The sequence below is a fragment of the Triturus cristatus genome, chromosome 11 (genome assembly GCF_964204655.1).
Source record: "Triturus cristatus chromosome 11, aTriCri1.1, whole genome shotgun sequence".
NCBI lineage: Eukaryota > Metazoa > Chordata > Amphibia > Caudata > Salamandridae > Triturus > Triturus cristatus.
Genome location: NC_140594.1, coordinates 1,102,150,464 through 1,102,222,552, shown reverse-complemented (window position 1 = coordinate 1,102,222,552; position 72,089 = coordinate 1,102,150,464). Strand labels below are relative to the sequence as shown.

Sequence of the window (72,089 nt, the reverse complement as noted above, 5' to 3'; positions counted from 1 at the left end):
GCATATAACGCTATGGTAGCATAATTTGTGTTGTAATGTGCTAGTTGTTTAACTAAATTAATAGGGCCAAATGAATGTTACTTTATTTTGTAAGCTTGCATTGTGACGGTGCCCCTTAGTCTGATAATGTGTGTACCTATATATAGACCCAGGTATGTGTGCCGAAATCAGAAGTGATGGAACATGTACAGGAAGAATGCTGAGGGAGGGGAGCCGGTATTATTTGTAACCAGAGTTTCAACAAAAGGACTAAGACAACACAGTATGGCAACAATGTTTTTCATGACATCTGCAGTTTAGAAAACATGGTTGAGCTATAGATCCAAACTTTAAACAATCTTTACAAATTCTCTTTTCAATTAAATACATGCTACAACATCTGTGACTAACGGTATGTGTCGCACACTGTCATGTTCTGCCCACACTATGGAGAAAAACATTAATGCACACTCTGCTAAGGAACATCAGTGTAAAATGTGATGCAACACAACGTTGCCATCCCACTTGCTGTGATGGGAAACAGCCTTTACAACGGAAGTGTTACAACGCATGCCATTACAACACATGTTGTTACAACACGAAAGGCTTGTTGCAGGGGGTAGAAGGTGTTGGAGTTAACTCTAACACCTTCCCTACTGTTGCACACACTGGAGTTGGAATAGTAAATTATACTATTCCAACTTCCAGCGCAACCCGACAGCAAGTCGGGGTAAAGGTATGCGTTGTAACGGCATGCGTTGTAATGGCATGCGTTGTAATGTCATACAAACTGCTGTGATTAGTAGCTTCTCAGGGATAGTGCAGGAATGCACCCGATGTGACAATATATGGGACATTTCTGACCTCTCACTGCACACAGCCAATTAGTGTATTATATTGCCAACCCAGGCATCCTTTCACTATTGTGCAAGGTGACCTGCGTTATAGGCCAAATATATTTTATGTGGTAATCGACACCTACCTGCACTAAAACAAATCCTCAGGCAATTCCACTTTGAAGGTGTGATGCTGAATGCAGCCCCCATAGAGTGTGGCAGTATCTTGAAGTAATAAACATAGCTTGTGAAGTTGTGCTTAACCAGGAAAGGGATGTGCTTGTCACAGCTTTCCAGGTTTTATTGTATAAGTTACCATATTAATTTTCCAAAAATGATGGGTGGATATTTAGAGATACAGATAGTTCACCAATGTAACTCCTTTGCAGCAAATGCTAAGGCAAGGCAGTGATGAGCGACGCCGGAACGAGACATCGCTCGTAAGACTAATGGACGCGGTATACTAAAAGCAACAAAAGTGCTTTAGAATAAAGGGATTTTTTTGAATATACACCCTTTTGGTACGGTGGAAGCTGGTACGTGCGCCCTTGGCTCCCACTTGTCACTCTGCACACAAAGTCAGTTGTCCAGTGAGGCGACTATTACGACTATTAATCTCGCGCCCTGACGAAATTGCCACGACAAAGCAGAGGCAATGAAACATGTTGGCATACTTTGAAAAGGTTTGCAACATGCTGTGCTTTTAATGTTGAGTAAGCTCACGAATGCGAATAAAGAGGGTAAAGCCAAATGTGAGTCTTAACTGAATTTTAATTCTGGGACACACTGTCCTGTATAAGTTCACATGGTATTTTACTTTGGATACATTCATTTCTAGTCTTTCACCTTTCTTGTCTCTTTACTGGACACAAACTCTGTATTTTCAGTGAGAAAGCAACCGATGATGATAGATGTGGGCATGCTGGTGAGAACCTGCCAGTAGCTGCTCTGGCATAGCGCAGGTGAGGTGCTTTCTCACCCTTTCACTCATTTTTGATGTGTCTTATACTCACATTTCTTGATTAAGGGTATATGTTTGTGGAGTGTTCTGGCTAACTTTATTTTTATAAACTTGACTGTTTGGGGTACCTAGGATGGGCTTAGACTGAAAACTTTATCAGCTGTTGGGTGGAGGTAGATACCCCCTAAACACCTTGCCTCTGTAAAAATTCAAAGCTGCCACCTCAAAAGCCAGATCTTTGTTGTTTAAATGATTGATGGGTGGAGGGCAATCTGGCTTTAGTTTTTCCCTCTATAGCTCCTTTTTGTGAAGATGGTGATTTATGTGTCAATTGTGTGTCAATAAGTGTATTGTCTTTTAAAGCTATTATTTGTTTTTCTGTTTGGGGTAGTTTTGGGGGTTAGTTAGGGGTGTTTGAGGTTTTTACAATTTTTTTCCAATGATATTGAGTGTGCGTGTGTCCTCTGTGGTAAGAAAAGAGAGAAAAACTTTGAAGAGAGGGAGGAGACGACCTTAATAGAGCTCATTGCCCACTACCTTCCTTGGATGCTTGGGGTAGGATAGAGAGTAAGCCAAAGTTATGGCTACAGAGAGCTCTGCATTCGGTAGGAGCAGGGGAGATGATACCTGCTCCCAGTCACATGTGTGGACCGCACCGTCCACCAAATTCAACATAGATGGACTGATGTGGTCTCAAGACAGGCAGATTTCTGGACCCACTGGGGCTGGAGATTGCTGGACCAATTGGTATGTATACACTCTCTGACATCATTACTTTATGAAGTACAAAGAATAGTAACTTAGCAATTTTTGTTATGTGCATAGCCAGTTACCAAAAAAAAAGTAGCTTCTCAGTAGTTTTCGAAAACATAGCAATATGGTTGCCATACAAATCCATGCAAACATGTGTCAATTCACATGTGTAAAGTGCACTTAAAAGTTTGATGTTGTTGCCGCTTGTAGTATTCCATGGACTGTGAACTATATTGTTATTAGAAATGTTACCTCTGTCAAATAATAAATACATCAGTAACTACGACAACGAATACTAACCTCTACGTTTGTAGATGTTCAGCGAATGTATGTATTGCATCATAATTGTTGAAAGAATGTAATTACTACTATCAATAACACTTTCTAAATAGGCAGTGACAACACATAGGGTGTTATACCGGAAAGCGGTGTTATACCAAATTTGGCAAAGCCGCATTCTGACATTTTTAAAATGCATGGATGTGCCGTATTCACAAGAATACAGCACCCCTGTGTTTCCCCTAGTGCTGGTGACAAAAAGCTGCTTAGCTCTAGCACAGGCACCCTGCTGCCATGTTGCAAGGGGGCCTGCACTGCAGGGGGGTTTGTTTATGTGCAGGAAGGGACACCTTCCTGTAGGAAGGGAAATCTTCCTGTACATAAACAATCATTAACCTCTTCAGTGCCCATGACGAGATAGTCTCGTCATGGAGCATGGTCGCGCTGTGCCCATGACGAGACTATCTCTTCATGAAACCCGCCCACTAATGTAACGCCCGGCACAGGAGGGGGAAAGGGCGTGGCACAGAAGGGGTTAAAGGTGATTTGCTCCTTCTATGTGTGCTGCAGCATGCAGCACATTCTGCAAAACACATAGAAATAGTATTTAATAAAAGACTAGGTATTCCCTGGCCTTCGTTTTTGGCGCTGCTCCAGCCTTGTAAATCTGGGGCAGCATCAAAAAGCAATGGGTGTTGCGGTGGAACGCCCAGAGCAACACCCATTGCACGCCCCTTTACCGAGAGGACTGCAACTGAAAGGGGCATATTTACAACGTGGCGTTGAACCACATTAAGTGGCTTAGCGCCACCTTGTAAATATGAGGAGTGTCGGTATGCCACCTGAGTATCATAAAAAGTGACGATATGGGGACTGTAAATATATGCCCCAAAGTTTGCATCTCAACCCATAAGGACCTGAAAAATTAAATGTTAATGGCCAGCACATACTCGTATAGTTAAAAGTATTACAGGTACTGTGCATTCGTCCCTTGTCTAAATTAGTCCATGGTACCTGGACCTAGTTATATAACAATAGATCAATAATTCACTCTGCAGAAACTACATAATATGTAACAATATCATATGTGGCAGGTAGAGTAATATCCATTTGCAAAGTCTGTCTGGTAGCTCTACATCAGTAATTTGCCAATAACATTCTTATCATTGTGTAACATATCAATGTGCGATAATGTGTTTTGTGTCTACAAGTAACAATTGTCTCCTAACATTTCTTTCAGGTGGATGTAAACCATATGATGAAGCTGAAATAGCGTCTTTGCCAGACCCAAATGCCAAGAGTAAGTATCAGTAATCCTGTACCATTTGTAGCTGACAATATGAGTGTGTGGCAGATGCCTTTTTAGGACTAACAAATAACTAGGAACTTGTTTATCAAACAATATAAGAAAGCGTACATGTTGTTCTCAGCATAATCATAAGTAAATTATGTCTAAGGTGTGACTACACAACCACACAAGTCCTTTACAACATGCAAAAGGTGGACAGCATATTTCTTGTCTTAAGGGTGTCCATGAGTGTGTTCAAACACAGCCCCATCAGTCTCTCACCATCACTCATGGTGCAGAGACAGAATATCGAATAAAAAATAAAGACTTGCACAAATATCGAGGCATAAATACCGTGTGTCAAAAATATCGACAGACACATTTTTATGGTCAAGAATATCGATTTAAGGTAAGGAATATCGATGTTAAAAATATCTCAGAGTTTAATATCGTTTTGCAAAAATATAGTTGTTATAAATATCGATTTTTAGTAATGTTATGTATTTTAGTATATATGTTATATCTGTGTGAAGTATGTATTTTTTCGTATAATTTTTTACTGGAGTGTGAATTGTAATTATTACCCCCCCCCCCCCCGCTATCCTACACTCTCCCTAGTGTTGCACTCACTAGGGTGGGAATAGTAATTTTTACCCCTCCCCCATCCAGCAGATTCCCTACTGTTGCACTCACTGGACTGGAAATACACATGTTTACCCCTCTGTCATCCAATACCTTCCCTAATGTTGCACTCACTGTAGTGGGAACAGTAATTTTTACCCCTCCGCTATCCAACACTTTTCCTACTGTTACACTAACTGGAGTGGGAATAGCAATTTGTACTCATCCGCTATTCAGCACTTTCCCTACTGTTGCACTCATTGGAGTGGGAATACTATTTTTTAACCTTCCGCTATCCAGCACTTTCCCTACTGTTTCATTCACTGGAGTGGGAATAGTAATTTTAAATCATTGATATATGTATATATTTTATTTTTATATAATTATAAAGTGAAAAAATTAAATAAAGAAAATAGTTATTGTATTATTTTAAAGTAAATATATGTATATGTAAAAATATTATGTTTTTGTGTTTATATTTTTTTAAATTACGTTTATTTATTTATATTTGGTTACAATATATATTACATTTAATTAATTAAAAAAATAGTAATGGTAATAATAGATATATTTAACATATATTATTTTATTTGTATTTTTAAATCAATATTTTTTACATCCCGGTCCCGTAGAGCTTTCGGAACTACTTGTACTTCTGGGCTCTGAACGCCCGATTACGATGCAAGTACACACTGAGGGACTCGGGTCGCTCAGAGCCCCATTGAAGTCAATGGGAGCCTGTTGTACGTTGCGGCCATAGGCTTCTATTGAGAAAAAAGTACGTCAAAGAAAAGGGCGCCCCCTGTCGTGGTACTGTACATGCATGTGTAGGGGGACCCAAGATCCCCCCTGTGACTGAGTCGTAGGGCTACGGGTCAAGGGGGGCATGCTACGGCCCCCCGAAGTCCCCTTCCCAAAGGTTTTTCGAGTCAGAGGCTCCAAGTCGATCCGGCTGCTCAACACGCGCATAGTACTTGGTCGCTCGGAAATGGGACCCATTGCACTGAAGGAGTCGGCTATGTTGTAGTAGTCCATAGGGCTTCGCTTACGGGTACGAGTCGCTCTGAGCACGGGGCGATATTCACATTGTACACGCTCGCTCGTATGGCGGGACGAGTCAGTCGGAAATCGCACTGTGACTCGACTCGCTCCTGACGGATGTCATCAGGGGCCCTCCCGAGCGAGATCAGAACCGGGCCCTATATTTTTAACTTTGATATTTTGATTCAATAATTTGGACTTACCTGTTTATTTTTGTAGTCAATATTTTTTCATCGATATTTGTGACATCGATGTTGTGTCAGTGAACCATCACTCACAAGGTAAAACATGACCCCCTTACTTATATCTTTCAGTGCACTGTCCTTCTCCCCGACAGCATTGTGTATACCCTCCTATGACCTGATTTTTCAAAAATGGAGGCAGCACAATGCAGCAAGATAACTTGCTCTGGTGCGCTGTGTCAAATAGAGAGGGCAGGAACATGTCATAAGTATCAAGATATGGCACTTTCCTGGTCTCTCCTTGTGCCTGTACATTTGTGGCTGCTTAGCGCATATGCAGGCACTCTTGCGCCATGGTGCAGGGATGCCTGTGTGCAGACAGGGCACCTTCCTGCATGAAAACAGTCAATAGATGTTTATTAATTGTGTAGGAAAATGGCTTGCCATGACACAGAGGTAATGTTTTATTGTTACAAGGGTATCTTAGTTATTCTTACAATGCAACAACTGTGAGCGCATACTATGTGCAAAGTGAGCCTTTGCTTTCCCCTTGTGTCTGTCAAGGTGACAGGGGTAGGTACAAAATATTTAAGTGTTATTTTGCACGACAGGTAAGCCCATTTTTGAGTTCCCTTGAGTGTGTTTCCAAGGCAGAATTCTTATGTGGACGTATATGGCATTTCTGGCTGGTTGACATTCCATGGATGAATCATGCCCATTGGCATGGATTACCATAATGTATTCCACACACTGCCAGACTGACTGTAGCTAATAACTATGTTAATGCATTAATTGATGTGGATCCCAGACACACACACAAGATTGTGCCATATCTTTTGTACTCCTAATAATGTTGTGCCACACCTGGTAAGAGGATTAATGAATTCAGCATTATTTTTATTTGCGATGTTATCCCTTCCTACCAGTAGGGAGTTTCCGGCCTATAACACAGACACACTTGCACTATGGTGCACGGGGACCTGTGTTGTTGGTAGACTCAACATGGTGCCCCAGGACATGGAAGACGAAAATATGCCCATATCTTAGCTGGTATTATGGATGTGCCCTCTCTCAATTGGACAGCACAACAACTCTGTTTGCTGCCCTGCATTACACGAGAAAGTAGTAAAATTTACTCTCAATGGTACACAATTGGCTATCTGATTGGTTTAATTCCACCCACTATGTGTACATTTTACACCTTATTTTTGTTTAAATTTGATTTTAGCAACTCAGTTTTTCACCCACATAGGTATAAATAGATGTGCAATTTGCCGTACCAATCAGTAGCTCCCATTTCCATAGCTTCCATTCTCGAAATGTTCATTGATGGTGCTGTTCCTAAAGATGTAGGCATCATGGACATTTCTTGGTACTTCGCTAGGACATTGGTATAGAGTCCATTATGTTCCACAATTGACTGCACAAAAAATTGAGTAATTATGCTTACAATTATGGAAAATATGTGCAGTAGCTTCAGGTGGCACCAATTGCACATGGGTGTGATCAATTGCACCAAGCACACAAGGGAATCCTGAAATGTCAAAAAACATCTAGCTTGGAGGCTAGTTGTTGTTGGCTGGTTTTTGGGAAGTCCAGGTACTGTGGTGTAAGCTTGATGGCATCCAACTTAGATAACAGAAATGCAGAAAAGGCACCTTGTGAAATGGCAGCCAACATAGCGGGGCTATCCCGGAAAGACCCAGACTACAACATGTGTAGTACTGCCATCAATTTCACATGTGGTGGGATGGCATTGGTTCTCCCTGTTGCTGGTTGCTGACTTGAGGAGATCTTATCCAACAACCCCAGGATGCTCTTCTTCTACAAACGGTGCAGCTTAATCACGTCCTCCTCCCGAAGAACAAGAAGGGTGATCCCTTTTCTGAATATGCGCTCCTTCCTCCTTCGCTGTTGTAATATAGCTCCAACGCCGAATTGCAGAATAACTGCCTCCATGGCATAGACAAGCTTGCCAGGTAATTTTAGGTTGGAGATCTTTTTATATTGATGGGCTTGTGTGAGTGTTTGCGCTTTTGCTGGCCCTGCGTAGCATTCTGATGCATTTCCATCACTGCATTACACTGCGTGATGATGTGTCACGCAGTGCTATGTTAGTAAATCCCGCTGTGTCAAGGTTGCATTGGATTTTGCGTTGGAACACCTACATTGCGTACCTTAATTCCTGCTCCGGCAGGCCGATGCAGCGCAGCACTTGCACCACGCAAGCTCCTGAATACGACGCAGGAAGGCTCCTGCATCACTTGATAAATCCCACTTAAGCCCTTGCGTTGCATTGCCTCGCCTTGGATGACGCAAGGGCAATGCAAAGACTTGATGAATCTGGGCCTAGGATGGTAGGGAATCAAGTGCTATCAGGACATTATGGTGACTCCAGGGCACTGGAGCTGTAGAAGTGTCTGGCTCGGGTAGATTAGTAGAGAAAAGACAAACTTGCAGAGGACCATGGCATATTTGTCTGGGTGGGGAGAGTGGGAATGGCGTGTATTGTGCTACATGAGATTATATTGGTCGTTTGTATACGCGACAAAAGAACCAAAAACCTGAAAGAGAAGCGAAGGGAGGTATTAACAAGAATTTGCAATGCAATAGGTCTCGCATTTACGTGAGCTTGAGCTATTGACATTGCAAATTTCAATGCCTTTTATTTTTGTTTCCGTTTTTAAAACATACATAAAAGGCATTGTCATTTACAGTGCCAATAGCTTAAACTCGCGTAAATGCGAGACCTATTGCATTAGAAGTGCTTGTTTATATTGTTTAGGTGGAATATTGTTCTGGACTACCAGGCTGCTAGCTGGAGGCTACCTTGAGAATGTGTAATTATTAGGCCTGGGCAAAAATTTCGTTCCGTTCGCGGAAATTGCGATATTTTGACATTTTTGCGTTCCGCGGAGAGCGCGAAAATGTCAAAAATTCCGGTTTCCGCAGCTTGGCGATAATTTGTTTCTTGCTCGCGCTGTAAAATGATACATTCTCGCGCGCGCGCGATCGCCTTACCTGAATCCCTGCGTTCGCCGACAAGTTTTCTTGATCCGGTCGCGTTCTCCATGAGATGTTGTATTGTTTTTAGCCATTTGCGCTGTCTCGCGACAGTTCGCGCCCGCAGTGACGTCATGCGTCGCGCGATCACGTCTTTCTTCTCGCGATCATGCACCGCGAGAACAACTCAAAACAAGATGGCCGCGCCCGCAAGCAGCCACATGGGTAAGTTGGCGACCCGCAACCATGCAGAAAATCGCGCGAACATGCCGGAAAAAAACTTCCGCATCTTCGCGATATTTCTGCTTGTTTGCGATAATTTTAAACATTCTCGCGATAATTTGCGAAGGTTAATTCCGCAAATTCCGCCCACCCCTAGTAATTATGTGCCTGATGAGGTGAGTCTCATGTGTCAATGAGCTAACTCCCATTGTGCGAGGTTACCCCACCCTTTTTTACATTCGTTTCTAGACCGCCTTTTGACATATGTTCTATTAATGTTTAGATTGTAAGCCTACATGCTACACTGGCTGGGTTGTGATGTACCACTTCAATAAAGACATGTTAATAAAACCTTTAGGGGCCATGAGCTCATGCCTATCATTGTTGAAAAGCTATTAATTTTCCGGATTCCTTAGGTAAATCTAAAAAATATCATAGATTTCCATATGTGCATCTAAACAGGTAGATTTTACGCTGATATTGGTTGATATTGGGATAGGGTTAAGCTGCAAATGCACCTTAACTCTTCTTTTGGTACGTCAAGAAATGCATTGCTTGACATGACTGGAAAATTAGGGTGCACTTTGACACCTAGTTTGCACACTTAGATGAGCAGCTTTTGCCACTAAAGCTAGATTTATAAATTATGTGTGATATCTGTGGATACCTTAATTATGAGTGTGTGGGTATTTTTTATATTCCTATTCCCAATCCGCCAACCCTTGAAACACACGTTAACAAACTGGGCACTGAAGCAGTGGTAAAAGAAAAGGGTATCCAGCAACTAATACTGTGCCAGATCTGGAATCCAGGCTGGCCCAGGGGCTTGTACTAAGTATGCCCTGTTGCTGTTTCCTTACACCTATCAATTACAGCGGCACCTACACTTTCAGAAATAGTGCAAGGTGGGAGGGAGACAACACAAATTCCTCACTTACAGTCCCGTCACCAATACCTTTTGTACTTCCTATATCCTGTCTTGGAGATCAAAGCATCACGGTTGGAACCTCTCACTTTGCTTTAGACGGACGCCCATCAGAGCCCACAATGACAACTAGTATGACACTTCCCAAATTGCTAAAAATAGACAGAGATTTGGAAGAAAGATTTTTCAAACTAACTATGAGGTGTTGGTCTATGCACAGTCATGTAAAAATGTCAAGTGCATCTGCCTGTGTGTAACTGTGCATAACTTAAGGATATCTACAACACAAACACTGAGCTGTGTTATATGAAGTATATATCCGTAACCTAAAAGTTACACTCTGTTTTCCTCAGCAAGCACATTGACCCACCATGCTGTTTAATAAGTCATATCTATAACCCCATTGCACGGAGATCTTTCCAGCAAATGATTTAACTACTAGAGTTATTTTATCATTATTATACCTTGAAACTTGCTATATTCACCAAAGACCTCTGCAGCGAGATGCCTTAACCCCACAGCACATCTTCAACTACAAGTTTGGTTATGACTATTTAATAAGCTACAGAGTATCTTTATTATCACACTTATACTTGTTGCATTTTTTTATGCGGCACAATTAAAAATAAATATATATATACTGTTTGTCATCCATCCCAACCCTTGTGACACTGCTCTTCATGACTCGCTCCCTTTGTGCTGCCATCTCACTAGACCCCACAATGTAAGGGTTCCCGAGGTACACCGATTCCATTTCCAGGAATCGGCACCGTTGCCCAGCAGAGTAAGGCCCGACTTCCCTCGAAGTATGGCGGTATTTCATTACTAAACAGGTGGGAGGAGAGACATTTGACACATGTCACCCTTACTAGTTACCTCACTGATATACAAGTGACGCAGTACAGGTGTGTCATTTGATAATTGGTCGTATGAATTAAGCAGAAAAGCCACTGGCAGCAAACTTTGCATTAGTCTTAAAAATATTTACAAAAAATGCCAGATAATGGTGAGTTTTCCAATGGACATAGACATATCTCTAAACGCGTTCCCTACCAGACCCTGCTGCGCCACTCTTTCTACGCACAACAGCTCAGCGTTGTAAAAAAAAAAAAACTACAAGATGCTACTGCCCACTAGATTAGTATTCAACCATATAGGATCACATCTGTCCCCAACTGCCCCTGAAGACAGGTCACTTAACAGTGCTTTAACCAAACGCCCTGTCAGTGCGCAGAGGTCGTCGTCACCAGCCGTTGTCTGACTCGAGGGCAGGATACCTTTTGAAGCCCTCGTGGTCTGTATTCAATGAGAGGGAGGCGCGTGAGAGGTGTCTCACAGCACAGCGTGTAGTTATAATTTATGAGCGGTTGCATGCACTAATTATCCCACGAGTCACTAGATTAGAACCGGCGAGTTGAAAGTGCGGCTATGGATGGCTGCGCCAGTACACTGGTATTTACGACTTGGAAGGCTCCAAACAGAGGAGCACATGGAAGTGTGATACTGTCCCCACCTGCCACTCCGATTGTCTGTCCCGAGTCCCTTTCCTCCTACACACCGTGAATTAGGTACCTGCCCTCCTACGAACCTAAACAGCCTGCAGGCGCATTCCTGACCTGGCAGTGGAGAAGGTGCTGCGGGCAGGGAGGAGGAGGGCTGCGGGAGCCGGCGCGAGATGTGTGCGCGCGCGCGTTACGCAGCCGGGGATACGGTGAGGGGGGTCGGCAGCGGCGGAGTGTGTGCGCGCTCGTGTGCGTCTGCGCAAGCACGTCTCAGAAGCGCGTCCACAGACCCCGATCTCTGCGCGTGCCCTGGTCTGTCTCCCTTGGGAGCAAACACGCCAACAATAAGTCTCGTTGGCGGCAGCGCTTCACGCTGCAACGCCAGCGAGACCTAATAAAGTAACCAGAAGAGAAGAAAAAGAATATAAGATAGAGGGAATGAGATATGAGCCCTGTGTGTTCAAGCTACCTCTGCTTTGTCCAGCTTCTCTCCCTGGACATGATTACACATGCTACCTGAGCGGTGCTACTTTGTGTGAGGTGCTACTCAGATGGCATATTGAATGGTATTCTCCTTGGTTTCCTTCTGTGAGCCATTTTTGGAAGCATCAAACATGAACATATTTTGCCCACGTAGAAAAAGATTAATATTATTCTCTACTACTACACAGCACTGACATCTGTCAAACTAAAAGGAGCATAACACTACAAAATTACAATATACATAAGATAATGCTGTATGCATCAATGTGCAAATTGTCACATCTGCATTGTTTATGTTATTGGGTCCCCTGTTTCTCCTGTTCTTGCTCCTTTGCCCTTTTCTCTACGCTGCTTTGCATGGATCACCCATCTTTTCTGCACCCAGGTTTCCATTCCCAAAAGATTTCTTTCCCTTTCTTGCTCATTTTCTCACATCTTCCCTGTGACCACCCTGTCGACATTGTTTCTACGAGGCCGCTAGCTCTTTGTTTAATCTCAGTCGTTTCATCCCACGTTTCTTTCAATCATCCGTACTCACTGCTTGACTGATCTTTCCTTCCTCCCTCCCATCTTTACACTCTCCCTTCCTCCTATTGTTCATTTGTATGTTCCTTAATGCCTTTGATCTTCATTCCTCCATTCTTTCCTTCCTTTCATCCCTCCTTCATTATTTTCTTCCTCCATCCTTTGTTTCTTTATTTCATTCCTTTTGCCGCATGTCCTTTTTGTATCCATCCTTCTCTTTTGTTCTTCTTTTTATGGTAGCTCCCTTACTTGCTCCGACGAACCCATGTACAAAGCAATTTGTGGTAGGAAACGGCCGATTGGGCCGTTTCTGACAACAAAAATGCTTTTACAAATGTACAAAACACTAATTGGGATTCGGTAACACATTCGTGAATCACAATTTGTGTTCGGAATTTAGGATTTGGAAGTGGCGTGTTATGGGCACCTAATCCAAATACTGATTCGCATTGGTATGTACGAATGATATAAGATCGAAATACAGTTGCAAACCATTAGCATTTTATCGTCAACTTGAAGTTGGTGGTAACCCATTCACAAATGTGAAGGTGTCGCCAAGGGACCCTTTCCCTTTTGAGAATGGTTGAATTTTTTTTTTAAAGGGCAAGCAGTGGTCCCACAGACCACTACCTACTCTCAAAAAATAAAAAATAAAACTTTTTGTTTGAAACACATCCCATTTTCCTTTAAGGGAAATTGGATGCATTTTTAAAAATAATTGCTTTATTTAAGAACAACTACAGACATGCTGGACCCCAGCAGACCACCATCCCTGTGATTTTTGTGATTCTCAGTGGGTCACAAACTGAGACCTACCTGATTAATATACATGAGGTAGTTCTTTGTGCTAGCCTCTAGGAATCGTAAAAAGGGTAAAACTCAATTCAGTATATTAGTGTTTGCGATTACCAAATTGCGAATCACAAAAATTTGCTATTTAGTAATCGCAGACACTAATGTTAGTGCATGTGGCCCCCCTATATTCCAACCTCTCAATCGTTTGATTTTTCATCCTTTCTTTACTGCTCCGCTATCCTTCCCTCCTTATATTCTCCCTTCCTTTGCAACATCCTTTCTTCCTTTCTTCCTTCCTTCCTTCATGCTCTTCAATCATTTGGGCTTTAGTTCATCCCTGCTTCCTTCTCTTTTGTGTCCATACTTGCATTCCAACTAGATATTTTCCTTATTCTTTCCAACATTTGCCCTTCGTTTCTCCTTTCATTCTTCCTTTTCTCTCTCCTCTCACCCTCTTTCCATTTATTCTGCCTTTCCTTCATGCTTTGTTATCATCTCATCACTCCTCTTGTCCTATCCTTAGCTAGCCTTCCTTCCTTCCTTCCTGCCTGCCTGCCTTCCTTCCTTCCTTCCTTCCTTCCTTCCTTCCTTCCTTCCTTCCCTTCCTTCCTTCCTTCCTTCCTGCCTGCCTTCCTTCCTTCCTTCCTTCCTTCCTTCCTTCCTTCCTTCCTTCCTGCCTGCCTGCCTTCCTTCCTTCCTTCCTTCCTTCCTTCCTTCCTTCCTTCCTTTCCTTTCATTCCTTTGATCCTTTCTTTCTGCATCCATTCTCTCCATCCTTACTTCTTTGGTACCTTACTTCCATCCTTCCTTTCTTCCTTCTTATATCCCTCAATCCTTCCCTACAGCCCTCTTTCCTTCCACCTTTCCTTTCTCCCATCTATTCCCTCTTTTCTTACCTTCTTTTTACTATCCTTCTTTTCCTTGCAGTGGATGGTTGCTGGGAAGGCAGGAGTTTTCACCACCTCCCTCTTAGGTGAAAGTACAGGGACAAGTGAGGGTTCTTGGCCCTTTGGGAAACCATAGTGCAAATAAAGTCTATGTAGAGAATTCAGATTCCGATTCTGATTTAATCATCCTGTTTTTGGTGTAGTCTTGTGAGGGTATCTTGCTAACAGAAGAATGAGGGCATGTAGATAATTAGGATCCAGCAGTGTCACATGGCAGCTAATGGCCAGCAGGGAGACAACACCACTGCACAATATAAATGTTGCATTGATCAACAACCAGCACAAAGTAACTGGGTTTATTCCTTCTAGATGAATGAAAGAGTAAAGGTTAGGAGTCAAACATAGACAAACAATGCGATCAGATACAACCACAGCCCAGAACTCTTTGTGTTTTGTATGGTCCCATTCCAAGGTTGCACACATGGGTTTTCGAAGATTTGAGTTCATTGTTTTAAACGGTTTGGGACCTTTGATGCACAGAGGAGCTCACTTTAGCTTCAGGGTCCAGATTGAGATGCAATGGAGAAGCAGCAGAAGTGAAAAAATGATAGATCTAAAAGGTAACCAAACTTGGAAGTTCAGAAGCCTGATCTATTGGGCCAGTCTCAGCTCCCCTGCTGCATTGCTCTCCTGCCTCGCTTGCCACTTGTTTACTGTTGCCTAACAACAGACCACAACTCCAATTGCATCTTGCTGACACCGCCCATTTTCACACTGGTGCCGCTCCCGCCCTTCAGCCTCCCTGCCGGCCCCTCCCACCTCCATGGACTATTAGTAGAGGCTGCAGTGCGGCTGCGCTGCAAGCGTGCCAAAGGCAAGCCTTTTTGCTCCTGTCCGTGCCCAGCGCCGGGACCCCATGTCCTCCCACCATCTGCAGATATACCATTGAGGAGTTCCTGGCCCTGGACACCACAACAGCAGCTGCTTCATGTTTTCCCCGCGATCATTCAAAGGACCCTTCACCTGCTGCCAGTGCCCCTTCTCCTGCTACACGGGACCACCTGCACTCACTGGTACCCACACCATCCCCACACAGAGGACTACCAACAGCGAAGAACCACTCCAAAGCATCCTTCTTAACGCCCGCTCCCTCTGCAAACACACAAGGGAAATCTTGGACACCATCACCACCCTCTCCCCAAATGTCGCCTTCATCACTGAAACATGGCTCAACCCTTCCTCAAACCCCAACATCTCTACCGCAACCCCTGACGGCTACAAGATGATACACTGAGACTTAACCAACAAGCACGGCGAGGACATCGCCATTATCCTCAAGGAAACTATCCAGTGCATCATCAACAAAAACAACGCAATGCCTCTCATGGAACACCTCAACTTCCGACTACAGACCAACGCCAAGTCCACGATATGAGTCACCCTGGCCTACAGACCCCGGGGACCCTGACCGGCCTTCTGCGACGCCATCTCCAACCTCATTCCCCGCCTTGCCATTGATTTCCTCCATTACAACCTACTCTGCAATTTCAATTTCCGCGTTGAAGACGCCATCAATGCCAAGTACACCTCCTGGAGAACCACAGAAACATCAGCCACACCCAACTGATCACCGGAAACCTTGCACAAAGCCATCTTTACCTCCAGCGACAGAATCAAATTCACCTATGTCACAGAACTCACCTGGACCAGCCATGCCATCATCCTATTTACAATCTACTACGCCTAGCACATCATCTCCAAGTACCACAGCGCCATCCACTGAAGTTGAGGGCAAGGTAACAGAGACACAATGGACGCAAGCTCTTGGCACCACACAACAGAAAACCACAGCAGACCTTGACCAGGCCATCCAGAACTTTACCACCTGAATCACTCCTTTTCCTACATCACTGCCAAGACCTGGAACAACCTGCCCCTCCACCTCTGCCCAGGACCCTCCCTGGCAGAGTTCAGAAAGAAACTCAAGACCTGGCTTTTCAACAGAGAATCTGCAGCTTCAGTGCCCAGAGACCCCTAGGGGTGAGAGTGCTATGCTATACAAATGCTGACGGATTGATTGATTTTTTTGTTGAATTTTGTTTTTATTGATTTTATGACAAATTTGCAGTTTACATTGCTTTATCTTCTTTTCTTTGTTTTGATCAACGTGGTTAATACAGGTCAGATCATAGCTTTACAGAAATAGATCACTCATTGTCATCGTACTCGCCGGTCAATAGAGACTGTTACAGGGTTCTTGTTCCGTCAATCTGTTTTGAGATCATAGCATGCTGTTTTAACTTACATACTGCTTAGTCAACAACATAATATAAAACATTGTACCCTACACCTGGAACACTCACAGTTAAATTATACATGCCCTCCAGGGTTGCACCCGCGATTTCCCCAGCCCCTGCACCTAACCTAGCATATCATTTCGTCTATGTGTTGTGTTTACCTTGTCACCCATTCCCCCCTAATACACAATAAATACCATACAAATGGTATACCCTGTTGTGTGGGAGCTAAATATATATACCTGGGAGGGAAGGCCGCCAATGCACTCCTGAGCCTGTGCAGCATGGCTGGATGAGCCGCTGATTACTTCCCTACATTCCCTACATTATAGGCCATCTTCACTCGCCTGTCCGTTGACAATTGTGGGTGTTCCCATGAGCGACTGCAGGCAATCGGGCCAAGCTATCCGAAAGTCCAATATTGATTGATTGATTGATTGAAGCTGGTGTATCTGTTGTGCAGTCGCAAAATATACATTTGTACCTCCAACCGTCTTATAGGGAAATGGAGGGTCCAAATATGAGCATGACACACTACTAACAAAATGCCCACCATTATGGTATTCACCTACAGTGAAGTCTCTGAGCACAACCTCCATGCTGCCTAAGCGGTGGATGCATGCGGAAAGTGAAGACACAACATCTTACACCTTATAAATGCCCTTGCTATATACAACTTATCTACGGCCCTGTGTTATAACTATTTAACATGGGCATGTGCCCAGATATTCACTGGTGGATAATCTAATGTCATCTGAAGCTTTGGCCTTTCTCACATTTTATTGGAATAGGCTTTGGCTCTCAGCCACAAGCTACTTTGAAACATACCCCTAAAGCCCACATTAGTTGTGCTCAGCCTGTTTCTTTGATTAACTTTGAGTAATATTTGACCACAAACGTTAGTGATTTATAAATGGTGCACCTCATAACTTTCAACATGCACAATCACAGTTCCCTCTAGGGTTTATGCTATGGAACCACACGTATACACTCAGTAACTCTAGGATGTATATTACGATGGGCGTTATCAGTGATGTCATTTAACATATTATGAATGATATAGAGTGTGCATGCTCAACTTCCAAGCTAAAAAGACGCACTGCAATCAAGCTCAGAGTATATGTTTCACTGTTGAACTCCTCCACACTGGTCTCACCCATGCTAGTCAAAGTGCAACACTAGAGGGATGACTTGCGTGCGGCTGGGGCAGTTATTCTGTTGCAAGCCGGTGGTCTCTTCCAGTGCAACAAGGATTCATCGGAGTTGATGGCTCCTCTGTTTTGGTGAGGATTATTGTTTTTTGAAACAACTACGAGGGAGTTAAACCCCTCTAGATCTCTTAGTTTTGCCTCATAGGCTGCCATTCATTTTGAAACCAGCTTGCTGGTTACTTTATATCACCTGACCTTGTTGTATATACTAGAAGTGGGAGCAGCCATGCCGGTAAACTCCGCCACTTGGCGATGGCATTGTTTTTGATAAAACTCCATGCTTCAAGAGGAGCACGGAGTGGGCAAACTCTGCCGGCAGAGTGTAGTTTACCGCCCACCCCTAATATATATATATATTAGGGGTATAATATATATATATATATATATAATATCTACTGGCGGTCGCCAGTAGATAGTTATAGTTAGGACCGTGTTTCCATAGGAAATCTGAAAATTCTATTTTGAATAACTTTGGCGCCGGTTGACGAATCCTCGCGAAAAACTAATGGGGCGCTCCACTCAGCTCCTACCCTGAAAGTCTCGGGGTGATTTGTCAAGCGGGGGCCGAGAAAAAGGGGGGGTCCCAAAACGCGTTTTCCCCATGCATTTTTCCATAGGACCTTTAGTCGCAGCTACAGCCCGAATGGCTGAACAGAATTACTTTGGCAGAGAGGTAGCCATAAGGTCAAGGAAGTGCCTTTTGCAGGTCTGGTGTAAATCTGTTCAGTATTTCCTGAGAAAATAGCATTTAAAAGCATATCAATATCTATACGCGCGCAGCGTGCGCGCACTGTGCGCGCACCCTGCCGTGCGCGAGCGCAATTCTGATTGGTTGTTAGATGTCGGTAAACATTCGAATCGGTCGAAACCAGGAAGTGTCGGCCGCCATTTTGTCTCTCGCAGTCTGAGGGGGTGAAAAACAAAGGTGGAGAACGTGAAAAGGGGGCAGGGTGGACAGTTCCTGACCCCCTAGCCCTTGTCAGGGGGTCACAGAAGGACCCCCTAGGGTGAAAAAACATTATTATTTTTTTTTTAAATTTCGCGGGGTGCGCGAACGATGCGCGCACGCTGTACAGTGGGTGCTCGGTGCGCGAAGCGCACCGAGTGCCCACAGAGCGCGCACGGTGCGCGCACGGTGTAAAACCTAAAAAAAAAAAAATAATTATAAATACATAACTTAGCATTTAAAAAACCATACAAATTCACTTAAAAAAACATAGGTTTCACACACGTTATAGTTAGGAATTAGCATTTAAAAAACCTTGCAAATTCACTTAAAAAACCATAGGTTTCACACATGTTATAGTTAGCTGGACATTTCACTCGTAAAAAACCAATGAAATTCGCACGTTATAGTTAGTGCAGGCAACTATAACTCACGCGACCGCAATCCTCTGCTGATGACGTCAGATATTACATCACTGATTACATATGTGTCTTTCTAAAAAATAAATATTTGTAATATATGTATAGCTAAAGATTAATGGAAGAAGACATGGTTAAATAGGTGTCTAAATACAGTGATGTAATATCTGATGTCATCAGCAGAGGATTGCGGTCGCGTGAGTTATAGCTGCCTGCACTAACTATAACGGGGGAATTTCATTGGTTTTTTACGAGTGAAATGTCCAGCTAACTATAACATGTGTGAAACCTATGGTTTTTTAAGTGAATTTGCAAGGTTTTTTAAATGCTAATTCCTAACTATTAGCTACTTGCGGTCGCCAGTAGGTAGTTATAGTTAAAACCTAGTCTCCATAGGAAAAGCATTTTTTGATATGCTAATAACTTTGGCGTCGTTTGACGAATCTTTGTGAAATTCTCCAAAACAAAGGTCTATCCAGGTCAGCTCCTATCCCGAAAGTTTGAGGGTGATTCATCAAGCGGGGGCCCAAAACACGTTTTCCTCATGTTAATTTCCGTAGGAAATTTTGCGACGAGCTACAGCCCGAACTGCTGAACCGAATTACCCCAAAATTGGCAGAAAGGTAGAGTTTGGTCAGAAAGCGACCTTTTTTTAAATGGTGTAAATCCGTTCAGTAGTTTTTGAGAAATTCAAAAAACTTAGAGTAAAAAAATCAATTTTCCATAGGAAACTTTGTGCAAGGCTACAGCTGAAACTACTGAACGCAATTATACTAAATTTGGCACAATGGTAGTGCGTGGGTCAGAAAGTGACCTTTTTTTCAAATGGTGTAAATTCGCTCAGTAGTTGCAGAGAAATTAGAAAAATAAAAGTTTCAATATCTGGGCGGAGCCTAAGTGCCCTGCACGAGCTTCACTGTGATTGGCTGACAACACTCCAAACCAGGAAGTGTTGGCAGCCATCTTGTGACTCGGTAGAAGCGAGTCTCCAGAAAACAGAGAAACAAAGATATAAAACAAGAGAAGGGGGCAGTATAGAAACACCCTGACCCCCTAAGCATGCTGAGGAAGTCCCAAAAGAACCCCCAGGGCCCAAAAAATAATTTTTTATAAAAAAAGAATTTGGCGCAATTTACGCTATTTTAATGAGGTCCCCGGGTGAGTAGGTCCCGGGGGCATTTGTTAAAAAATAATAGCGGGCTTGCTGGGGCTGCGGGGGCCCACTGTGGTCCCCGCAGCTCCGGGGCTTCAGTCATGTTGGGAGGGGTGTAGCGCGGCCCCCCTCTTGGAGCCCTGCATGTGCTTATAACTTTGGCGTTGTTTGACGAAGGTTTATGAAATTATCCAAAACGTTTCTCTTTTTTGATCAGCTCCTATATTGAAAGTTTGGGGTTATTGGTCTAGGGGGGGTTGTGAAAAAGGGGGTCGCAAAATGTGTTTTCTCCATGCAATTTCCATACAAAACTTTAGATAACACTACAGGTGAAACCGCTGAACGGATTTACGCCAAATTTAGCAGGGAGAAAGGTGATGGCTCAGAAAGCATGCTTTTGTTTAAATGGTGTAAATCCATTCAGTAGTTTTTGGGAAATATCAAATTTTACAGATATTGACATTTGAGACTTCTGACATCTGATTGGTTGAGGAGCTACGAGAACGAGCTTACGGCTGATTGGCTGTGAACTGTTGAAACTAGGAAGTGTTGGCAGACATTTTGTGATTCAGTCCGTCTGCTCACATCTGTCCGTGTAGAAGCCATCGGGTTCGTAGTTTTACCTCTGCGAGGCAACACTGGTATCTGTGTCTGTGTGAGATACCCTTTTCACACTGCCTCTCCCTACATCAGCAGGTCGTGGCTATGCCTTTACAAGCCAGTGCGTCGGCTCGAAGCTCTGTGAGTCAGTCTGTCGCACGATCCGCTACACTGTCGAAACACAACTGCACTACCCTAAATCCTAAAAGACTATTTCCAGCACGAACCTTCAAACACTACACAAACACACTGTACTACTCTAAATCCTAAAACACTACCCGCAGCCCAATCCACTACAGTACACAAACACCACTGTAGTACCCTAAACCATAAAACAGTACCAGTCCGTCGGCTCGCAGTTGTGCGTCTGCGAGCCATCGGGTCCGCAGCTGTACATGTGCGAGCCAGTCCGTTAGGTCATAGGTGTGTCTCTGCTAGCAGGGCAGTTGGTACGTTGCTGTCCTTTTGCGAGTTAGACCCGAGCTCTCCCTCTGCGGGCCAGCACTCTGCTGTGGGTTTGCGAGCCGTCGGGTCCGCAGCTGTACATGTGCGAGCCAGTCCGTTAGGTCATAGGTGTGTCTCTGCTAGCAGGGCAGTTGGCACGTTGCTGTCCTTTTGCGAGTTAGACCCGAACTTTCCCTCTGCGAGCCAGCACTCTGCTGTGGGTTTGCGAGCGGACGGCATGTAGCTCTCCTTGTGCGAGGCGAGCCCACGGGCCGCAGCTCTCCCTCTGCAAGCCTGCCCGACGGCCCGCAGGTCTCCCTGTTGTAGCCGGATCGCAGCTGTCAGTCTGCGGACCGATATTGGGATTATAAGGCGGCTCTAAAAAGAACCCTTGTGTTTATTAGTTGGAGCTACATATAAGTATGGATGCACAGCTTCAGGTTTTTCAGAAAAACTCGATTTCCCTGATCTGTGAAGTGTACTCCATCGCTTCTGTAGATATGAGCCATATCAAAACGTATGTTGTTGTTGTAGATGGTCTCTGAGGTATGCAGCCACAGCTTTGTTAACATTCTTCCTAGATTTTTCAATCTTAGGACAAAATTGGTTTGACCATTTCCACTTCTGTCTTTGGCATAGATTGGAATATACAAAGACAGTTTGAGGGAAAAGCAACATCAGTTGTCTAAAGGTGTCCTTCATAAGCATTTCCAAACCTATGCCAGTCAATGTGCCTAGGTCGTTTTCACCACAGTGCTCAATCATGAGGTCAGGGTGTTGGAGATGCAAACAGGTTTTAACCAAAGGCAATCCTCTCTGTGCAAACCATTTAATGTCCACATTTTGTAAACCTAGGTCTAAGTCAATACGTCTCTGTTCTGCATACCTCTTGCACCAGAAAACGTAGCTATGTCCTACGATCCACACTAGCATTTTGAAGGTATGGCTGGGAGGTATGGATAGATGTCTGTAGCTCATGCAGTTCATTCGTAGAATAAGAAATATGTTTAAAGATGGGGAACTACTTTTTTTCCCCATACAAAACGATAACTGATTGGGCGATGAAAAGCAGTGTTTTTTAAAAGTAGGGTGCACATTCATTTTGTGGAAAAGCATCATTGTGATTGGTGAAGAAAAAGCAGTTTAAACGTGGAGTACATATCATAGGATAAAATTTGCTCAACTCAACCACACCTGCTACTTGCATTTGGAAGGCACTGTTCGAACGTAAAACAATCGTGAACTTTTAACCTGCATGGCACAATATTTTTTTGCAACATTTTCTCAAACATTTAACGGCACGTTAAATGTTCGAGAAAATGTTGCAAAAAAATATTGTTAGGTTTAAAAAAATTGATGAACTTTTAACCTGCACGTGTTGTAGAATGTTCTAGAAAGTGTGTTGCAGTGGTGGCTGGTGAGATTTTAAAGTGGTAGGACGTAAAACTTGTGGTGGAGCGCACTGTGGTGACCATGCGTAGCGCGCGAGCCAGAATAATTTAAGGAGGTTCGAGGTCCTCCCTGCGATTTTTTTAAAAAAAGAGTAGGTAAATGGTGCATTTTCAAGCAAATTTGAGAAAGCAGGAAGAATAATAAAGTATTTGTGAAAGTGCCAATCCTGTATCAGGGCTTTCCGCTCCAAAACAGATTGAAGAGAGTTTATGTACCTACTACACATGCTGCTAACCTGAGTGCTTGTTAAACCCTCTCTGCCCCGTCACTCTGATCTCTTGCTCATGGCTAGTCCACCTTGTCTTTATGCTCTAATTCCACAATAGAGCAGGCCTACACCGACTGGAAACAAAGTACGTCAAATTATTTTTCTAATTTCCTTTTACATTGTATATAGCACCCTCAATCTGACTCATTTTGAAAACTTTGCACTTCTTTTTGCACATGGGAGAAGGTGTGACCTAGCTAAAGCTGCTGAATATGCAACTGGGGAACCAAGTATGAATACAACCCCAGTTCAGCAGCTTGTTATTGTGGGCAAATTATGTAATCTCCCCGTGCCTGAAAACTTGTAACAGCTGGCATGCAGGATGTATGCTTTTCAGAGGTGCGTGCCAGCAGATCAGGGCCGAGCTTCAGAAACATAACTTTACTTGTAGACAGAATTCGATTTCTATCTACAAGAATAGTTATGTTTCTGAAGCTAGGCCCTGCTCTGCTTGCACGCACCTCTAAGGCTGTTGTTCCCTTTCATGCTGTAGGTAGTCGTCCTGCTTAACACCAGCAGAAAGCAGGTGTAAAATCCCTGGTGTTTCGCATCGCAGTTTTTGCCTTTCGTTGTGAACGTTGTGATGTGGTTTTTTCGTGTACAGAAAAATAAACCAACTGGGCAGTGTATCCCGTCAAGATCCAGCAGCTGACCCACTATTCCCAATCAATATGAATACAATGAGATTTCTTCACTGATTTTGTGTGCACACTGTAAATGCACCCACTACCACAGTGCAATTCAATACAGGATTTTAGTATTTAGAATAAATCGCAAAGGTGCACCTCGTGTGTTTTTGCACGGGAACGCCTACTCTGCATCTCATTATCAGCACTTTAATGCAACTAAAGCTGAGATAAATCTAACTCACTATTCAGAAGCTGGTGCAAACTGCAGACATAACCAGTATTCCCGCGATAACTGCCCCAAAATGTAACACCATGGTGGACACCACCAAATAATAGTAATAAGAACGAGAAAGAGTCACACAGCACTTAAGTAACAACCAAAAACTTTATTGAAATTTAACAAACTCAACACAAAATAACAAGGCGGAAGACTCCTGTCGGGTCCATCAATGTCGACGACACAGCCTGGAAAGTAAAGCACAAAATAAGGGCGTCTGTAATGCGCATATCAAAGGAGTGAGACACAAAGAAAGAGAGAAGGAAAAAAAAGCCAGAGAGCAAAAGAGAGGGAAGGAAAGGAAGGGAGTGAGAAAGGGAGAAGGGAGAGAGAGTGAGAGAGATAGAAGGAAAGGAAGGAAGAGAGTGAGAGAGAGAGTGAAGAGAGGGAAGTGAGAGAGAAAAGAGAGAGAGAGAGAGAGAGAGAGAGAGAGAGAGAGAGAGACACCGCCGCCCCTGCGCATCCATGACCAAATAATTACCTGCTGCCACCGGAGTGTCTACCAGTGGGCACGCCACGTGCCAGTGAAAGCTCCAGGGCCCGGTCCCGCCACCATGGCTTGGTGCACATTATGTGGAGCCCACACATGTCGCTGAGTCCTGAGTCATCAGTGGTGGAGACCACATCAGCTTCTGGTGCCGCTAACCCTGTGCAACGCAAGTCAGCACAACATGGTGGTAGGTCGCTGACGGCCATACAACTTAGGGTGTGACTAACCCTGTGCAATTCAATTCCGCGCAACGTGGTGGTAGGCCCCTGATAGCCACATCAGCTTCGGGTGGCACTAACCCTGTGCAACTCAAGTCCACGCCACGTGGTAGTAGGCCCCTGACGGCCACATCATCTTCAGGTGGTACTAACCCTGTGCAACTCAAGTCCGCGCCACGTGGTGGTAGGCCCGTGACGGCCATACAGGTCAGGGTGCGACTAACCCTCTGCGCAACTTTTCATGGACTCTTTATGATTCAGACCCGTGGAGCATCCGCCATCCAGTCACCACCGGCAATAAAGGATGTGATGTTGTCGATCCATTATATTTGCATGGTCACATGGCCTGTGATGCATGTGCCGGATTGGGTGTGGTGTGTGTGCAAACCTGCTGTCAGGGAGTGGCCGTGACATGTAGACAACTAGACCACCGACCTGAACACCAACAGTGAGTTCGCCTGCGACAGGTAGCTATGTGGGGCCAACGTCGGAACGTAATCGGAGTGGTGTGGCGTGGCGTACGACGGAACAGGGCAGGGATAGCCACAATGACTCTGGGGGTCTGGGCGTGGTTCAGTACATGTCCGGACAAGGAAGTGACTAATGAGTGTGACCCCATTGTAGTGCTTATGGCACCAGAAACACAATAGGCTATGTAGCATACTGTGACTGGCATCCCATTAGATGAGCATCATTGATGTAAGGTGAATCACTGTCTCTACATTCTTCCACATATTCATACATAAATTAGGTAAGACATAACACAGCAGTGCGTCACTGGATGCTTATTGCACATCCAGTGGAGTTTAGCAGCTGGAGCGGTAGATGGACAGGACAAGCACACTTCACAATATGGGCTCATGGAGGGCGAACCAGAGTCCATCTGGGGATGACAGGAACCGCGGAACTGGAAGGGTACAGTCCCCAGTGTGGTCGCCGTGTCATTTGTCATTGAAGAGGATATGGTAGGCCATGTCGTGGACCAAGTCGAGTGCATCAGAGTGTAACGTGGGAAAATGGAAGGTCGTGGGGCCATGTGTGGCACCAAGGATAAACAGGCCAGGTGGCGGAAATGAATGGTAGTGCCTTCTTCTGATCTCAAACCCATCCATGTCCTCGTCCTTGTATGTGTGCACTGCCCCACCTGTAGGTTTTTCTGTACCAGCTGTGGGACTGTGTGCCACTGACACATGAGTGGACAAAGGTGGATTGATTTCCGCACTGTGTGCCACTGACACATCAGTGGACGTTGATGGACTGTCTTCCGCACTGTGTGCCACTGATACTTCAGGGGGCGCAGTGGATACGCCTGCCGCACTGTGAGGCATTAACACATTAGGGGGCAGAGATGTGAAGGGTGTGGGGGCAGCAGCATTCATCTGCGCCACGCCTTGTGGCAGCAATGCCATGATGAGGATCTGAAGGGCATGGTAGATCTCAGCTACATTTCATGTTCAGCGGTGGGTGCCATCCTTTACGCCTCCATCCACAGCATGTCCTCCATGAGCCTCTGCATGTGTGGCAGGTCACGGCATTTTAAAAACTTTGAAATTCACTGAAGAAACCATAGGTTTCAGACACATTATAGTTAGAAATTAGCATTTAAAAAACCTTAGAAATTCACTGAAAAAACCATAGGTTTCAGACACGTTATAGTTAGAAATTAGCATTTAAAACACCTTAGAAATTCACTGAAAAAACCATAGGTTTCAGACATGTTATAGTTGGTTGGACATTTCACTCGTTCAAAACCATAGAATTTCCCCTGTTACAGTTAGTTCAGCTAACTATAACTCGTGCACCCGCAATGCACTGCTGTTGACGTCACATATTACATCATTCATGACATGGTCAGTGACATCACTGATGACATCACTGATGACATCTCAAATGACATCGCTGATGACATCACTGATGACATCATCCATGTGAAAATCTGATGCACCTCCTCACACTCTAATATAAACTTTGATACATCCACTCTAAAATATAGAGTATCATTTTCAAAACCATCGACACCCCAATACCAGTTACTACATCCATCACTGATTCCTAGGTCTAGACACACATCCACTCATTCACCCATAAAGTCCCTCATACATACAGTCACCCTATACAGAAACGCACATACTGCCACTCACCCATGGAGTTATTCACACACCTAGTCAGTCATGCAAAGAATCAATCACACTCCCATTTACTCACCTATACAGTTATACACACACCACCTTATGTATTTATACAGATACTAACGCATACTTGGGGGTCCATTAGCATGGTGGTCGGAAAATCACTCCAACCGCCATGGTAGCGGGAAAACACCGCCCGCCAGGACCGCAGGAAAACTGCTGGTCCAATTATTATGCTCCGCAGTGGAAATCTGACCGCGGCGGTCGGATAGCAGCGGTTAATATTTTGGTGGATGGTACTGCCAGCAGCACCGCCACAATGTCCAAACAAGCATGTCCTGCATTTCCCTGCACTCTGTTGCAGGCACTGCACAGTGCCTGCCACCTGGTACAGGGACATGTAGAGGGGTACAATGGGTACCCCCCAGTGTACCCACACACTCCCCAACACATTGGGGGTCCGCAATGGACCCCCGGAGACATTCTCTGCATGCCTTTCCATGGCGGTTCCACCGCCGCGGAAAGCTGTCTACCGCCGGCATCATAATCGTGCCGGCGGTGCTTGGCCCTGATCCGCCACAATTGTAGCGGTCCAGCTCCACACGCCAGGCAAGCGGGCGGACTGCAACCGGCGGAAAAGTGGCGGGCGGTAAATCACACCGCTGCGGTCACGACCGCAATGCTAATCGGACCGGTGGTGTTCAGGGCTTCGATGGCGGGCGGATGTCCGCCGCCGGTCCAGCAGTAGCTACCACCCGCCCGGCGGAGGACATCCGCCCTCCATCCTAATGGACCCCTTAGTCTCTTATGTAATCAGTGATACAAGTACACACTCATCCATACAGCCACTCTCACAATCACTGACTCTCATGTATAGTTATTTATATACTTCAACTCCCACATACACTGTATTTTTCATATGTAGTTACTTGCTCATGTACCACTGAGACATCTATTCAGTTACCAACAGACTCATACACACACTCACCCACCCATACAGCTGTTTCCACATGCACCTTTGAACCCATACACCCAGTGAATCAACCACTCACACATCTATGCACAGTCAGACACCTCTCACCCACCCACACACTCACTCACTCTCCCATACAAATACTCAGGCAACCAATCAATAACCCATAGAGACACTTATGTAGCTACTGAGCAACCCATGCAACAGGTTACACAACAACAGACAGACTGATACAGACATTCACACAGTTTAGTCACTAACCCATGCCTTCAGTAAGACACATGTAATCACTCATTTAGACAGTCAGTCATGTACCTTCTAAATCCTTTATAATCAATCAATCAATCAATGACTGCATTTGTAAAGCGTGCTACATACCCAAGAGGGTCTCAAGGCGCTGGGGAGGGGGGGTGCTACAGACACTTATACACCCACTCATTCTTCAATACAGCTTGGCATATATATAAAACAAATTTAAACTTTACAGAAACACACAGTCACTGGATGAAGTCATCAGTGATGTCATCAGTGATGTCATTTGATGTCACCAGTGATGTCATCAGTGATGTCACTGACCATGTCATGAATGATGTAATACGTGACATCATCAGCTGTGCATTGCGGGTGCGCAAATTATAGTTAGCTGAACTAACTATAACGGGGAATTTAACATGTCTGAAACCTATGGTGTTTTCAGTGGAAAAAAATTAATTATATATATATATATATATATATATATATCGTTCACCAAATTTCCTGAAAGGAAAATAACGCACTCGCTGGCTTCTGCATGCTTCAATGGATTTATTCAGGCAGACCGGTTTCAGCGTTTCGCCTTTTTCAATGCCTCTAGATATTTTCCAATCGCATTGCCCCCATTCAAATATCCGTGTGTGCTTCCCCATTGGTTGTGAGAAGCAATGTCAGTGATGACGGACAATAGTAGTTCTATCCGTTTTCATGTCCGCCATGTCAGCATGAAAGTTTTGTTCATCTCTAAGTGAGCTTGGCTGCATGCTCGCATATTCATTTTCGTAATGTTCAACCCTAAGTGGGAGCGGGCATGCAGTTCTCTTTCACACGTTCTGCTGGACTTCACTCACCACACAGGGGCTCACTGAAGAATGTTCCTCGCCCTGCCGTACTCCACCTAACACAGGGATGACAACATAAGTTCCTGTTTAGTAACTGGATTCCTTTCATTTGTAGTAAATGACAACATAGTGTTGATGAATGTCATCTTGCTGGTAAGTGGCGGCGGTTCAGGCAGTTCAAAAATATTCCCCATCAAATGCCACTCACTGCCGAACAACTCACGGGCGGGTGTCGTTATCGTGAAAGTGGCTTTCACGCAATTATCGTTCATCATCATCCAGTGAATGTGTATTTTTCAGAAAATTAAATATGTTTAATATATGTATATCTCACGGACGATGGAAGAATAAATGGGTATATAAGTGTCTAAATGGATGATTTGTTTTTGAAAAATTGATTCTATAACTGACTGATTAAGTGTATCTTAGTGAATACATGGCTTAGTGAGTAATGTTTAAATATGTAAATATCTGTATCAGTCTCTCACTTTGTGTATAAGTGGCTGCATAGGTTGGTGAGTAGCTACATGGGTGTTTATATAGGATATTAGGTGGTTTTTTGAGTATCAGTCTGAGTGTCTGCATGGTTCGGTGGGGGGTATTACGTAGTGCATAGGTGCATGAATGAGTGACTCACTGTTTGCATGTGTTGAAGACAGCATGTGTGCAGGACTGTATGGGTGGATGAGTGTGTGTATGGGTGTGTTAGTGAGTGAATGACTGTCTCAATAGTGTCTTTATGAGTAACTACATATGTTTTAAACTAGTATATGTGACTATTGGTGTATATAAGTGAGTATATGTGAGAGTGAGAGATTGAAAGAGTTCCTGTATGAATAAGTATGTGTTTCTATAACTGATTGTTTAAAAAACTAAGTATGTGTAAGTTCCCGTAGAAGTAAGTGTGGTGGTGTGTGTATAACTGTATATGCAAGTAAATGTATGTTTGTTTCTTTATTTTCATGAGTGACTATGTGTGTCAGTAACTCTGTGGATGAGAGGCATTGTGTAGCAGGATTTATAGGTGTATGAGTACATATGATGAGTGAGTACATGTATGAGTGACTGCATAGGACTGTTGGTGAATGAGTGGATGTGTATGTGGATCTTAGAATTACTGAAGAGGTTGTTGTAACTGGTATTGGTATGTCCATTTTTTTGAAAATTTTAGTTTCTATTTTTGAATGTGTGTTTCAAAGGTTATATTAGGGTGAGAGGAGGTCTGCCACTCTGTCACAAGGATGATGTCATCAGTGATGTCATTTGAGATGTCATCAGTAATGTCATGAGTGATGTCACTGACCATGTCATGAGTGATGTAATATGTGACGTCATCAGCAGTGGATTGCGGGTGCGCGAGTTATAGTTAGCTTAACTAACTATAACGGGGCAATTTCATTGGTTTTTTACGAGTGAAATGTCCAGCTAACTATAACGTGTGTGAAACCTATGGTTTTTTCACTGAATTTGCAAGGTTTTTTAAATGCTAATTCCTAACTATAACGTGTGTGAAACCCATGGTTTTTTCACTGAATTTGCAAGGTTTTTTAAATGCTAATTCCTAACTATAACGTGTGTGAAACCCATGGTTTTTTCACTGAATTTGCAAGGTTTTTTAAATGCTAATTCCTAACTATAACGTGTGTGAAACCCATGGTTTTTTCAGTGAATATATATATATATATATATTCACTGAAAAAGCCATAGGTTTCACACACGTTATAGTTAGGAATTAGCATTTAAAAAACCTTGCAAATTCAATGAAAAAACCATAGGTTTCACACATGTTACAGTTAGCTGGACATTTCACTCGTAAAAAACCATTGAAATTCCCCCGTTATAGTTAGTGCAGGCAACTATAACTCACGCGACCGCAATCCTCTGCTGATGCTAATACTGTATTTAGACACTTATTTGCCCATGTCTTCTTCCATTAAATTTTAGCTATACATATATTACAAATATTTTTTTTTCATAAAGACACATATGTCATCAGCAGAGGATTGCGGTCGCGTGACTTCCTTGACCTGTAGACTACCTCTCTGCCAAATTTCAAGTAACTCTGTTCAGCCGTTCGGGCTGTAGCTATGTCTAAAGGTCCTATGGAAAAATGCATGGGGAAAACGCGTTTTGGGACCCCCCTTTTTTATCAGCCCCCGCTTGACGAATCCCCCCGAGACTTTCAGGGTAGGAGCGGACCGTAGCGCCCCATTAGTTTTGAAAATTTCGCGAGGATTCGTCGACCGGCGCCAAAGTTATTCAAAATAGAATGTTGCGGTTTTCCTATGGAAACAGGGTCCTAACTATAACTATCTACTGGCGACCGCCAGTAGATAATATATATATATATATATATATATATATATATATATATATATATATATATATATTGTAAAAAGCAAAAAGAGAATACACATTAAAATTCTACAATATAATTATTAAATCATAAAACTTAAATAAAAAATATACATTACTCCAATCTAAGCAACAGCACAGCAGGACATAGCTAGATTTTCAAGGGGTTATTTTTAATATTACCGCCTCCCATATGGACTCTATTGAACTCCACTTAAGAGATGAGGACTTAGTTCACAATCTTATAGCTTTGGAGGCAAGAACCTGCCCACCCATAATCACCAGCATCCAGATGAAGTATAACTCCTTTGTCTCATCACAGTCGCATGTACACAGAAGGGTTGGCATCCTGATGGGGTCTGATTCAACTGTATCCCTGAATAACTGACTGAAGCGCCAAAACAACACATCCCACAAGAACTCCAGCTACCTTCACAAGATTAATTATTCTGCTCCGGTGGTACAAAAGGCATGGGCGCCACCAACCACTTCATCATCTATGCTGCAGACCCCTAGTCTTGAGTCCTTTGATCCCCGCAGCCCACCACTGGATCTTCAATAATGGCAAGCCCAGATCAGCAAGCAAATTTCCCACCTCCACAGACGTGTCGTTAAATAGAGGAACATCACCCCTCTATCCCCCTGAGATTAGAAGAATTGACACCTACACTTCGAATACTGATGTGGAATGTGGCTGGGATAAGACCCAAGGTGGCACTCCCCCACTGGATCGAATATATTGAACAATTTGACGTCTGCATCCTACAAGAAACATGGGTGACCTCACCTGTTTTTATACCTGCGTATCTCAAGCTGTGCCGACCGGCAGTTACTAGTAGACAAGGACGACATGCGGGGGGGGCTCATGACCTGGGTCAAGATGGACCTGCCATGCACCATTAAAGAGATTAAGATCAATAGCCCCAACATTCTTGCAACCAATCTCAGGGGCAGAAACAGCAGGATGATGGATATATACAATATCTATCCTCGTGGTATCAAGGCAGTCACAAGCTCACCAACCCTTCAAGCGTTGGAAAACATTCTTGAGGAGAGAGAGTCACCATCACCTCTAATAGTAGCAGCAGATTTTAATATCACATTTGAGCCACTGGACTTGGTAGATGTAACTAACAGCGACCAGATAGAGATGCAGTGGCATGTTCCCCCCCTCGATTTACCACCAATCAAGAAACGGACACAAACTGCCTTGCAGCTCCAGGCTATAACCCTTGAATATGGGCTTAGGGCAGCTAATGGTCGCACCAAGTCTGACAAGATGGGAGCCAACACCTTTAACAGAACTACCAATATAAGCCGGATCGACTATGTTTTGATAGACGTGAGGTTGTGGCCGGAAGTGTTGGACATGGTGGTCGGGAAAACAATAGACAGTGACCACAACCCGCTTGAGCTTGCCATGACCTCACCCTGGATCAAAAAAAATTGGCAGTTCAGGCGCCACGCTCACGTCCAAGGAACTATATCCCACGAACGATAACCAACGACTAAAATGGGTGCATGTAGCTATGGACACCAATAAGACCGAAGCCATAAAGCAAACTCTCCAAGAAAACATCAATAAGCTCCACAACAGAGAAGAGCAGCAAGACGAGCTTGCAATGTTCACGGACATTCACACGTACTTTTTCACCCACTTAGCTTCTCTTTTTTAAGGGGAACAACCTTTACAACGCAACTTTTACAACGCACTACCATTACAACGCATTTTTTACAACGCATAATCCATTACAACGCATGACATTACAACGCATGACACTACAACGCATTTTTAAAAACTACCTTTACAACGCATTCCATTACAACGCATACTACCATTACAACGCATACCATTACTACGCATAATATTACACTATACTATCCAACACTTACCCTACTGATGCACCCCCTGGAGTTAGAATAGTAATTTTTACCCCTATACTATCCAACACTTACCCTACTGATGCACCCCCTGGAGTTAGAATAGTAATTTTTACCCCTATACTATCCAACACTTACCCTACTGTTGCACCCCCTGGAGTTAGAATAGTAATTTTTACCCCTACACTATCCAACACTTACCCTACTGTTGCACCCCCTGGAGTTAGAATAGTAATTTTTACCCCTACACTATCCAACACTTACCCTACTGTTGCACCCCCTGGAGTTAGAATAGTAATTTTTACCCCTATACTATCCAACACTTACCCTACTGTTGCACCCCCTGGAGTTAGAATAGTAATTTTTACCCCTATACTATCTAATACTTACCTTAAATGTAATTTAATATTATGCGTTGTAATGGTATGCGTTGTAAAGGTAGTATGCGTTGTAATGGTAATGCGTTGTAAAGGTATTTTTTAAAAATGCGTTGTAGTGTCATGCGTTGTAATGTCATGCGTTGTAATGGATTATGCGTTGTAAAAAATGCGTTGTAAGTGCATGCGTTGTAAAAGTGTGCGTTGTAATGTCATACATCCCTTTTTTAACCGCCCGAGATCACATCACAAGAAGTCATCAATTAATCTGCAGCACTCCTGGTTTAATCAAAAGTGCAAGGAAGCACGGTCACATCTGGCAGCTGAGATTAAAGCCAAGAACGTAACTAACATAAGATTAGCTAAGAGATTGTACAAAAAAGCTCAAACGGAAGCAAAAAAGGAGTGGGTTGAAGGATCGACGGCTACAGATGTGTGACGCCTGTCAAATGAAAGATTCCCAGCAGTTCTGGTTGCTTGTAACAAGGGGAGATGCTGAAAGACCCAGACCACCTTCTAACAACATCACAGAGGCTGCTTGGTTTGATCATTTCTCCGCAGTTTACTCAGGAACAGGTGCGAAGGACAACCAAGGCCCTTTCAAGGATTACATCAGGATGCAGCCGGACAATGACCTATTCTCCTCAGCCGATATCATCCAAAGTATTAACTCCATAGTTAAAAACAAAGCATCGGGTCCAGATAGAGTACCCGGAGATGTCTTTCTAATCAACATTCCTAACTGGTCCAACTACATCCGGACATGTACCTCCATTGTGGCAAGGAAAAGAGGTCATTCCGGGCTATAAAAAGGTGGACCATTCGCTGCCTTCCAACTACAGGCCGATTAGCTTAATAGATGGTGTGCAGAAGGTTTTCTCCCGTGCCCTCCTTACCAAAATTATTGAATGGATGGAGGAGAACAATATACTATCCCCCTTCCAAGCAGGGTTCAGGAGGGAAATCAGCGTCATCGACCAAGTCTTTTGCTTCACTCTGCTGGCCTGGAAGACAGTGACATTAGAACAGGGCAGTCTCTACACTGCCTTCATCGATTTAAAGTCAGCTTTCGATCTTATCCCCAGGGCCACACTCTTGCAAGTCCTACAAGATCTGTGGCTCCCACAGGACATCCTGGCACTCCTAGTACGGTTGCATGAGGGAAATTATGCAAGAGTTCGATGGGGGATCAAGGGCAATTGTCAGACCCAATAAAGGTCGTAAGAGGGGTAAGGCAGGGCTGGGTTTTAGCCCCCACCCTATTCTCGCTCTTTATAAATGGAGTGGTGAAACATCTAGCGGAAGTCCACACAGATGCTCCCTCATTGGGGAGCGTAAAAATAACTACTTTACTGTTTGCGGATGATACGCTATTAGTCTCTAAAATCCCAAGTGGCCTCCAACTGCTACTTGATCGTTTTATGTCTTTCTGTGGAATGAGAGGATTGGAAGTCAACACCTCGAAGACAAAGCTCTTGCTAATGAATCCCCACAAATCATTTAGAGGGAAATTGCTATTGGGTGGGATTCCATTAGAAAGAGTGAATACCTTTGATTATCTTGTTGTAACCTTCACGGAGAAAATGGCATGGAAACAGCACATCTCTAAGCGAATCCTCCAGCAGACAGCAGAGGGAAACTACCAGGGCTCTAAATATAGAACAAAAGGCATCACAAACTAGATCGATCGCAACCCCGCTTGAGATATACGACCAGAAGGTTGCAGGCTCAGCCCTGTATTGGCCTGAAATTTGGGGGTTTGACAATTTGGAGGGCTTACTTCGCACAGAAAACAAATTCTTAAGATCACTCTGCTCCCTTCCCCAAAGCACCCCGCTTACCCCATTAAGGTTAGACATGGGTAGAACCACAATAGTAGACAAGGCGAGGTTCGCCCACTTCTCTTTTGGCTCCGCTTAAAACAAACACCCAAACTCATTCACTAGGCATCTGCCCTTGAAGAAGTCCTCAAGCTTGATCACTTCCAAAAAATTGGCTGGTTTAGTAACATTCAGACATCGCTTTCTGCAATAGGTTTGGGGAACATATGGGATGCAACAGACACCAGCTTACTACCTAGCAGAGAATGTGTCAAGTCTTATTACTGGAATTGGGTGGCTGAGAGAGCCGTCACACACACACACTAGGGGGCCGCCTCACGACAGCATTTATGGAGTTTAAGTTGCTTGGTGTGTTTAAGCCGTACATGGAGTTCATTACTATCCCAGAAGAGAGAAAGCTATACATGCAATTCAGATTTGGTTGCCTCCCCCTGAAATCCTTTACAGCGTCATGGAACAGGGGCTCTTCGGCCTCAATACGTCACTGTCCATGCTGCTCTGAGGCTGAAGAGATGACCAAACACATCCTTTTCACTTGTCCATCATACAAATACCCAAGACTTAAATGTCTATCCCCTGCTTGTAGACAATCGGAACCCGATGTTATCAAGAAGCATTGCGCATCCTGAGAACAGATACAAGGCCATTAATAGTTTGTGCAGTGGCCAAATTTCAGGGGAAAATGTGGTTCATAGGAGGCAGGTACAAAAAAACGATCAAAGTACAACCTCAGATAATATTTCAATCCTAACCCTGATAACTAATAGCCATACTTGACAATCTGAGCATAAATAACTACAGGATTTGTGTATAAACCATTGAGAACCTGTCCACGGGGCATCCGCAAAATCCCTTTTTTTTGGTTCCGTCCTAGGTGAACCACAATAAATGCAGTAGGCCGCACCAAAACACACTATTCAAATTGCCGCTTACATTTGAAGGCTCCGCTGCTCACAACAATCGAGTTTACCATCCAAAATTGTAACCAGTGCTTATACCACATATACAAACATGTATATAACATTGTATTCTTGTACGCTATGCATTTGCACTTTATGCATTTTTTAAGGTTCTTTTGTATTTAATCGGAGCCCATTTTAATGCTATTTCTCACCTAGGTACCTTTATGCACCACGGATCTAGCAAAGTACTATTTACCATGAATTGCTGTTTTAGACTTGAGATCTTACCTGATGGACTTATTTTAAAGACAAAGGTGCACTGCACTTTTACATTTTAAAATCTTATATGCACTTTACTTTGTGAAGAATTATTTTATCAGCCCATTTCCTGTTTCTAACTCTGATTTTAGTAGGTAAGCTGCCACTATTCACTGTCACTCATTTAGGCTTAAAAAACATGGTGCAATATTTGCATTACTGAATATATTGTATTGTATGCCTTTGCAATTTAATGGTCGTAATGACCGAATTAAGTTTGATGATGAAGATGATGATAATACCACTCCAACCAAAACCGATATGGAGAAAGCACTGTACTTTGGGTGGGTTAAGGAACAGAAAGGAAATCCTAGACTTTGGAGGGGTTATATTTATTATTCCCACTCCAACCAAAGTAACAGTAGGGAAAGCATTGGACTTTGCGTTGGGGGCTAGACTTACTATTCCCATTCCATTCCACCCAAAAGTAAGGAAAGCACTGGAATTTGGAGGAGTCATATTGACTGGTCCCACATCAACTTAAGCAACAGTAGGTAAAGCTTTGGACTTAAAAACACTTAAAAATTAATATCCGATAAATATTAAATTAAAAGACATATTAAATAGAGAAATACAAATAAAATGCTCAATATTTATGAACATTCAAGTACCCTAACAATGTATTTAAGGAATTAATTTAAAAAATACTTATAGAAAAGTAACCAATTTACAATGTACTTACTAATTAAAAACACTAAAAAGTATAGTAAAATCACTTTCCATCTTAGTCCCTTACCAGCCCAGCAAACCGCAAAAACATTAAATAATACTACAAATAAATAAAAAAGTACACAACTTTACTAAATATTTTAAAACCCAAAACAAGATACAGTACAATAAAATAAAGCAAAAAATTAACACATTAAAGAAATGTACATAATTATTAATCACAATATCCAATACAAATAAAAATAGTAATTAACAATTTACCAAAAAGAATTAATGTATCAATGAAACATTTACATAATTAATAATCACTTAAAATTAAAAACAATTAATTTCCAAAAATAGGAGTTACATAAAGTATCAGTTAAATGATTTACATTTTTATTAATTTAATTACCAAATTAAAATTAATAAAAGTAAGAAAATGTATGAAGAATTTAATATATATATATATTTTAAATCCCACCCTTCTCACCTACAAACCCAAAACCCTGCACATAATTTAAAAATGTAATTAAGCTAGAAAATAACACGTTAAAAATATAACCACAATAATAATAAAACTACAAAAGAATTACATAACATTAGCAAATGCATATTTACAACTTATAACACACAAAATCAGAAAATATTACAATGGAATGAAAACTCTATGAACTAGATTACAAGATAATGATAAACACTTATAAACAAGATATTCTTCTCTGAAATGTTCTGTTCCTTGATATTCTTGCGATCACAATATTTTTGACAATATTTATGTCAGATGATATTTTTTTTACACAAAGTTATTTTTGTGCAGAATAAGCACCAATGTCTAATGCCAAAATAAGGTCTGCGTGCATCATTTAGGTGCAGTGTGGTGAAGAACACAGGCTGATGGAACACTTGAGGGTTCTGATGCCCTATGGAAGTACCACATTTTTTTATATTAGAATACTTACTGGCACATGCATCAACAATGCCATTTGCGATTCCTTATTAGCGAAAAATAAGGATTCGCTAATAAGGAATAGCAAAAGGCTATGCATGTAGAAATCGCTTACAAAATAGCGATTCCTAAACATTCCTTAATTGCTACTTGCAAATTGCGAGTTGCAATTAAGGAATTACCTCCCCATTCATTCCTATGGGCCTAGAGGCCCATAGGACTGAATGGGAAGACTTTCTTAATTTGCCATTCTCAATTAGAGAATCGCAAATTGCTCATGCAATTTCAAGGGTTCTAGGGTGTCAAAAGGACACCCTGTTGCACCCCTGAAATCTGCATATGAGTACATCTTGCACACACACATGCCCCAAGGGCATGTGCGTGTGTAAAATGGAACTTTGAAAAAAGCACTTAAGTGCATTTTTCAATGTTTTTGCAAATTACCATGAAGTTCAACTTCATGGTAATTTGCTCCCCCTATTAGCGAAATCGCTAATATTTTTACTTTCATGCATTGCATTTAAGGAATCGCAATTTAGAGATTCCTTATTTTGCTATTTTTGCATTTGGGATGATGCATCCCACATGCAAAAATACCGGGAGCAAAGGGTCAGATTCTGCTAATCTGCCTGTTTGCCAGCAGGTTTCTCGTTGATGCATATGGCCCTTAGATGCCTATGCTTTCAGAGGACCTGCCGCCAGAGCAAGCACTTTGTTTAATGCGGCCACTGAATTACCTATATTGGTTTGCAAAACAAACTTGCAAAGCAAGAAAGCAAAATGCTAACAGCCCAAACACTCTGGTAGATTTGTCCCATGGTGTGGGGTCATTTTTCTTTTTTCTCTCTTTGGAACCTCCCGGTCTGATGCACTTATGCTGTTGGACCCATGTCCTTCAGGGCTGTCGGAGTAAGGTTTTCACCGCCAACCAAAATCTGATGGTCTACCTGACTTTAAATAGAGTGGGTGGACCATCAGTTAAGCGGACAGGGTATAACCTGTCTGCCAAACTTTAAATCATCCCCTAGGCTGTGTTAGCTATCGCCCACACCCAGGTGTTTTTTCACAGTCTGTAGAATGGCTAAATCTTAGAGGGAGCTCACTATTACCTTCGACCTTAAACTTTGAAAGAGGACCGGATTTACTAATGTTTTGCACAAGGCTTGCATCACAAAAGTGACACAAACCTGGCACTTAGGGGATGATTATGATGGCAGTCAGACAAGCCTCCGACCGCCAATGTTGCGGTAACGGGACCACCCAACAGGGAGTCAGCGGTTCCGCTAGGCAAATTACGACCAACAACCGTGGAGGCGGTCAGAACAACCCCTCTTAGCTTTAAGGCCTGTGCTGCGGCCCGAAAAAAGGCTGCAGCACAAGCCTCACTGCTAAAAGGCATGTTTGTAAACATTACTGCACCCTCTGACAGGCACCATGCTGTACCTGCCACACGGTGCAGGGATGTTTAGGCAGTGCCCCTCATACCCCATAACGGAGGGCCTGGGGGAAAGAGGGGCCCGCCAGGGGCCCCCAAAGTCACTTTCCACCTGCTTTTTTATGGCAGGCGGACTGCCATGATAGGGCAGGGGAAAGGGCACATTGTAATCCCTACGGCGCTGCCTAAGCAGACACTGTCCCTATTATAGGGATTACTGTCCCTCCGATGGGCTCCAAGGGCCTGTCAGATGCGGTGGACGGTCCCTCCGCCAGATGCCTTCGCCCTCCACATCGTGATGCGGCGGACGGATCTTGAGGGGGCGATGTCGGTGGGACCGCCACCAAACGACCTGACAGTGGCGGTCCTACCTCCATCGTTATCAGGCCCCAAGTATTGGGATGGGATTTACTATCCAGCACAAACCAGGATTCGTGTTGCAAAGTGCTCCAAAGCTATATGATGCTTTGCACTATTTTTTGTGAAAGGGGCATTCCATGTGTGGTTTTAAGGGTGTTCCCATGCAACCACCTACAGGTTTTGACGCATATAGCTAACTACGAACATTCATAGACAGGGACTTCCACCAACATTGTATACCTCTTTCAGGCAGGCACAATGAAGGGAAATGTTTTAATTTCTCTTCATTGTTCCAGGTTTGCACTATGGAGCAAGGGTATGTGCGTTGGCGCATGGCAGCCAAAAGTGCTCATGCACTGAGGGAGAAAAGAAATGTGACATATTTTATTACAAATGGCTTATTACTTCTCTCTCCCTTTGACACAAGGCAGCGCAGCAGCTTTGAGAGCTGTGCTGTGTTGCATCAAATATTTGTATTATCAGGCAAACCTGTGAGTGGTTGAATGTGATAATTAATTAATAGTTGGATGAGTGATCAACTGCTTGCATTGCCTACTCAACTAAAGATTTGGGGGATGTCCTGTGGCTTTGCCGCATTTCAGTCCATTCAGGTTTCTGACTATCACAAACCCTCCTGGCAGGTTTGGAACTATGAATTTCTGAAGGGACGGAGGTCATTCACGCACAAATTGATATTTTCATTCACACTTGCCTTATAGATCTGTCTTCAGTCTCAAAGCTTCTCCGCTTCCCACACCCACTCTCAAATGGAAATAAGGGGCTTACATAAAGTTATGGCTAGTGCCGAAATTCACAATGACGCCTTCTACTGGAATCCCTACGCTCACGTACCCTCAAACATTTATGCACAGAAAACACTCCGCTCCTCTTCCTGCCCTCTCCTGTCCTCCTCCCTTCCACTTTTCAGTAATTCCTTCCTCCTACTTTTCTTATTCTTTCCTTCCTACTTTTCACCCTTTCTGCTTGGTCTCCACCCTTTTGCTGTTGCGTCCTCACTTCCTCCGCCCCTTCCTTCCATTCTCTCTTCATTCATTTTTTTACCTTCATTCATTACTAACATTCTCTTTTCTTTCTTCTCTCCCTTCCCTTTTTGTCTCCTTCTTTTCAGTCCTCCTTCCCTCCTTTCTCCCTCTCCTCCTTTTTTCTCTACTCCCATGTTCCCTTTTTCCCAAAATCTATGAACCTCGCCTTGCTGCTCGTCTTCTCAATCTCTGCTTCTGAGCTATCGCAGCAGAACTCTTTTTTCCTCTGTTTGTCCCTTTCCGATGGCTGCGTGGGGTGCGCTGTGCCTTGCAGCGAGTTCCCTGTAGGTGAGAAGTTAATTCTCTGCTGAACACGCCCAAGAGTTCCTGGCTACCGAAGGGCGGAGCGAGATCGTTCATTCTTGGGTGGAACAGGTGCTCTCACTAGACAACAAACCGCGGCTGTGATCAGCGCGCAGATGAGCTGCTCAGGGAAGTCAGTGGCAGCTGGACCGGTCCCTTCTCCTCTCGACACCTTACAGGAGTTTCCCGCGCTGGCCGCACTTTTTAAAGTTGTTTTAACTTCTGCCTACCTAGACTACTAAACACATTAGTGCACCTCACAATACCCTAAGGGGCCTCGAGGCGCTTGGATCTCGCCTTCACAATGGGAACGTTCATAGGACACGTCTCCCCAGGTCTGGCTTTTCTTTCCTTTGGCCTCTTTTATGCCTTCAGGTTCTCCTGGATGGTTCTGAATGGGCAGAGGACGCAGTACCAGGAGTGCAAGAGGCCACCTGGGCTCAGGGGAGCCCTACGACACATCCCTCCGGAAGGGGTCTTGAAGGTCCTCTACGGCACCATGGCCGTCATGGCTGAGTTCTTTTACCCCCCTGGAGTCAACAAGTTTTACTTCTATGACCTGTCCGACCCCACGTTCCGGTTCAGACACCCCAACGAATGGCAGCACGTGACTATGTATGGCTTCTTTGCGTTCAGCGGCTGGTTGGACATCGTAAGCCAGGCATGTCTACCTAAGCGGCTGATCTTGCTGGAGCAGGTGTCGTTGTGCGTGGCGTTCTACGTCACCACGCTGCTCTTGAAGTTTCACATGCATGGCAAAGATGGTGTGGAGAACCAGATACACTCCCTGCTTCTTATGACCTGTTTCTTCACCTCACTTATCCTCACCGTGGAGCTCTGGAAGCCCAACTACCGGCGCCTTTGGTTTGCCAAGACTCTTATGGTCATGGTACAGGGGACCTGGCTGCTCCACTCCGCCTTCATCCTCTACCGTCCGCCAACAGGGGTGCGTTGGGATGACACCAGCATGGAGAATCTGATGTTCTTAACGAACTTCTACTGCTGGCACCTGGCGGTCAACGCTGCTTTATTGGCTGGGATATTTGGACTCACCAACGTTCTACACAAGTTCTTGCCAAGAAGGCTGAATGAGCAACGATGCTGTGGCGTGCCATCGAAGGGGTTGTACCAGTTGGGATGGAACGGGATAGAGAAGCATCCAGAGGAGTTGGAGAAGCTGGCGGCTCAGGATGTGGAGGAGGTGGAGAAAACCTGGGAGGAGGAACTGCTGTGACTTTCTGATGTGAGTTGGTGAAGTTGGTAAAGTGGAGGCATTGATGTTGATTTGATGGGACTCTGAGAGCTAATAAAAATGGTGACCATGATGGTGATATCCGAGAGACACTGGGATGCCACATAGCGAGCACCAAGCTCACCACTCATTCGATTGCTGGTGCTAATACACATTTTCCCTCCAGGTTTGAAGTAGGAGCCGTGGAAAGTGCATCCTGAGGGCCTGCACTGTGGCCTTATGAAGGGTCTAAGGAAAAACCTGAGATGATATGAACAAATTATACCTGCTGCTTTCAAGAATCACAATATATTTATTGTATGTGTGTGTGTCTTTGTATGTTTCAGAGCTCATCACAGAGGTAATGCAGTAAAGGAGTGACAGACACACTCTTATTGGCAAAATGAAATGAGGGTTAGTTAAAATTTTACTCAGGCTGGGGGCTTCACTGGAAAACCAGTTCCTTGATCACAGCGATGGCTCTCTGAGGAAGGGAGCATCTCCACCACATACTCTGCAAACGCATACAACTTGAGTCAAATTTAGTATTATTTCATGCAATCAAATTTGCTGTGCTGCATGGTGTGCAAGGGAGAGAGCAGGACAGCACCATAGCTACCAAGCTGCTTTTTCACAGTCAGGCTGCCTGGCGGCACGCGCGCGCGTGCACATACACTCACCCTTTGCAAAGGTTGGAGAAATAAAAATGTATCTTAATTTGTTGCCTCAAGGAGGCATTATTTTTTGGTGCAAAGCCCGGTCTACCATTATTTGTAGACACAGCTTTGTGTCAAAAATCATGAGTACTAGCGTGACAAAGCACATGCGCCACGCATGTGACGCAGTGCAAGTGTTGATAGATCTGTCTGCTTGTGTGCACTGAACTGTGTACTCTCATATGTTGCCTGTTTTTGTGTCTGTATTTGATATCTACTTAGGTCTATGTTTGTTCTCTCTGTACTTGTTAGTGCATGGGTGCACAAGAACAAATACTATGCTGTTTATCTCTTGCTCCAAACACACCGCTCTTTTAGGGGCATATTAGCAAGGGCTGGCGATATAACTATCGCCGCTTTAGCGTCCGTTTTCGGGCGATAAGCGGCGATAATTATATCGCAATATCATCAAGGACACGCTAGAGCGTGTTTCTTTGATGTAGAGACCATTTTTCACAGCCTCACTTCGCATCGCTAATGAGAAGCAAAGACGGCGTGGCTGTGAAAACAACCCATGAAGATATCGCGAAGGCAGCTTCGTGATATTAACAAGGAGGTGCAGCGATAAAAAAAATTGCGCTACCTCGGCCGTTATCATGGTGATAATTTTCAGCGATAGCCGGCGATAATATTTCTACCGCTATGTGAGGCCAGCGATAATTATCGCTGGCCCTTGTTAATATGCCCCTCAGTCTTTTATTTATTCAGTGCTTAGCAGGTTTATACTCAAACCATAATCATGTTTTTTGTCAAACATATATTCGCATGAGAACATACACATAACTATTTATATCAGTAGACTAATTTAAGAAAAAATTATAATAATTGGTTTATCAATTCGAAAGCCATTAAAAAAAGAAATCAAACTACTAATGACTCGAATATCCTAAGTAGTGTTAATTAAATTATCAATGCCTTGCTCCTTTGAATGAATATCCACATTACTTAACAGCAGCTTAATTATTTTATTAATTGTCTATATATGGCGCAAACATGGCCTCAGGGGGCTTTAGAGCACTTTAGAATCAGACTGTCAAGTTACTAGATTAAAGGTATTGGGATGGGATCCGTATGCACTCAAAAGTTACTGCGGCAAGCAACTTAGGGGCATATTTACAAGGGCTTTATCTCCGCTTTTTTGGCTTACAAACCTCGCTATGTCTGTAATTTTTTTCGCCCTGGAGTATCGCGTTGTTAATAACGCGCTGCCAGGGCGATAAAAACCAGAGATAGCCTGCGGTAATATAATTATCGCTAAGCACGGCCAGCGATAATTATCGCTGGCCGTTGTTAATATGCCCCTTATTTCTGTGGCACCGCAAACATTGCTGGAAAATGTTCAAGTGAATGGAGGAGCCAAAACAGGCCAAAACAGGCAATAAGGGTGTTGTAGCCCAGGCCACCTAATAATGAAGGTTGATTGTCAACACATGAGCAGAGTAGGGTATTTCCAAAGCAAAGGACTGTGTAAATCAGGTAAGAATTGGAAAAATACTCACAGGAGCTACAAAAGTAAGTAAATAAATAAGGGTAACCACGTTAAATAGCCATTTAAAAGAAAAAGGGCATGTCTTATATTGTCAGTTTGGTTCCCATATCGCCCACATTTCCGGTCCACAAAGCGCAGCTTTTTCCGCCTTTCCTAAATATACGGCAAAAGGCCACGGTTCTAGGCAAACTATGGCTTCATCTACGAGTTATTGACACAGGGCATGCCCACTTTGCAGCACTGCCCTTCGTCAAAAGGAAAGGGCAGGAATACACCCTATTTATGATATAAGGCATATCCTTGTTGGTGGTTCAAACTTTTTTTTCTTTTGGTTAACGCTGAATACCGTTTACTATTTACATTTTGTTATCTTTCCCTCTCAACACCTAATATTGCAATATTTTACTACTAAACAGGCAGTCACAATTGCAGTTACCTTGCAGTTAAAAGAAGCTTGATTTAGATGGTGCAGCAGGTGCAGTGGCACCGGGCCAACAGCTCCAGGGACCCCACTTAACACAGATTATTGCAACATTTTACTACTAAACAGACAGTCACAAGTGCAGTTATCTAGCAGGCCTGAGGGTCATGATTACAATGGCGGAGCAGGTGCAGTGACACCGGGACAAAAAGCTCTAGGCACATCGCTAAATACCTAATATTGCAATATTTTACTACAAAACAGGCAATCACAAGTGCAATTATCTTGCAAGCAATAGGGCATGATTGAAATGGTGCAGCAGGTGCAGTGGCACCCGGGCCAAAAATTGTCAGAACTCTTCTAAATACCTAATATTGCTATAATTTACAACCAAACAGGCAGGCACAAATGCAGTTACCTTGCAGTTAAAAGGGGCATGATTTGAATGGTGTGGCAGGTGCAGTGGCACCGTGGTCAAAAGTTCTAGGGACCCCACTAAACACAGATTATTGCTACATTTTACTACTGAACAGGCACTCATAAAGAGCAGGCACTAAAGGGCATTATTTCAATGGTGAAGTGGGTACAGTGGCACCCGGACCAAAAGTTCCATGCACCCCACTAAACACTGATTATTGCTATATTGTACAACTAAACATGCAGTCACAAATGCAGTTATCCAGCAGACTCTGGGGTCATGATTTGAATGGTGCAGCAGGTGCAGCGGCACCTGGACTTATCATAACAAGTGACTTGAAAAAAAAACAGTATTTGTTACACCATACAAACTTCAAAGTATATAGCACAATTATTGAAAATGTCACGGTGTACTGTTTAAATAAAGAAAAACTGTAAACCCTGAGTAACACAATGCCAATGACAATGCACGTGCAAATATTTACGATATGCTCATAACTGTTTCAGAGTTTATGTTCATGCTTAAGTTTTTTTTGCAATAATAAAAAAATGTGCTGTGCAAAATGAAACGAATACTTCATAAGGGAAATCTGTAATAAAAGAAAATGCCCATCTCAATTAAACAATAATCTCACTTTCCGTGTGTTTCTTTCACTTACATTGCACTGCTCAAATGCTCATTTGGAAAGTTTTAAGATAATTTTCATTTGCTTCTCTTAACAATGGACAATAACTGAACTACACCTTTTCATCTAGTTTTTGCAATCTTGTTTTTCTAGATTTGAAAATACAGTGCTTACGGTGTACTTGTATGGTTTTTAATCCACCCTTTACCTATTCTCCCCACAGCTGCACCACTTTCAAGCCTACTGTTTTTCATCTTTGTCCTTCACCATTTACCCAATCACCCCACTCAATACCACCAGTAACAGCACAATATATTGCCTGTTTGTACTAAACAATTCATAACACTTTAACAGACTTTCTGTAACTTATATTGTACAACTACTCAGCAAGCCACAACTTACAACAAAAAAGCTTATTATTAATCAAATAGGCGAAACCTAATGCATTTACTAATGCTTGTTTTTTCTATGTAAGTTATCTGCACTGCACAGGTGCGGCCAATTGCTGACTCTTTCACTCTGGTTCCTTTTTCATATAATCGCTTCTTCCATGGCTAAGCTGTAAACAAACATTGGCATAGCCAATCGGTCTCGCCTTTGGCACCTTATAAGTATTTAGTTATGCAGCACAATATCCTTACTGCAACAACATTTAGGTGCCGATTACGATCCGGTAGAAAAATTCCCCGTGTGACTCGTATCCGGTCTTTTTACCATACGAATCGTACAAGTGTCGTACGAACTGGCCATTACGATTCGCATGGTAAAAAGTCCATACGAACCGCATTTGGAATCATTCCCCACACGTCCTCGGGTCGGAAAATGTGTCCGACACGTCCTCGGACGATTTACCGTACAAACGTGAAAAGTCAAGTCCGACCGAGGAATCACGATCCCACCCGTGCGTCCGAACTCACAACCGTATGGTAAAAACACCGTCCGCACCGAACTCCCATTGCAACCATGGAGATATGTGCCCGCATACGCGCCAAACACTCCCCCCAGCACCCATACGCTCGAGTCGTACTCCCCGTTAATGTACACCCCCCCCTGTATGTACACCCGTGTACGTGTCGAACCCCCACCCGTGTATGTACACCCCAGTACGTTCGAGTCCTACCCCCACCCCTGTACGTGTCGTACCACCGTCTAAGTACACCCCAGTACGTTCGAGTCGTACCCCTACCCCTGTACGTGTCGTACCACCGTCAATGTGCACCCCAGTACGTATGAGTCGTACCCCCACCCCTGTACGTGTCGTACCCCCGTGTACCTACACCCCAGTACGTTCGAGTCGTACCCCCACCCCTGTACGTGTCGTACCCCCGTGTACCTACACCCCAGTACGTTCGAGTCGTACCCCCACCCCTGTACGTGTCGTACCCCCGTGTACCTACACCCCAGTACGTTCGAGTCGTACCCCCACCCCTGTACGTGTCGTACCACTGTGTACCCACACCCCAGTACGTCCGAGTCGTACCCCCACCCCTGTACGTGTCATACCCCCGTGTACCTACACCCCAGTACGTTCGAGTCGTACCCCCACCCCTGTACGTGTCGTACCACCGTGTACCCACACCCCAGTACGTTCGAGTCGTACCCCCACCCCTGTACGTGTCGTACCCCCATGTACCTACACCCCAGTACGTTCGAGTCGTACCCCCACCCCTGTACGTGTCGTACCACCGTGTACCCACACCCCAGTATGTTCGAGTCGTACCCCCACCCCTGTACGTGTCATACCCCCGTGTACCTACACCCCAGTACGTTCGAGTCGTACCCCCACCCCTGTACGTGTCGTACCACCGTCTAAGTACACCCCAGTACGTTCGAGTCGTACCCCCACCCCTGTACGTGTCATACCACCGTCTAAGTACACCCCAGTACGTTCGAGTCCTACCCCCACCCCTGTACGTGTCATACCCCTGTGTACCTACACCCCAGTACGTTCGAGTCGTACCCCCACCCCTGTACGTGTCGTACCACCGTCTAAGTACACCCCAGTACGTTTGAGTCATACCCCTAACCCTGTACGTGTCGTACCACCGTCAATGTACACCCCAGTACGTACGAGTCGTACCCCCACCCCTGTACGTGTCGTACCCCCGTGTACCTACACCCCAGTACGTTCGAGTCGTACCCCCACCCCTGTACGTGTCGTACCACCGTGTACCCACACCCCAGTACGTTCGAGTCGTACCCCCACCCCTGTACGTGTCATACCCCCGTGTACCTACACCCCAGTACGTTCGAGTCGTACCCCCACCCCTGTACGTGTCGTACCACCGTCTAAGTACACCCCAGTACGTTCGAGTCGTACCCCCACCCCTGTACGTGTCATACCACCGTCTAAGTACACCCCAGTACGTTCGAGTCCTACCCCCACCCCTGTCAGTGTCATACCCCCGTGTACCTACACCCCAGTACGTTCGAGTCGTACCCCCACCCCTGTACGTGTCATACCACCGTCTAAGTACACCCCAGTACGCTCGAGTCCTACCCCCACCCCTGTACGTGTCATACCCCCGTGTACCTACACCCCAGTACGTTCGAGTCGTACCCCCACCCCTGTACGTGTCGTACCCCCGTGTACCTACACCCCAGTACGTTCGAGTCGTACCCCCACCCCTGTACGTGTCGTACCACCGTCTAAGTACACCCCAGTACGTTCGAGTCCTACCCCCACCCCTGTACGTGTGGTACCCCCGTGTACCTACACCCCAGTACGTTCCAGTCGCACCCCCACCACAACCTCCTAAGTACGGAGCGCACCCCATGCCCCAACATCACAACCGCATGTACGAGTCGTGCCAAGCCACACACAAGGACAGCACCGTACAACCAAATGGCCCATCTACACACCGTACACACGCTCAAAACGCACGTACACAACCAGGACAAAACAAAACAACACAAGAATACACTATTCGAATGGCACAAAGCCACTAAACATGGCCAACAAACACGAAAAAAACACATACACTGACCTGCAACTGCCAAATACAAACAGAGGCCCTAAACACCACCACTCCTTATAACACACCCACCCAAAGTTCAAACACAGCCACACCCACCAATGGACCAATAAAAAGGGCCCACACACACAAACCATGAGCCTTTGCAACAGACTCACTGCTGCCAGACACCACAGACAACTTACAGCACCTTACTACAAGCTTCATCACACCTTACACTTGCACATCTCCACACAACCACCTTCACAAACACACCCTCATCACATTCACACACACACCTGCACAACCACACCCACACACCCACAACCATCCACACACACCCCCCACCATCCACACCCCCCCCACCATCCACACCCACACCCCTCACCATGCCCACTACCAAGAATCCAAAGTTCAGTAACCGAGAGTTGGAGGTTCTTGTCGATGAAATCCTCAGAGTCGAGCCACAGCTCTTTGGAACATTGGTCAGAAACACCAGCATGGCAGCAAAAACAGCCATGTGGCAGACCATCATCGATGCTGTGAATGCTGTTGGGGACACCAGAAGGACCAGGCAGGAATGCCAGAACAGGTGGTACGATCTGCGGAGGAGGGTCCGAGCCAAGATGCAGGAGGAACACAACCAGGCCAACGCCACTGGAGGAGGGCCCTCCCGCAGACCCGTACACTACCAGCCCTGGGAGGAGAGGGTGACGGCCATACTGCCGGTGGAGGCAGTCGAAGGATTAGAAGGACTCCGAGACCCGGGTGAGTACACAAACAACGCACCTCACATGGGGGGAACGGCATCCACAACCAAAATCACTAACAGGCACGCAACCACCCCAAGCCATCGCATGACTCAACCACACTCCATGAACACGCACATGCCACTGCTGCCACCATGCCCCATGCACCCAGCTGGACAATGTCAAGTCACAGGCCACAGAAGACACCAACACATGACACGGTAACCCGGATGGCGGGAGGCTGGGCCCCAAAAATCACATAGTGCTACTCCGAAGCAGACAACAATACCCTCTGCCCATATGGCCTAGGTCACAGCCAGACAAACAGTGTGTCCCAACACAGGAATGACTTGCCAGCAAATGGCGGACGCCTTGCATCAACACATGGGGGTGAAGGCACTGTTTTGCACATGACAGCAGCTGATGAACAGCCAACATTGTGAAAGAGTGGCAGCACACACCACCACAGCAGCAGCGCAGAGACACACACTACACCCAATGGGTGCCTGGAGATCAGAAACAAACTCACATCAACAAGCCAAGGGCCACTCAAAGATCTGCTAACAGTGTGTGCCCAGGAAGCTGGGCTGAGGTGACAGAGGGTGACACACAGAGGGAGGGAGAGGGGGACACAGAGGGAGGGAGACACAGGGAGACGGACAGAGGGAGGAGGCTGACACACGGAGGGAGGGAAAGGGGGACAGAGAGGGAGGGAGACGGACAGAGGGAGGAGGCTGACACACGGAGGGAGGGAGAGGGGGACAGAGAGGGAGGGAGAGGGGGACAGAGAGGGAGGGAGAGGGGGACAGAGAGGGAGCGAGACACAGGGAGAGCAAATCAGCCGTGTGGCATGTGCGAATGTCTGCTCGTCAGCAGGTAGACTGCGTGCATGTAGACAAGGGTGGCCAGTCCCAGAACCCCCCCTCTTCCCCATGGCAAAACACAGGGCCATGTCACAACCTGTTCACGAGCACAACAACAGCTACCTGGATCATATAAGTGTGTGGATCCACTCCATGTGCACATGTACAGTGCTACACGGAAGGCGCCAATGCATGGCTCGCCACACCTGCCCACTCCACTGCTGACTGCAGTCACACTTGACGCAGCAAGTAAGACCGTGCCACACATAGTTAAAGGGGCCAAAGTGGTGCCCAAGGGACACACCCATGCACAAGTGCACTGTGAGTGGAATGCAAGACAGATCCCAATTCCAAGAGGAAATGTCCCAACTTTGAAACAGATGAAACATGGATGTTGCATGGACGAAAATTAACATTGTCTCTCTCACACACAGGTCAACGTCGTGGTTCACCCCCCAACACTGGGTGGGAAGACTCACAGGACCCGGATCTGCGGGAGCCCGATCCCACCGGCAGCGACCACTCTCACCACTCTGTGGACGACCCCGACCGACCTGGCCCCTCTGGTGTCCAACCACCTGCAGCACCTGCGTCAGGTACAACTGTGCCAACCACCACCCCCACTCCTGCCACATCCCAGGAGACACCCAGGATCCCTGCCCCAACACCACAATGCAGCCAGGCTGGCCAGGAGGGACACGGTGTCCCGGGCACCCAGGAGGAGGCAGGCGACAACGCCAATGCCACCCCTCAGGGGTCCCGGAGACCCGATGTACCCACAAGGGCAGGCCAGGTGCAAGTGGGCAGGGGTGGTGGGAGTGGAGGACGGCGGAGGCGCGAGCCTGACCAGTTGGCTGGGGAACCGGTATTTTCCCATGTCCGTAACATCCTGGACACATACCGGCAGGACACCACGGGCCTGGCCCAGGTTGTGTCCATCCTCGAGGGGATCAAGGCCCAGCAGGCCCAGCAACATGCGGAGCTACATGCCTCTCTACTGCAACACCAACGGAGGATGGAGGACAGACAGGCTGAGCAAGTGACGGCGTTCCAGGGGATTCACGATACACTCCGTCGGATGGCCGACAACATGGCCGACCCTCCCTGTGCCAGAAGGCGGAGAACATCACCACCCACAGGGAGGGATCAGGAGGAGGAGGAGGAAACATCCGATGGAGCATCCCAGACGTCGTCACGGCCTGCTTCTGAGGGTCCCCGCAGGAGGGCGGGTCGTCCACGGAAAAGACCGTGAGGGTCGGCGCAACATCACCATCTCCCAGGACACCTGGCCTGGCACCTGGCCCACTGGAGCAACAGCATCACAGCATCAAGAGACATTCTCTGCCACCTGGCCCTGCTGGTCACTGTCTGACCAATGTTGACAAAGACTGTGGCATGGACTATGAGGATTTCCAATGGCAAGGACACCAACTCCCCTACTGAACTTTGGATTCCAAACTCCCGGAAAGCCCCTCACTTTGTCCCCCCCCCAATAATAAATCCCACTATGAAGAGAAGATGCCTGCTGGTTGCATTATTACCTAACATGTGTCTTGTAAAGTCTAAACATGCCTGAGTCATCTTTTGTCTTCAACCATCCACACCCTGGGGCCTGAGTCTGGCACAGGACACATGGGTCACAGTGTATTAGGCAAGACAGACATGGAGCACCATACACACCCGTGATGGGCCCAACCAGCTGAGGGGGTGGCCGCACAACCGTGCTGACAGACACATTGAGTACAGCAACAGACATGCGCAGAGGTCAGGGATCCTGTCCAGTGTCCTGGGGGGCACCCAGGTATGTGTAGACAGGTGGCAGAACCATGTCCTGCAAGCTTGAGTCCGGTGGATGCAGAGAATGGGGGCCTGGCCAACGTTGGATGCATGGGGATGGCACATGTCACAATACCCACACAGTCATGGACATCATGCCCACTACACAGTCTCAGACCCCACACACAGCTTGCATCTTGCTACTCGACACATTGACACATAGCCACAATCAGGGAATACCATGCCAGACATGCTGGATGCACCGTGGCAACACACCAGCATTGAGTGAGAAGAGGCACCTTGGAGGCATAGGGACACCTTTATTAGTCATGTTTTCGGGAGTGCAGAGGCAACTTGAAGTACACATGAACACATCTTGTGGAGTAACATGTGGGTCCAACACTGGCACCCCCCTTCTGCAGCACAAATGCGTGTTAGCCATGGAACTGGCACACAAGCGTCGGCTAACAGCTAAACACCCACAGCTGCTCACGGAAAGCCTGCCATACACCATAGATCCGCTGATGTGGAAGTCCCACACCATGTCAAGCCAATGCTAACCGTATGTGTCCGAGGGCAGTGTCACACACATTGATGCCATCATCACAATCCACTATCCCATTACTGATGACTGTCAATCAGTCAGACCATCTATTCAGGTGTACCCAGCTGCATGTCATGTCCCATGCTGATGCTACATGGCTGCAGAGGAACCAAACATCGACAGGGGCAGTGTGCATACATCGTGAACAACTGCCACACCCAATACACCCCTGATGCATCCCTTACCCTATGGAGACTTCAAAACGTGTCCGTGCCTGTAACGCTGAGTCAGCCCACGATGACGTGTCCATGAGGAATAGCAGTGCCACAACAATGCAACCAGCAGACGGCATGCGCAAGTACCTGGGGAAGAGAGACACACAAGAAGTCAGCCACAAAAAGCACAGCCACTTGCATGTGCATGTACTCGACACATGTTAGGATGACAACATGCTAGGTCACAATTATGACTGGGGAAATACAACCATCACTGCCACCATCACTCCAGTGACACACCCACACACACCTCTGACTCACGTGCCATACATGCAGGTGGACACACACATCACAACACATGCCACACGGGGACAAATGCGTGCACACACAGACACTGGTACTCACCACTAAGCAAAGAAGTCGCGTATGAGCCGAGTCCGGATGTCATCCTGCGGCTCCACATCCTCCACATCACTAGCCCCATTGCCAAGGCCTTCGTCCTCCACGGGTGGATGGTCCTCGTCATGTTGATCTAGGATGAGTGGCACAGCTTTCTCAACTGCCATGTTGTGCAGCATACAGCAGACCATGAAGATTTTGCAGACCTTTGCAGGGGCATATGGGAGGGCGCCGCCGGTCTTGTGGAGGCACCGAAAGCGGCTCTTCAGCATGCCAAACGTCCTCTCTATCACTCGCCTTGTCCGGCCATGGGCGGTGTTGTAGCGGAGCTGGGCCGGCGTGATGGGGTTGCGGAGAGGTGTGAGCAGCCATGGCATGTTGGGATAGCCAGCGTCCCCTACATGGGAAGCACATGGACATCGTTAGAACTGGTGGAGCGGTCGTGCTGGTAGGCTATGCAAAATACAGGACTGACAGACTGTACCCACCAACAACACATGCTCTTTCGTTGCGCAGCTGCATCATCATTTCAGGCATCCTGCTACACCTCATGATGTAGGCATCGTGTGCTGATCCTGGAAAACGAGCACAGACATGTGAAATCAACATGTTGGACTGACACACCACAAGGGCATTGATGGAGTGGTAGTGCTTCCGATTGCGGTACGCTACCTCCCGTGCGTGTGGTGGTACCAAAGCTACATGTGTCCCATCTATGGACCCAATGACATGGGGCATCCCTCCCAGGGCATAGAATCCACGCTTGACCGCAGTCAACTGTTCAGGGGTTGGGAACTTGATGAAGTCATCCAGGTGAATCAACATGGCCTCTAAGAAATCATGCAGCACACAGCAGAACATGCTCTGGGACATGCCACCAACCTGAGCTATGGTATATTGAAAGGTACCCGTGGCAAGAAAATGTAGGGCTGCCATTACCTTCAGCTGGGGTGTCAGTGCCGTAGGATACCTGTGCTGCGGTTGCAGGTGTGGTGCCAGTCTCGCCGTCAACTCCAGAATCAACCGTCGGGGGAAGCGGTAGCACCGGATCCGATCATTCTCCTGCATGTCAGCCAAGTCCGGCATTGCTTGGGGTAGAGGCGGCGCTCTGCAGTAATTTGGAAGTGACAAGGAAGAGTGAGTGCACCACAACAACAAATCATTTGTACTGAGCACATGTTAATCTGTCAATACACATATGCTACATAGGGAGTCAGGTATGTGCTACATGCCCAGGACACGTATGGCTGCCAGGTGACACTCCTACAAAGACCCAGCTACACACGGAGATTGAGAACCTCCCCATGCCATGCCATGGGAATAGCTGTGTCCCAGTGCAAGTGAACAGCCAGACGCAAGACAGGAGTGACATACGCCCACACATCTGCAGAAGTAGGATGCCGATTGCAGAGACTGGCAGCGGAACACTAAAGCCACAGGTCACATGACATTACACTAGGACAGCCCACACACCTTGCCATGAAGGTGCACATGTCATGACTCACCACACAATCATTGTGAGGATGCAGACATGTCCTTGTCACGCTACTCCGTGTCCCATGCATACATGTGCACCTCACATCCGATACCACATGTGGCATGGTGTGCGGAACAGTGTGCAATGTCAATCTACACACAGACACATGTTGGTTGGTGCAACAGCTGCTGCTTTTGAGGGTGCTCCAACATCAACCTGATGGGAAGCCCCCACACATACATGACATAGTCACATTGTGCACCGTGGGTAGTGACAAGGCAGGTGTGGTAACCCCTGTAACGGGCTTCAGGGGACACTTCCGTGTGTTGGTGTCCGTGCCATGCCATTGACGCTCACCCCAAGGGTGCAGTACGACATGCACACATGTCAAAGGAGTCAAGGGCATGCCTGGCACACATTGCACCGTCACACAGTACACCTGTACACATCTCATCATACATCTGGTGCATTCTCCACTCAGGAGTAATGTTCCACATCACAGCCTGTCACACCTGTGCCCCACACATGTAGTAATGCACAGACGGTGGCTTGTTGTCCATCCATGGACAGGTATGTCCGCCCAATTCGTACCTGTGTGCCGCCTATCACCACTGTGATGTGTAAAAACCGCCGTACTGCTGCTAAGAGGGCCTGTGTACGTTCCCAAATCACTATGGGAGTGCTGCCGTATGTGTACCCATCGTGATGGCGAGCGTACAGGCATTTGTACGGTCCGTACCACTACGAGTACGCATACGCGAGGACACCCATAGTGATAGTGAGCGTACATGCGTGCGTACGACCCTATCACTATGGGTCTCCTCGCGTATGCGTACTCGTAGTGGTACGGGCCGTACACACGCATGTACGCTCACTATCACTATGGGTCTCCTCGCGTATGCGTACACGTAGTGATAGTGAGCGCACATGCGTGTGTACGGCCCGTACCACAACGAGTACGCATACGCGAGGATACCCATAGTGATAGGGCCGTACGCACGCATGTACGCTCACTATCACTATGGGTGTCCTCGCGTATGCGTACTCGTTGTGGTACGGGCCGTACACACGCATGTACGCTCACTATCACTATGGGTGTCCTCGCGTATGCGTACTCGTAGTGGTACGGGCCGTACACACGCATGTGCGCTCACTATCACTACGTGTACGCATACGCGAGGAGACCCATAGTGATAGTGAGCGTACATGCGTGTGTACGGCCCGTACCACAACGAGTACGCATACGCGAGGACACCCATAGTGATAGTTAACGTAGGCACGCGTGTACGGGCCGTTGCAATGCATTTGGGGTGCCCTAGGGCCCCGAAACGCACCGTACCTGTGTGTGACGCTCCAAATTACATAGGGGACACATGAGGGACAAGTATTAAGGCCTACATGCATGCTGGTTGTCATGGAGACCAAGTTCAAATTTCGAAATTGTTCTGGAAGGTGCACAGCAGATGTCAGTTGGAATACTTCTACTTTGTTGCAATGTGTTTGTGGGGCTGACATCATGCAGGAGAATGAAACCGATAGAGAACCCACAGACTGCTAGGTTTGAAGGGATTGGAGGAAACATACGATGCAAATGTGAGTGACCAATCACTCTGTACTCCTGTGCATGAGATGGGCCAGCAAGGCAGATATAAGGCAGCCAGGTCCCATGAGGGAGCACTTGCCTGCACATCTCTGTATTCCACGACCCAGCTGCTGCTACTGATTCCCTGGAACCATGTCAAGGGCTGTGGAGAGGTCACAGCCATTCACCCTGGAGGAGAACATGGCTTTGGTGGATGTGATCCTCCCAAGGTATCCCATGCTGTATGGGCGACCAGGTTATCAGGTGAGTGCAGTGTCCACTGCCACAGACTGTGTCCCTTTTTTGTGACTGTGATTCCTGCCATTGTGTCCAGGTGTGACACACATGCCATGTACTGTAGGGGGGGTCCCAAGGGGGGGAAATGCCTGATGTCTCCCAGCAGTGCCCTGAGACAGGAGGGGTGGGTGCAGAGTCCTCCCAGCAGTGCCCTGAGACAGGAGGGGTGGGGGCCTATCACTCCCAGCAGTGCCCTGAGACAGGAGGGGTGGGGGCAGAGTCCTCCCAGCAGTGCCCTGAGACAGGAGGGGTGGGTGCAGAGTCCTCCCATCAGTGCCCTGAGACAGGAGGGGTGGGTGCAGAGTCCTCCCAGCAGTGCCCTGAGACAGGAGGGGTAGGTGCCTATCACTCCCAGCAGTGCCCTGAGACAGGAGGGGTGGGTGCAGTGTCCTCCCAGCAGTGCCCTGAGACAGGAGGGGTGGGGGCAGAGTCCTCCCAGCAGTGCCCTGAGACAGGAGGGGTGGGTGCAGAGTCCTCCCAGCAGTGCCCTGAGACAGGAGGGGTGGGTGTGATGCACAGTGTGAGCCTGGATCTTTGATTGTGTCGTTGCCCTCATTCCACCTGTGTACTTTCAATGGCACGTACTGCTGTTGCCCTTCCCCAGGGGTTCATGTCCCTATGACAAAGGTGCAATGCGTTGGATGCATACTAGGCCTTGTTGAAAACAGCGAATGTGTTCTAATCTGTGTCCCTGTGACATGTGCCAGGTGTATTGATGTAGTGTCACTTGTCCATCCTCACAGGTAGACGCCTCTGCCAAGGAGCAGATATGGCTGGACGCCGTCAGCGCCGTGAGGAGTGCGGAAGGTCGGAGGCGGCGCATGTCCCAGGTGAGGAAACGCTGGCAGGATATCCGGTGCTGGACGCGGAGGATCGCACGGGTCCTGCTGGGGACTCACCTGAGAGCCACAAGAACCGCGGACGCCGCCGTCTCTCCCACATCCAGAAACGTGTGCTGGCGGTGGTCTTTCCTGACTTGGACAGGCGTCTACAGGACATGCAGCAGCCGGAAGGGGGTAGGTACATGTGTGTGTTTGTTGTGTTTCACCAGCATTTGTAAGTGCAATGTTCCATGGATACACTTCCAGGGTTTATGGTGCTGTGCTGATCCTATCCCCCACAGACTTGCTGTGCTCTCCTGCCTCCCTTCCCCTCCTTGCAATGTGTTCCCTGGTCTGTGTGTAGTCGCTCCATCACAAGGTCATGTAGCCTGACACCTTCTCCAAGTGTACAATGCCTGCAGCATAATGTGTGGGGGTGGTATGTAACAGGATTTGGGACCTTACCTGTGCCCTGTACAGTTCTGGACTTGTGGGTTCCATGTCAGTTGGCACTAATGCTGAGTCCAGACATGGGAGTTAGTCTCTCAAGTGTGAGGCCTTACAGTACGCATGTCCTATGTGGTTGCCTGTGACATGATGTGCATGAGTGTGCGTTACGCATAGTGCAGGGATGTTAGCGTGTGTTGCAGTCATTCCCATTCAGGAGCATGGAGTTGTGTGGCCACTACTGTCCCCAGGGGCATCTTTTCCTAGGTATCATGTGTGTAATCCGAATTTGTCGACAATCTCTGTGTCTACAGCATAGGTTGTGCTCTGTGCCATTGTCCCCTGGCACCATGTATATTGACGTGCGATGTATTACAAGTGTCCACTGTACAGCCTGACCTGATTTTCCAAGTACATACTCACGGTGCCCATTGCCTGTGTGTCTTGTAGCAATCATCTGATGATGCCCATTTGTACATGATTCTTTGGACAGGCTCACCTTGGGTATTTGGTGTGCAACCTTGATTTCTTGCATCCCATGTGTATTTCACCCAGACTAAGAGATGTACGTGCTTCCTGTGTCTCCATAGATTTGTCTCATGTAGGGGGTGGGTGGTGCGGGCATGGCCTACATGTCAAGACCTGTCATCTCCTTGCTAGGACTGGCCAGTGTGTGATGTTTGCCTGGACATACACTCAAGGTGCAGTGTGCCAGTCAGGGTGGGCATGTTATCAGTATTACCTATGCTGCATGTGCCTCTTGTTCCTGCCTATGGTCCCTGCTCATCCCTATTTGCTGCCACGCTGTGTGGTGCTGATGCAGTGCTGGATTGTCCCCAGGGCCATTCTCCTCAGTCAAAATTCCATTTCATCTCATTTGCTAGTGTGTCATGCTCTCCATAGTTATTCCATGGCATGGTGGGTCAAAAAACTGTGTCTTGCATGCCCTACATATGCACCTTGTTTTGTAGATGTAACTCTTCCTTTGTATCAGGCTATGCACTGTAACCTACGTAGATTTGACTCATGTGACATATGTATACAGGTGTATGATTAATTTCTGTCTCTTCACCCTGCCCACAGCATCGTCGGGGGACACGGAGGGAGACATGGACACAGACGGCACGGAGGGACGGAGCACCAGTGCCAGCGGTGACATCGGGGCTGGCACTTCGAGTGGGACTGAGGCGGTGGAGAGTGAACCCGGGGACCTGTCGACTGGCACAACAGAGTATGAAGCCGACGGGTCCGAGGAGGATCACTCCGAGTGGGCGGTGGCTGCACCACCATCTGACAGCAGCCCTCCATCTGGCACCGCCCCCTCCATTGCCATCAGCCGCCTCCCACGTGCTCGTGTCCCTTCCCAGCGTGCCCGGTCCCCACATGTCTCCTTCCTGCCAGGCACCACACCCCCTGCCCCTGTCTCCACTGCTGCCGCCAATGCTGAGTCTGTGGACATCCAGCGGCAGTTGCAGATTGGTCAGACTGCGATCCTTAATGTCCTCCATGGCCACAGCCAGGTCCTCAACAACATGGAGGCATACTTGGAGGGCATTCATTCATCGCAGGCTGACCAACGCAACTTGCTGAGGTCCATAGACTCCACACTGACTGCAGCAGTGGGTCTCCTGCAGCGCTACGTCCCACCCCCTACCCCTGCTCCTTCCACAATTCCCACTCCCATGCCTGTCCCACATACACCCAGACGTAAGCATGCACCCACCACAACAGACACGGGCACCACACCAGCAGAGAAGGTCCGCCGCACACCTCCTGACACGCACACACAGGGTGCAGTAGGCACACCCACTGGGTCGGGGGGCAAACGTGTGACACGCAGCCAGAGTGGGAGTCCGCATTCCACCCAATCCACTCCCTCCAAATCCCCTCCCCTCAGCTCTCCTGGCCACATCTCCCCCAAAGACTCGTTCATGGCCGCTCTGTCCCTGAGCCCCACAGTGACGCCACCACGCAAGCGGTCAAGGAAGTCCTCGGTCAGGGTACTTGAGTCCCCCCCCTGTCCACATCCTCCCCCAGTGGCGCTGCGACCCATCCCTCTGACCCCCCCCCTCCTTGGGGCCTGTGGTTCCTTCGGGTGCAGGGGAGTCCCTGGAGGACCTTGCCAAGGTGTGCAGTGAGATCCTAGAATCCACCTTTGGCCCTGCCCCACCCCCTGTGGTGGAGTCCTCCATCCCTGCACCCAATTCGCCTACCCTTTGCCCTCCTGTCCCTGCGGTGCCTGTTCCTTCCCCCCCACATGATGCCCTCACCCCTGTGGAAGATGACGACTCGTAACTGTGCAGGCAAGCTAGGGGACACGCATCCCACTGTGTCCCCCATCCAGCTCGGACTCCTGGACTGCCCTATGGCCTTTGTTATGATGGGACTTACGTCATACTAGTTTTTTGCTCATGCTGAATAAAGCTATTTATTTTTTGCCCTTGGAACACTCCTGCATTGCTGGCATTGCTGTTGGTGGGGCTGCTACATGGTTGTGGGTGTTGGTCATGTGTTGGGTGTGTGGGAAATGTAGTGGTGTGCTGCTCATAGGGAGGACCCTGGGATCAGTGTGCCTCACACGGTGTTAGCTACCTTTCTCCATTCATGTAAGCAGTTGCTGCATGTTGCAATTGTCCCAAGGTGTTTTCCTTCCTCTGTGTACCCTGACTTCTTCCCTGCAGGGTGTTCCCAATATTTAGTGCAGAGATGTGAGTACATTAACTGGGTGTGTGACGGACTCCTTCACCTTGGCACATGCATGCTGAGCCATTCTCCAGCTGCATCATTCGTGGCATCCTTGGTAGTCATTGTACTTGTGTATGTGGACTATTGACATGACTTCATGTGTACATGTTTTCTTTTTGGCCCTATGCATGCGTATACTTCCATCCTCGCACACATGTGGTACATGTACTGCAGGGTCTTTGTGCACCTGACTGACATTTGTGGGCATGGTATATGTGACTACGCAACCCTTTGCGTTCCATGGGCACTGCTGGGAGGACTCTGCACACACCCCTGCTGTGTCTGGGCACTGCTGGGAGGACTCTGCACCCACCCCTCCTGTCTCAGGGCACTGCTGGGAGGACTCTGCACCCACCCCTCCTGTCTCAGGGCACTGCTGGGAGGACTCTGCACCCACCCCTCCTGTCTCAGGGCACTGCTGGGAGGACTCTGCACCCACCCCTCCTGTCTCAGGGCAGTGCTGGGAGTGATAGGCCCCCACCCCTCCTGTCTCAGGGCACTGCTGGGAGTGATAGGCACCCACCCCTCCTGTCTCAGGGCACTGCTGGGAGGACTCTGCACCCACCCTCCTGTCTCAGGGCACTGCTGGGAGTGTTAGGCACCCACCCCTCCTGTCTCAGGGCACTGCTGGGAGTGATAGGCACCCACCCCTCCTGTCTCAGGGCACTGCTGGGAGGACTCTGCACCCACCCCTCCTGTCTCAGGGCACTGCTGGGAGTGTTAGGCACCCACCCCTCCTGTCTCAGGGCACTGCTGGGAGGACTCTGCACCCACCCCTCCTGTCTCAGGGCACTGCTGGGAGGACTCTGCACCCACCCCTCCTGTCTCAGGGCACTGCTGGGAGGACTCTGCCCCCACCCCTCCTGTCTCAGGGCACTGCTGGGAGTGATAGGCCCCCACCCCTCCTGTCTCAGGGCACTGCTGGGAGGACTCTGCCCCCACCCCTCCTGTCTCAGGGCACTGCTGGGAGTGATAGGCCCCCACCCCTCCTGTCTCAGGGCACTGCTGGGAGTGATAGGCACCCACCCCTCCTGTCTCAGGGCACTGCTGGGAGGACTCTGCACCCACCCCTCCTGTCTCAGGGCACTGCTGGGAGTGTTATGCACCCACCCCTCCTGTCTCAGGGCACTGCTGGGAGGACTCTGCACCCACCCCTCCTGTCTCAGGGCACTGCTGGGAGTGTTAGGCACCCACCCCTCCTGTCTCAGGGCACTGCTGGGAGGACTCTGCACCCACCCCTCCTGTCTCAGGGCACTGCTGGGAGGACTCTGCACCCACCCCTCCTGTCTCAGGGCACTGCTGGGAGTGATAGGCCCCCACCCCTCCTGTCTCAGGGCACTGCTGGGAGTGATAGGCACCCACCCCTCCTGTCTCAGGGCACTGCTGGGAGGACTCTGCACCCACCCCTCCTGTCTCAGGGCACTGCTGGCAGTGTTAGGCACCCACCCCTCCTGTCTCAGGGCACTGCTGGGAGTGATAGGCACCCACCCCTCCTGTCTCAGGGCACTGCTGGGAGGACTCTGCACCCACCCCTCCTGTCTCAGGGCACTGCTGGGAGTGTTAGGCACCCACCCCTCCTGTCTCAGGGCACTGCTGGGAGGACTCTGCACCCACCCCTCCTGTCTCAGGGCACTGCTGGGAGGACTCTGCACCCACCCCTCCTGTCTCAGGGCACTGCTGGGAGGACTCTGCCCCCACCCCTCCTGTCTCAGGGCACTGCTGGGAGGACTCTGCCCCCACCCCTCCTGTCTCAGGGCACTGCTGGGAGTGATAGGCCCCCACCCCTCCTGTCTCAGGGCACTGCTGGGAGGACTCTGCCCCCACCCCTCCTGTCTCAGGGCACTGCTGGGAGTGATAGGCCCCCACCCCTCCTGTCTCAGGGCACTGCTGGGAGGACTCTGCACCCACCCCTCCTGTCTCAGGGCACTGCTGGGAGTGTTAGGCACCCACCCCTCCTGTCTCAGGGCACTGCTGGGAGGACTCTGCACCCACCTCTCCAATGTCACGATATGTACGCTCATGACATGCACGGATGTGGGTACGCTCCATGCATTCGAGGTGAGGCTACGGGTCGTACTTACACTGTTGGGGTGGGGGTACGCTCCATACGTACGCGGGTGTGGGTAGGGGTCGTACTTACACTGTTGGGGTGGGGGTACGCTCCATACGTACGCGGGTGGGGGTACGTGTCGTACTTACACTGTTGGGGTGGTGGTATGCTCCATGCATACGGGGTGGGGGTAGGGGTTGTACTTACACTGTTGGGGTGGGGGTACGCTCCATGCATACGGGGTGGGGGTAGGGGTCGTACTTACACTGTTGGGGTGGGGGTACGCTCCATACGTACGCGTGTGAGGGTACGTGTCGTACATACAAGGTTGGGGTGGGGGTACGCTCCATACGTACGCGGGTGTGGGTAGGGGTCGTACTTGCACTGTTGGGGTGGGGGTACGCTCCATACGTACGCGGGTGGGGGTACGGGTCGTACTTACACTGTTGGGGTGGGGGTATGCTCCATACGTACGCGGGTGTGGGTAGGGGTCATACTTGCACTGTTGGGGTGGGGGGTACGCTCCATACGTACGCGGGTGGGGGTACGGGTCGTACTTACACTGTTGGGGTGGGGGTACGCTCCATACGTACACGGGTGAGGGTACGGGTCGTACTTACACTGTTGGGGTGGGGGTACGCTCCATACGTACGCAGGTGGGGGTACGGGTCGTACTTACACTGTTGGGGTGGGGGTACGCTCCATACGTACGCGGGTGTGGGTAGGGGTCGTACTTGCACTGTTGGGGTGGGGGTACGCTCCTTGCATACGCGGGTGGGGGTACGTGTCGTACTTACACTGTTGGGGTGGGGGTACGCTCCTTGCATACGCTGGTGGGGGTACGTGTCGTACTTACACTGTTGGCATGGGGGGTACGCTCCATACGTCCGCGGGTGAGGGTACGGGTCGTACTTACACTGTTGGGGTGGGGGTACGCTCCATGCATACGGGGTGGGGGTACGGTCCGTACATGTCCGTCCCCACGCTATGTGATGCTTGTGCGGCCCGTACCCAGGCCTTTGCCACGTGGGTACGAGCTGTCCCACCATTGTTGGGGTGACGTGGGTGTGGGCGTGGTGCGACTCGTACCCACGCTCTTCAGGCGTGGGTACGGGACGTACATGTCTGGTTGTGTTGCGGGTCCGCGTCGTGACGGACTTCCGTTGTGGCGGTCGCTGGCTTAGCTGGACACGCCCCCACCCCCTCGTAGTGACCAGGGCCTGGGAGTCAGGTATGTCCAGGGCATGTGTGCTGTGTGACTTTGGTGGGGGGTTTGTGGCCTGCCCTGGTCCTGCCACCACCCCCCCCACCCCCCTTTCCCCCCTCCCTTAGTTGTTCTGACCTTCTGTGGCGTCTGCGTCGGAACCTGTAGAGGAGGTCGACTGCTATGAGGGCCGGGATGACACGCAGGTTCGGGTCCATGTCTGTCCGTCGCGTACGGGTCCTCCTTGTTCGCGTCGTCCTGTGTGTCCGTCGCGTACTGGTCCTCCTTGTTCGCGTCGTCCTGTGTGTCCGTCGCGTACTGGTCCTCCTTGTTCGCCTGTGTGTCCGTCGCGTACTGGTCCTCCTTGTTCGCGTCGTCCTGTCTGTCCGTCGCGTACTGGTGGTCCTTGTTCGCGTCGTCCTGATTTCCCGGCAGTTTTTGGCTGCCGGAAAATATTCACCATGCGGGATGACATCGGTGCGAATCGTAATTCCTGGTTCGTGAATGGCAGGCTGCGAGCGTCCCGACGTCAGGTCGGCGCTTTCCCGGATCGCATTTGTAGGTTTATTTTGTTCGGTCGGGGTTTTTTACGATTCGTACGGAAATGGTGTTCCCGTGCGAATCGTAATTCCATGTTTGTATTTTTGTACGACCGGGTACGCGTCGGACGGAGAATATGCTCCGTCCGACGGTTCGTACCCGGTTTTTACAGGATCGTAATTGGCACCTGACTGTTGCATGGCTAAACACTTATAAGGTCCCAAAGGCGAGACTTATTGGCTATGCCAATGCTTGTTAATAACGACTCCCCAATTTGCCCCAACGATGCTGACCTGATAACTAAAATGAGGAAACTAAGCCAGCGTTGGGTTGGGTATCATGTTCAGGAAAATATTCAAAAACTGGGGGAGATGGACTTATTCTCAACTGATATAGTAGACATTGAGGCTTTAATCAAGTTTTAATTTTAAAAAAAATATATTCTGGTTGTTAACGAGCTTTTAGCTCAGGGTGTAGTATGATCTAATAACATAGTCAACATGAAAATACACTGTCACTTGATCAGGATTTTTTATTTATGTATCTGAACCTTAATCTATGGAATAGTTATAGCTGATCCATTATATATCTTCCTTTTAGCCTTCATTGTATACTTGATTAAGCGCTGTAAATTTACTAGAGTTTAATGTTGCTTGCTTTCAAATTTCATGATGAGGATGCACCTTTTCGATAATTTCATATATATATATACATATATATATATATATCGCTTTCTTCCAGCACGGCTCCAATGACGGAGAACCAAAGGATGGACACAGACCCGAAGTGAGTGCTTGCAGTGTTTATTATTCCAAAAGTCGTCGATACGCGTTTCGGCTCGAAAGAGCCTTGTTCACTCAACATGGTATCGTAAAGTGCATATATTTAAAGTGACCGTGCATACATACGTCATACCCCACGTGGTCTGGAAATAGATAGACATAGAAGAAATATACATCAGCGTATGCTTACAAGTTATCAATCCGCTGGGGGTAAACTGTATGTTAAGTGCAAATAACAGTGTAACATTGAACGTTGAGAATTAAAGATTAAAAACATAAACCTGTAAGTTGGCATTAACATACTCATCTTATTAAGAGATAGTCCAAGCTCAACTTCAAAAATGGAAATAGCCAGCATATGATAGACAGAGTTCATAGTGTATGCAAGATATCGAATATATCACAAGGGTCAGTACATATAATATCAGCCTCACAATCAATGTAAAATACAGATTGGCAATCACGTGCTAAGAATGGATCTTATCAGACAACATCCAACTTAGAACACAGACAAGATAAAAAAGGACGACTCAAACCACCATAAAATACGATCAGATGCTCCTTCTGAATGTGGGTGTGATTCCCATCTAAATCGTAAGAGGGTAGGTGCCCTAGTTTGAAACCCGCGAGTTGGATGGCATGGTATTCCCATAGTGTGTGCCTATCACAGAAATAGAGCAAAAGTTTGAGGACTCACATATAAGAACCACTATATACATAGATGTCTAGTGTATAGTGAGACAGAGGACAAAATGTCCATGAGGTAGGAGAGACTGTATACATTTGTCATGTAAATATCATGTCAAATAGAAACCTGTAAGGTACCTAGATACATAACCACACAAAAGGCGTGGAAGGTATAAGAGATGTGCAAAATAGCAAGAATAAATATATAAATATATCTACATAAATACATAAATATATAAATATATATATTAAGATCTCATAGAAAAAAATGGTAACTTTATAAGAATTGGACAGGTTAAAATTCTACCGTAAAACAAGTAAAATTACAGTGTCTGTAACCTATAAGAAATAATTATGATTAAATATCAATAGAAAATATGTGTGAGTCGTTCTGTGGCTAACATGTAAGGTTGTTAACTGATGGAGGGACACCAATGACCAATGGTTCTACAGGCACGTGTACAGATCTTCAGTCACATTCAAGCCATTCGGGTGCTTGGTGTCAAGAAGTAATATATATCTTGTCTCGAGTTTTCTAAGTTTGTATTCTCGGTCTCCACCTCTTCTACTGGGGGGTATAGCATCGATTACAAAGTAATTGAGACCTTTGTTGTTGGATTGATGGAATTTCTTAAAATGTCTAGCCACGGGATATGTACTGTCTTCATTAGAGATTGCGCGTAGGTGTTGAAGAATGCGCTTATGAACCTGGAGTTTGGTACTCCCAATGTAATGTAGTTTGCAGGGGCATATCAAAACATAAACGGCAAATTCGGTTTTGCATGTCAGAAGTTTGGTAATTTTGAATTCAGTTTGACAAAAGGGGGTGGTGTAAGTTAATGTGTTGATCCCGTGAATACATGCTTTGCATGTTCTACATCTGAAAAAACCTTTGTGTGTTTGCAACCACAAGGTTTTTTCCATGATTTCTGGGTCAGTCGACACCAAACAGTCCCTCATAGATGGAGCCTTGCTATAAGTAATGGACACCCTCTGCGGTAGCAGGGGTCCAATTACCGGGTCACACAAGACTAAAGGCCAGCATGTTTGCACGATCTTATGTATGGCCCTGTGTTGTTTGCTAAAGCTCATGATTATGCGAAAATCTTCTTTGGGTTTCGTGTTGTTAGTGGTGTCTATGGTCTCTAGGTGTGTAGAAATGCGTTTGTCTTGGAGAAGAGTGTTTCTGTCCATGCTTGCCGTTTTGCATATGGCAGATTCAATGGTTTTAAGTTGGTAACCTCTGTCAATAAATCTACTTTTGCTGGATTCTTGGGCAATCCTGAGGTCAGTGCTATTGCTACATACTCGCTTTAAACGGAGCATTTCTCCAAATGGTATGCTCTTTATAAGGTGTTGGGGGTGGGAACTCTGAGCGTGTAAGATAGAGTTGCCTGCTGTTTCTTTTCTGTATAATCGAGTCTCTAGTTTATCATTGTGCACATATATTTGTGTGTCCAAAAAGTTGACTGTAGTATCACTGACATTGACCGTGAAGTGTAGATTGAGATGGTTACAGTTTAAGTTGTCAACAAATTCTAGTGCCCCTTCTATGTTGCCCTTCCAGATCACAAGTAAATCATCGATGTAGCGAAGCCATATCATAATATTGTTCTCCATAACCTGTTGGTCTTCTTTGTTGAGGACCAGCTCTTCCCAGCAGCCCATGTGAAGACAAGCGTAACTGGGGGAAAAGCTGGCCCCCATAGCTACACCTTTAGTCTGTTGGAATAACAAGTTGTTGAACATAAAAATGTTGTTTGTGAGGCAAAACTCAATCATGGATATCAGCATGTCATTGTGCGACAGATATTCAGCTTCACGCTGTGCAAGAAAGAATTTAGTTGCGTTGATACCATCTGGGTGTTGGATACTGGTATACAACGAGGAAACATCAAGAGCCAGCATGAGGTAGTCTTTTTGCCATATGAATCTCTGAATTTTCCTTAGAAAGTCACTGGTGTCGCGAACATACGATGGCAGTTTCTTTACAAAATCCTGAAGGAAGTAATCAACATAAATTGATGTATTTTCTAGAAGGCCTTCTTTCGCGGTGATGATTGGTCTTCCCGGTGGGTTGACAATGTCTTTGTGCACCTTAGGAATAAAATAAATGGATGGAGTAGTGGGATTGTCTTTTCTCAAAAATTTAAGTTCATCTTCACTGATGAGTTCTCTTTTCCTCCAACCAGCGAGTTTGTTATAGTATTCCTGGTACGTTGATTTGAGATGGGCCGTGTTCGTGCGGCTGTAACATTCTCTGTCGTTCAATTGTCTGAACGCTTCATTTTTGTAGTCTTCCTGTGTTAATAGGACTATGTTGCCTCCTTTATCGCTGTTTCGAATCACAGTTTCTTTATTGAGTTTGAGTTTAGTCATGAGATTGTTGTACTTAATTTCTTTCTCATTGTATCGTCTCTTGGCCATCATGGTGGTCTTGTTGAGCCTTTTGATCTTGGTAGTGACTGCCTCATGAAATGCATCAATGGAGTCATGCAGAGCGATAGGATTAAAGGTCGATTTGGGTTTGAAGTGTGTCAATGAAATCTTGGTAGACGATGTTTTGGTCGTGAATTTGATGGGTTGCTGAGAGGTATTGGGGGTTTGGCTCCCATCCCACATTTCTTGTAACTCCTGGGTAAGTGAAAGATTGGTGTCACTACTGCTGTCATGATGTGTTTGGTGACTAGTGAACGTTAGATTGGCATTGTGTTCCTCTGGCTCCCTGAGCATGTGGAATTTTTTAAGTTTGAGTTTTCTCACCCCTTTGTAAATATCCATTCTAGTGGATGCATAGTCAAAGTTTTTCGGTGGACAATAGGAAAGGCCAAGGCATAGGATTTTTGTCGCTTCAGGGCTAAGTTCAATTTTGGAAAGATTTATAATGGTGTTATTGTCCTTGTTAATCATATTTATTTCCGTTTCCAATAGCCGCGTCCCCTCCTTTTGTTGCCGGCGTCTTCTGTTCGCTTTCCGCCTCTGCCTTCGTTTGAAGTTGGCGTTTGTCCAAAGAAGTTTTTTTGCGCCCTTGGTCTGAGAGTTGCTCTCCTTTCTTCGCACAGAAAATTCAGTTCTTCCCCTGGGGAGGGTTTGTTTTGTGTTGATCTAGCCTCTAGTATTCGCATTTCTGACTCAGAGTCACTTCCTGCTACCGAACTGAGATCTGAATGCGTTGTTTCAATATTCACTCTTGTTTTAGGGGTAGCTGTTGTTGTTTTGTTTCTAGAGACTCTGAGGGCATCGTACTTTTTGGCAAATGTAAAGATCTGACCTAAATCGTAATCATTTTTGTCCCTTATGAACTTAGTGGCCTTGCGCAATTTGGATATATCCTCAGTAGTTGTAATCTTATCAAGTTCATCATTTAATTCATCGATTTCATTCAGTAGTCTTGCTCGATCTATGTCCGCGTATTTAATTAGAATGAGTGTGAGCTTCCGAGAAGAGTCAAGGTTGCATTCAGCCCATTTGCGCATGAGGTCAGGGTTTGGATCCTCATATGTGGGGGCAGTTAGTATACGCCAAATTTCAAGTAATTCTGTGCAGCCGTTCGGGCTGTACCTTCGACTAAAGGTCCTATGGGAAAATGCATGGGGAAAACGCGTTTTGGGTCCCTCCTTTTTTCTCGGCCCCCGCTTGACGAATCCCCCCGAGACTTTCAGGGTAGGAGCTCAGCGGAGCGCCCCATTAGGTTTGAAAATTTCGCGAGGATTCGTCAACCGGCGCCAAAGTTATTCAAAATAGAATTTTCAGATTTCCTATGGAAACACGGTCCTAACTATAACTATCTACTGGCGACCGGTTTCCATAGGAAATCCGCAACATTCTATTTGGAATAACTTTGGCGCCGGTTGACGAATCCTCGCGAAATTTTCAAAATAGGTGGGGTGCTCCGCTCCGCTCCTACCCTGAAAGTCTCGGGGGAATTCGTCAAGCGGGGGCTGAGAAAAAAGGGGGGTCCCAAAACGCGTTTTCCCCATGCATTTTCCCATAGGACCTTTAGTCCGAGCTACAGCCCGAACGGCTGAACAGAATTACTTGAAATTTGGCAGAGAGGTAGTCCTCAGGTCAGAGATGTGCCTTTTGCAGGTCTGGTGTAAATCTGTTCAGTAGGACCTGAGAAAATAGCATTTAAATCAATATATATATCTGTAAGCGCGCTCCGTGCGCTTACGGTAAGCTTACCGTACGCGTACGGTGCCGTGCGCGAGCTCAATTCTGATGGGTGGTTACATGACTGTAAACATTCGAATCGGTCGAAATCAGAAAGTGTCGGCCGCCATTTTATGTCTCTCGCACTGAAAAACAAAGGTGGATAACGTGAAAAGGGGGCAACGAAGAGAATTGCAGACCCCCTAGCGTTTGTCAGGGGGTCCACGAAGGACCAAAAAGTACGAAAAATACATTTAATAATTTTAAAAAAAAATCGCGGAGTGCACGTACGGTAAGCTTACCGTACGCGCACGGCAAAAAAAAAAAATTTAAAACAAAACGAAATAACAATCACATGTATTAAATAAATTGAAGGACCCGCAAGGGACAAAAAAAAATTGTTACTGTGTAAAAAAAGGCGAGGCGCGCACGGTATGAACTGCGCAACGTGGGCGTCGTGCCCACAGCGCGCGCACGGTGCGCGAAGCGCACCGTGCGCGCAGGGTGTGCGCACGGTGAAAAACCAGAAAAAAAAATAAAAAATAAATACATAACTTAGCATTTAAAAAACCGTACAAATTCACTGAAAAAACCATAGGTTTCACACACGTTATAGTTAGGAATTAGCATTTAAAAAACCTTGCAAATTCACTTAAAAAACCATAGGTTTCACACATGTTATAGTTAGCTGTACATTTCACTCGTAAAAAAACAATGAAATTCCACGTTATAGTTAGATCAGGTAACTATAACTTGCGCGACCGCAATCCACAATGTGTCATTTCAGATGTCATCATTGATGTGAAGAGTGATGTCACTGACCATGTCATGAGTGATGTAATATGTGACGTCATCAGCAGTTTATTGTGGGCGCGCAAGTTATAGTTACCTGATCTAACTATAACGTGGAATATATATATATATATATATATATATATATATATATATATATATATATATATATATATATATACATATATATATCCTCACTGTGTTAGTTCCAAGTGAGAGAGCGGTGCTCACACTCTCGTCGGTGTGTTTTCTCCTCCGGCAGAACCACGCCATTGACAATTTTTACAACTGATGCCTCAGCACCAAAAAGGAGCGCTCCTTTTTGGTGCTGAGGAATCAGTAGTGGAATATATATATTTATATACATCATAGTTGTTTTCTGTTTCTCACACATTACCTGCTGGTTTGCATGTTTAACATACTGATTTGCATGGTAAAGTACTAGCATGCATGCACAATTGTGTGCTCCCGTGAATACCGCATTAGTTTGCAAGCAAATTGTATGCGTTTGCATCCAAAATATTCTGTTTTCTAAACATCACTTACTGAGTTGTGTGCACGATATACAAAGATATATAAAGAAATGCTACCGCCGGCTACAGCTTGCAGTGCATGTGCGCGGGCACGCGCAAGCTGTGGCCGGCAGTAGCATTTTCCCCCCCAGCTTTTTAGCCAGCTTGCTAGAATGCGCAACAAGCAGTGCGCTTGCGTGTGCATCTGTTGCGTGTTTTAGCGCGTCATCGCGATGACTTTCGCTTTCACAGCGATCGTGATCGCGATGACTTTCGTGTCCAATGCTTGTTTCCTCCAGTTTCCTCC

The 72,089-nt window shown here is 46.5% G+C and overlaps 1 protein-coding gene across 1 annotated transcript; it reads left to right on the top strand.

Moving 5' to 3' along the window:
- Nucleotides 1–41,371: 41,371 nt before the first annotated feature.
- On the top strand, nucleotides 41,372–46,202 carry TEDDM1 (transmembrane epididymal protein 1). The gene has a single exon (XM_085635505.1). The coding sequence runs from the start codon at nucleotides 41,599–41,601 to the stop codon at nucleotides 42,526–42,528; it is 930 nt and encodes a 309-aa protein (XP_085491631.1). The 5' UTR covers nucleotides 41,372–41,598; the 3' UTR covers nucleotides 42,529–46,202.
- Nucleotides 46,203–72,089: the final 25,887 nt, after the last annotated feature.

Excerpts from the sequence above, each read along its gene's own strand:
- TEDDM1 (XM_085635505.1), top strand. The coding sequence starts at position 41,599 with ATGGGAACGTTCATAGGACACGTCTCCCCAGGTCTGGCTTTTCTTTCC.